This window comes from Ruditapes philippinarum, unplaced genomic scaffold (assembly GCF_026571515.1).
Source record: "Ruditapes philippinarum isolate M1 unplaced genomic scaffold, ASM2657151v2 ctg6459_1_1_1_1, whole genome shotgun sequence".
In the NCBI taxonomy this organism is placed as follows: Eukaryota; Metazoa; Mollusca; class Bivalvia; order Venerida; family Veneridae; genus Ruditapes; species Ruditapes philippinarum.
In genome coordinates, this window is record NW_026865301.1 from 1 (window position 1) to 51,304 (window position 51,304).

At 33.4% G+C, this 51,304-nt stretch overlaps 1 protein-coding gene across 1 annotated transcript; it reads left to right on the top strand.

Moving 5' to 3' along the window:
- The first annotated feature begins 7,765 nt into the window (after positions 1 to 7,765).
- LOC132728579 (zinc finger C3HC-type protein 1-like) lies at positions 7,766 to 27,674 on the top strand. The gene is made up of 9 exons (XM_060714238.1): positions 7,766 to 7,883; positions 12,181 to 12,280; positions 16,345 to 16,495; positions 17,336 to 17,419; positions 18,925 to 19,046; positions 19,903 to 20,018; positions 22,022 to 22,367; positions 26,021 to 26,257; positions 27,520 to 27,674. The coding sequence occupies exons 1-9, from the start codon at positions 7,786 to 7,788 to the stop codon at positions 27,607 to 27,609; spliced, it is 1,344 nt and encodes a 447-aa protein (XP_060570221.1). The 5' UTR covers positions 7,766 to 7,785; the 3' UTR covers positions 27,610 to 27,674.
- The last annotated feature ends 23,630 nt before the right edge of the window (positions 27,675 to 51,304 follow it).

Consider the following 51,304-nt stretch of genomic DNA (forward strand, 5'->3'; position numbering starts at 1 on the left):
GGGGGTTTTTTTCTTATCGTTTTTGAGGTTTTTGATAAGTTTTTTTTTTCTATAATTTTCAATTTTTCAAAAAATATTTTGGCACTTTTGTTTGAGAAAACAACTCGTATACACAAGTAAAATGGAATAGATAAGCAATTGATAATTTGTCTGTGCTAAGAGGGCGTTGGATAAGTTACACATCCAAGTATCTCTCATGGACAGACTTTCGAATTTTTAAATTAATAAATTGCTGTTTCCTTTATTTCCATTTTTTACTCCAAGTTTGTTTCTACAATTTAAGACACAATTTTTAATTTTTTATGTTTAAATTTTAATTGAAATTCCCTTTTTTTCCCATTTTTGCAATGTGATGAAAATCTCATATTTTTGCAAAGCAATAACGTATTTCCTGCTTTTTATATTATTATTAAACTGTGACTTACATTATGTTAGTTTTCAATCAGTTTCGTGGCAGTGTTTGTTACTATCATCTAAATACTCATGAACTTAACGCTATTATGTGTTTAAACTAATAAGAAAGCAGTGTGGAAATAGAGAATTCTGGAAGTGTTATTAAGGACTTTCAGGGATATAGATAAGATTTGATAAAAGTATCTCTTATGCTTAAACAATGTTCTTGTACTTTTTTTATTAACAGCGTTTAGAGTTTTTAAAAGTTATAAAAGTATCAAAGTTTTTCCAGACATCTTTAAAATTGAGCATTATATTTTATTTTTGTTAACAATTGTTAGATATTATAAATTAGAGAAAGTTGTTAAAGAAAAGACAAAATTATACCATATTTTAGAAATTTTTAATTGTTATGTTTTTTAAGAAAAAGGAAAAAATGTTATTTTAGCACATATACATTGTTACATAAATAAAACTGTTCATTATCATCAAATTAGCTGTTATAAATAAAATAAAAATGTTTTGTTGACAAAGTTAAACGTTTTATTTGTGCTTTCTTCAACCCTTTTAGTATATCACCCTCATTCAGATTAAATTACATATTAAGCATATATAACATATAACTATGCCTTAATTGCATTTGATCACCTAAAATGTGGGTACCATGACTTACCTTTGACCACATTAAGGTGGGCATATAAACCTTATTTTGTAAGAATTTTAACTTGAAAACTTGATATTTAACCATGAAAATTGGCAAGATAGATTTGAACAAATCTAATCACCCCCTCCCCCACCCGCAAAAAAAAGAATGGACAAATTCGAGGCAGTTCATAACAATCTTAATTGCTAACGATGCAGGGGAATGATAATGAAATTAACTTATCTTTTAAAATAGGGTTTATTAGATATTTCAATGAGAATTTGAACAAATAACAAGAATGTGAATCAATAAAATATGATAAACAAGATCAACAAGGAAAGGAGGCGTTCAATGAACGCAACCCCCATACGACTTAGCAACAAGAACCAGTGGCAAGGAGCCCAGGCGGACCCCAAACAAAAACAGGACAGGGCACAAGACCCAGCACGGACAGGTTAATCAATAAAATGATAAATAATTTGTAACTGATAAGGAATTCAAAGAAAACAAATAAATGATTGAATAATAGGCCCACAAAGTCAAAGGGCAAAGGGGAAGGAGACCGGGGGAAGGGGGGGGGGTTAAATCAAAGAAATAAAAGCTAGGGGCAAAGGGGAAGATACTTACCGTAGACGAGAAAACACAAGCAAGTGTCACCAAAACAGTATAAAACAACATAGACATACATCTGAGGAACACAGAGGGGCGCCGCCTTGGAACGGTCAGCAGCATTAGTACTGCTGGGGAGTTTAAACCGGAAAATGGTGCACCAAACCTCACTCTTAGCCCCACCATGCAAGCCATCTTTATATTTGAAAGAAGCATCCTTTTTGTCAATTAGAGTACAATGTAATCAATGAAACTGTTACCTGATGAAAACGAAAAATATTTTCAAAATATCTTTAAAAGTTAGACTTTTTGTTGTTTTAATGATAAAATATCATTTAAAACGTCGTTATTAATAACCTATTGTATGATATGATGTATGTTTATCAACAACTTATTACCATATCCCTGTGACATTTTTCAGGTTGACAACAGACCCTGACAAATTTAAACAAGAACATAAACCTTTATATCTCCAGCCCTTGTGTTCACTAAGATGTAAGAATCAGTTCCATGATTAGGATCACCATTCAAAAACTCATAAATTTCCATTGTTCTATACTCTATATATTTTATTATTTTCTGAAGGGCTTCCGTTGCTGTGTGGTTATATTGTTGAATTCAAGCGACTTGCCCTTCATCGCTTTGTGTTCAAATCTCGCCAAAGAATTTGGATTTGTTCATGACAGGAATGACATGACAGGAAGCAATCCGGCTAGCTTAAGGAGCATCGATAGGTCTACACAGGTGCCCGAAAAATGCACGAAGGGGGGCGGAGCATCAGAGATCTTACTCCAAAAGTAAAGCTTGAAAGTCGCCAAATGCCTAGTCTGTTTTGGTGCGACGTTAAACCCAACCAAAAATTGTTGTTATTGAAAGAAATATGTATGTTTAATATACATCTGAACAATGGTATGAAGACAGAGTATTTAACTTTATTATCAATACACAATTATTCTAAAAAATTATTTTAAACTAATTCATTTAGTTACAGCTTTTGTGCGTTTTATATATAAATTAAATCTAGCTTAAAGTCTAGACGTTTAAATTTAACTTCAAATTGACTGAGAAATGTTTATATTTTCCGGGAGGAAAATATGTCATTTCTTCTCCTTATTCTTTAGATGCAACATCAATGTTATAACTATGCAAGCAGTTTGCTATTTCAGAGCATTCTCGTAAAAAATGCAAACATTATTCAAACAGATGTTTATAATGAAAACGGTCGTTGGCACACAGATAAATGAGTAGTCCTTATATTGATTGATTACGTTCAGAGTGCGTGTAAATCTTAGTGAGCAATGATTAACGAGTATTGGTCCAGGAGCGAGAAGCGATCAATTCCGAGTGGTGAGTATTACTGTATTGTATCACTGACCATTACTCACTGATCATTACTCAGTAACTTTTTCTCGCACTCTGAAAGTACACACTTAGGACTACTAACTTATCTGTGTGGCAACGTCCATTTTGTTTATATTGACACACTCTAAGTGTAAATTGTAGACCGACCTGTTTCCATTCCGTAATAGGTCATAACTACTGAATGGCATGCTACAACCTACTTTGTACCGTATTGTACGTGTCGACCAAAATAAAACAGTCGTGCAAGCTGGTCGTAAAGCAATTGTCACAGTTAAAAAAAACATTTAGTATCCTATTATGGTGTTGCATTTCTGCACTATGCATTTATGATTATTCATGAATTAAATGACACCTGGCTGTACGCATTTTATGAGTTTAGATGAAATTGTCACATGGCAGTGTATAAAATGAAAGAAAAACATTTAATTGAAAAGTATGAAAAGTAGCAAGCATGCATGTTCTAACGGACAACTCTTTGCATAAACACAATCCATATGAGATACTGGACAAGAAAATGTGAACGTCGTTTCCTTGATGTTATGATATTATTTGTGTGATTAACATAATGAAGCTTTGATGTGACATTTAAAATTATTCTAGCACATCATGACTGATCACAAAAATATATATCAGGCACATGTATGCATCATTTAAAAGGCGTACATCGTAAAACTCAAAAATGTCTGTCGTGTTTGACTTTTATGTTGATTCTGACTGTTATGTTGGTTCAGAAAACCCGCTCTCATTCGTTTAAATGGTCGTTAGTTGAATGTATGTGACTTTTATTTTATATTTTACACATCCGAGTAGAACTTTTAGGATCCATGGCCATTCAACACTTTTTCGTATTTTTTGAGAAAAAAAAATGATTGTTTGAACTTGAACAACTAGTACTAGCACATCTCAGCTCCTTTTCTCAACATGTGTTACAATACTTATTTTCGTATGAAGGCCAACAGGACCATTGTGTGACGTTTTAAAAAATAAATTTCTCATTTGTACTGGACTTGAAATAATCTCGCACGGAAGCTATATAATATTCGAATGGTCAAAATGACTGTATCTCATTGTACATAAACGTACAGAGTCGGTCGTGGCAACAATGAAAGGCAAAACATACATGTTTTACTTAATATATATAATATGAACATCTATACGTCAATGGGTATAAGCTATCTCTATATCTCTATATAACTCTATCTTGGTTCCTTCTTTGAACTTGCCAACACCAGGTCCCGTGTTCACAAAGATTTTAGGATCAGGATCAAGATCAGGATCAAATCTAAAAACTCAAATATTATCCATTGTTTATTCTTATAGATTAGATATTTAATATTAACTTGATAAAACTGGACTTGAAGTAGCATGTTTTTGAAATTAAAGAATAAATTTATTGTAATTTTTGAAAGATATGGGCATTTTACAGTTAATCGAAATATTGATCTTGATCCTAAAATTGATCCTTATTTTGATCAGATTATTTTTGTATTTGTTTCGTTATTTGTCTATTTTACCCCTAAACAGGATTGTTGCTTTGCAAATCAGCAAAATATTACATTAACTTTATGTACCATTCAATTCTAGCAAAATACGATCAATATTAGTTATATAAAACAAAGAAAATAAAATCAGGATCACTTGATCCTGATCCTGATCTTTTCTTTGTGAACACGGGGCCAGGATCTCTGCTCTCAATAAATTTCTAAAATACGCAATTTATATCAATATATTTTACAACTATATAACATTTAGATTATGTTCCTCTAAAACAGCAATGCCTGGTATTTTTTTACATATTCGTATTTTCGTCTGCGAAAAAACGAAATGCAGAAATTCGAAAATGTAACTATGCTAAAAAGCAAAAATGCAACAATGCGAAAAGCGAAAATGCAATTTAAAGAGACGACAAAATAATACTTTTTTGAATTTTGAACGCGAAATGGGAAAATACGACCGGTGGAATGCGAATATACGATAGATTTTATGTGTCGTATTTTCGTCCTCCTGTCGTATTTTTGTTTTTTTGCCCCAAAAACACGAAGAGACGACGAAGTCCACTTTTTTAAAAAGTTTTGATGCGAAGGAATTGATCACGAAGGCCGTAGGTCTGAGTGGTTAATGTTTTCGCATCAAAACGACAAAACCGGTGTTAAATAGCCGATAAACACCACTCAGATCGATATTATTTCGATTCTAATAAGATAAAATAAGGAAGATAACAAATTTTATTTTTTCAAGTGGAAATAACTCCCGGTGCCGTTTTTCGTATAACGCTGTTCGATTTCGCATCCTACTGTTGCTAAGATATAGAAATCATTAAACAAAAGAAATAAAAAGAAAAAAAGTTATTTTATCAAGTTTTCAACAACCCAAGAAAGACTAATGTTCAATATATGTGCACTGTACAATAGAAGAAAGCCAGTAGGCACACTAGATGGCGCGCTCATTGAACATCAAAAACAGAAGGAAAATGCACAAGAAGAAAAGGCTAAAGATAAAGCTGGTCCCCTAACAAAAAGTGACATATGTTTATGTTGCATGTATTGATCACAAGACCGTCCTTACAACCCTTGCTCATTAATGTGTGAGTTCAGTTGCTGTTGCTACACAACTTGACATACATTCCTTAGCAGACAAAAGTGTTGTCATGTATGAGATAAAACCATCTGCATAAGAGGAGCATGTGAAATAGCTACCTGCTTAATGAAGAACCCTTTTTCTATGACAATGGCAAAGAAGTCATATATTTTTCAGATTCATGCCGGGGACTTTTCTTTTTATATTATCGTAAGATCCAAATTTAAGATTCATGAGCCAAAAATTCCTTGTATCGGGTCACTCACATATGGAGGTTGATTCTGTTGTTTTGACTATTGAAGGGGCAAAGAAAATAACGACTGTATAACTATGTACCATCTCAGTGGTGTACATAACTGTGCCAATAAAATATTACCATGTTATTGATTTCAAAGACTTTGTGAAATGAAAATCTGAATCTCAAATTATACATTAAAGGACACAGAGTAAACTGGCTACAGGTGAAATGGATACAGGTACGGAAGGAAAAACCCAAAATCAGTATTTTAAAATTACAGCTTCAATGCTGAAGATTTTTTTGGAAATAGATGTTCAGAATACAAAATCTAGACAGGCAGGATGTATGTATCAGTGGCCAAAAAGTTAACAAGATATGAAGTTATGTTATGATACCAAACCTCCAGTTTCAGTTCAGAAGAAAAAGGACTTGGTTACTTTGTGTGCAAAGGAAATTATCCCAAAAGAGTTCCATAATTATTATGCTACTTTACCAACAAACAAGAAGGAAAAGGAGCATGTCCCGATGAAACCAGGTGAGGATGATACTGGTTTTGAATAACAACATGTTTGACATTTTGACATAGTCATTTAGATTGATCACAGAAAAAATACTTTCAAAGCATGCAGAGTGAAAGTTGTTTCAGACACAATAATTCGAAATTATTATTTGTATCATTGTTTAATAAAACTAGTAGTGTTTGCAAAAGAAAAAAGAAAAAGTAGGTGCTCGGTGATTTGATGTTGTGTTCAGATATAATTATTCAATGTGTGATAAATTCTTGGAGAATAACGTTCACTTTGCAATAACTTTTAATCAATTTAGTAGACCAGTGATTAACGATCATTGTGTGAGACGTGTAGTCATGTTGTTAATGTATACGAAATGTGAGGTGCTCAGTAAATTTATAATTTCGCGGCTGCAATTTTTTGAAAAATGATAACCATGCAGTAAGTGCAGAAATAAATCACTCCCATTGTTCAAAGCATGTGTTTATCTGAAGAAAAAATAGCTATTAACTATTTTATGACCATTTCCAAAAACGGCCAAAAGAATTACGTAACTAATTAAAATAGTCAATTAAACTCTTAAACAAACAAACAAAAACATTTTTGACTATGAAGAAGTGAAAATTCAATGTATAAATTTCATTTCATTACTTTATTCAGCATAAACATGGTATATAATTTAATAACTGTAGAGGCAATATGGAAAAGTAAATTTTGATATGATCTGCGAGGGCAAAAAAAAAAAAGATGTTAAAAATTCAAAAGCAAAATACCTTGTCTACTACAAGTCTATAGTCCCACCTATATAAAATATATATAAAATATATAGATTCTTGTCACAAAATAATGGAAAATGAGAAACGTTTCATTCAAAATTCGTTTCTTATTTTCGAAATATTATATGTACTAAAAATTTTGGCAAGGTTACAACTATTTTGCAAGGTTACAAATATTCTTCTTTGGTGTAGCAGACATTTTTTAAAGTTTATGTTAGCTGGAAAAATATAAAAAAAAGTTACTATAAGTAATTAAAATAAGCATACAAAAGCTTTATTTTTTGTTGAATTCTTACTTACAAGATACAAGATACAAGAAATTTTATTTTAAGTTGGTTTACATCTCACAAGAAACATTAGCTAATAAGCTATTTAGTTAAGTGTCTACACAATTTGAGGAGTGAATTGTCTGGGGGATGTTCAAAGTGTCTTTTTATCAATGCAAACAGCGCCATTGATGCTTTTGAATACATAAAGTCATAAAATATCACACACAATATAGTTTGTGCTTGTAATATTTTTATGAAAGATGTTTCAGAATTTTCTGATGAAATCATACTGGTGCTGTAAGCTGGCCAAAAATTGTCCAATAATCATATTATCACGACTTTAATCTTTCTTCCTTTCCTGTGTAGATTCTGTGTGGTGTTTACGGCGCTTTGGGTCATTTATTTTAAAATGTCTGCCGAAATCGAAACCCCAGAGCGAATCAAAAGGTTGTTTTCTTCTTTTCTCTCAGGTGATAGTAGGACAGCAAGTGAAGATGAAAGGCAGAGGTATACCTTTTGTCTGAAACATCATATTAATGAAAAATCGAGGATATATATTAGAGATGAACATGATTTTTTTCAATTGTCATACATTTTCGCGATCCAAATTATAAAAATAAATGACTGTGATTGTGAAAGAAATAGATCTACATTTGCTAAATGTAATGTAGATACCAGTTGTTTTATTATTGTAAATCATAGGGCAATTGGTTAGATATTTCTTGAATCGTTTGTGAATTAAGTTTGAAATTCAAAATGTAAATAGCCACTCCCTACTTTGTATGAAAATAACGCCATATCTAGTATTAAGCAATTAAGAACTTACCTTAGTCTTTTACACTGTTTAAAAATATACATTCTCTGTCACTCATTCAGTGAACATTTATTAAACCAGATGTGAATCTGTCCATAAAATAATTTAGGAATCTGTAGATCAGTATAAATTATACAAAACTTCAAAAGAGCCAAACATCGATAAATTTGATTAATAATTTTAATGTTTTTGAATTATGAAAATTCACCCACATGTTGTGTCCTGTTAATGAAAGTCCTTTGTATAACAAAACATATAAAAAGTGTAAATTATTAATGCCAGAAAATTTTCAAGCTATTTTTTACACAAAAATTAAAGTATCTTTATCTGCAGTTGTGGGATAAAAAGACCATGGATGTTTTGGTTTATACAGAATTTATTTTAGTTTGATTGTGTAGGAAGCTATAAGCTTATAGACACACTTTCGAATCCGTTCCTGGAACCAACCAGTACTGAGCAATGAGTGTAAAGTTTCTTGCTCAAGGAAACAACGACTTGCCCCTGACGGGGTTTGAACCCGTGCGGCTAGCGATCATGAGATTTCTTGTCCGACACGTTAACCACTCGGCAATGCTGCCACTTGAATGTTTTATTCCTGACCTTAAAGAAGTACCAGTTTCTATAATTTCAAAAACTAATTTGTGTAGTATATCGTAATGTCTTTTAACTGAACTTAGTTTATTTGGGTATACATAATGGTAATTAAGATATTGCAAAAAATATTATATATATATACAGTGTTCAATCTAGAACAAATTCCCAGGGGGCCCTTCGGGTCCATAAACTTTTCAAAAGGGGGTCATTTGAGAAAAAAGGGGGCCCGCACTTAAAAGAACATCAAATTAAAATAAGGTATTGTATCTTTTAATTTACTTGTTCACGTACCATATATAGACTAAAAACGGTTGCAAAATTCCAAAACAATCAACTTACTAAAAAAATGACATTATTTTGACCATTTTTGATACAGGCTCAATTTTAAAAACTGATTGGTAAAGAAACGATGACATAATGTTCAAAGAAACATATGAATCTTATTTTAATGTTACCATGGATATTTGATAATAATGTTCAGTTTTTTAATCAGCGCCCGATATATAAAAGAAAATCATATTTCCCAATTAGCTTTGTTGATGAAGACTATAAACTTACAATAGTCGCTAAAAACATTTACCCTTCTCAATATATCCAAACGAAAAACAAAGTGTCAACAGGTGCTAAGACAATGTATATTGACATACCGGTACCTTTGATCTTTTGTCAGGGCAGCAGTTCTTGCGTCACGTGTATTGATTAATGATATGCACAATGTTTTAACGCCGACCAGCCAAAGACCAATCAAAGTTTATTTACTCAAGGCCATCCTTAAAAAAATGTATGTTTGCAGTAACGCAACCGACTCATAAAATTTGCCCCTACTCAAATTTTTTTTTCATGGTCTGGAAAAATTTTTTTTTTTTTTGTCTCCGAAAATTATGCCTTGTGCTTTGTTTTCTTTCTTTTATAGGTTAAGAGAATAAAAAAAATGTAGTTCTTATTAAATTAGAATTGAGTTAACAATTTATTAAATTGTTACCAGATTATCAAAGCATATATTGTCCAGCAATTTGAAATTGCATGTTTATTTGGGAGTACAGTTCAATAAAAAAAAAAAAAAAAAAAAAAAAAAAAAAAAAAAAAAAAAATCGACCTACCTACCAACCTTGAAAATTCTGGGTTGGGTTACTGCAAACAAACATTTTTTTAAGGATGGCCCAATTGTCAGACACCCCCTAGCCAATCGTGTTTGATTAGCTCCATCTTTAAGACTTTTTTAATTGGATGAAGGCGTGTTCGTAATAATTTATGCACACTTCTCTATAATTATCTCGCACTTTTCACAAATATATAGTTTTTTTTCCTCCGGAAAGTTATGACATATTTATTTGTTTTGACCGTGAAAAAACTATAACTACACGCACGTATTGGATTATCTGTGACGATTTGTTTTGTTTATAAAAACTGTGACTCAAAAGTAAGTAATAGTTACGGTACGAAGAAAAAGTCTACATAGTATTTACAGACCCCGGCCGAGAGAGCGTAGCGATCAAGGTTTTAAAAGGGTTACCGAGTGCGGTAACTATCTTACCAACATGCTCTTGTTTTTCTATACAAACTTCAGTTTTGAATTCAGTATTTATTAATATTATTCACAAGAAACTTTTTTTATGTACTTAATCAGGTTTAAGAAAGCATTCTAATGTCATTTAGGGCATTTTCTATGAGTGCGCCCATCGGGCCCACAGTTGAATTTGTTTTGCGCCGGCGGTCTTTTCAGGGGGTCAATGGCGCAATGGCGCGCTCTAGATTGAACACTGTATATATATATATTTGTATCATAGTTTGGGGACCTTTCTGTTGAAAATGTGTCAGAGTTAAATTGTTTAATACATGCACAGTGCGTTAACTGGAGTGCATAGTATTAGTTACCTGCACTCCAGAGCATGCCCATTGATTGGTTCATTTTGTCTGGGGTTTACATATTGTGACGACAGAGAAAGGGATAGCGATTAGGGTTTCTTAATCGGACAAAAATCGTAATCGAAAATAATCGAACAACCTTTTTCGATCAATCATCGATTACATAATCGAAACATTTATGATAACAAAGTAAATATGTACAATGCACATATCATGCTTTAATATTTATAAGAATTCCATTAATATTCTATATTTTGAGTAACTACCACTTAATCAACTGAAATAAACTAGTTTCTCATGCCTATGTTCATCCTTGAGTAAAATATTCTAATCAAATAAATTCATTATATCTATGTCTCAATTCCAATAAAGGAATGAAAAAGCTATGTATGGGAACAAGAGAAGTTGGTCATTAATAAAAATGCCAAGTTTTTTTTAATGTCACTATATATTTATATTGTAACCATCTTTAGATTAGTGTGTAGACTAATTTTATACATATCTTCTTTGTTTGAAGTCAAAACATGTTTATTTCATATTTACAAATAGACTGTGTAGCAATTTTTAATTTCAAATTTGAGCATAGTATGTCTGTAAACTAGAATGCCTCACTGTCAACTATTAACCTCATGGGCACCAGTATGCTTTCTCATTCATTTTATGAAAATTATTGGGTAAAACCAAAGCTGGCTTTAATTTAAAGTCTTGTTATAATACAGTGAGTCACTTAAGTAACAGCAAGAAGATAAATAACCGATGATTGATTATTGAACTTTGTATTCGATCATCGCTAATCGGTCCTATAAACGATCAATTATCGATTATACTCGATCATCGTTTAATCCCTAATAGCGATAGAAATATTATATTCAGATGCTCATTCATTGGTTACTTTTTTTCTGGGGTTTCAAATTGTGACATCAGGGAACGTGTTTTTATTTTGACTATGATACAAACAAAACACTCGGCAATCATATTTATACTCGGATGCTACGCCCTGCGTACAAATCAGATAGCCTTGTGTTTGGATGCTCTTTCTATTACATATATATATATATACTACTGTCAGTGTTATCTCTCCAACCAGTATATAATTATATAAGCCAAATTATTTTCAATTAAAAGTTTCAATTTTAGCTAAAGACATGAATGCATTTTGCATGGGATTGATAGGTCCCTACCGAGTATCTTGACATTTTATTTGAATAACAATAGATTTAACCTCAGATATTGACTTGTACTCTTTTGTAAACAAATAGGTTGTGGTGAAAATCTTTTTGTAATCCAATAATCTAATAATAAATTTGAATTTGACAGGTTAGGATCATGTAGGCATCTGTCCATTATACTGTCTATTCAAGCTTGTTTTTGTAGTTCTGTTTTTTTCGAAAGTCTGTATTCCCAATATGATTTGTGCCAACCATATACTTAGCCTCTGCTGGGACTTAAGGAAGATATTTCTGAATATTCAGTAATTTTCAGGATGAGCCTGCTTTTAATGATATAACAGAACTATTTTGTGTTTTGCAGAAAAGCTGAGTCTCATACAAGTGGAACAAATGCTGAAGAGTTTAATGTGCCTGATGCTAGAAACAAGAAACTATTCCAAGAGCGTGTTGACACATTTTCAATATCCTTTAAATCGAAATAACATTTATCTATTTTAATGATTGCTTCTCCAGGCTGGCAACCCTGTCCCTCATTGATATAGGGTAAATTCACATCTGTTATGAATTTATCTGTCGTCTGGATAGAGTTTCAGGGTTTTTTCCAGGATTTTGGGAACATGTCCTATACCCATGATATTTGGAATTTCAGCGATGTTTTGTTAAAATTTGGGCAAAAATGCATGACTTTAATTTTTGCAATGATTAAATGTATGCAAAGAATCATTGTCTAGGATGGCATCTTAAAACATTTTAACACCTTAACAGTGAAGAAGCTCTTATTTTCAAAGATTTTAGAATTTGTTATTTAATATATTTATTTTGTAACTTGCAATTGGGAATTTTTTCGTGTGAATTGGGAAAATAATAGACTATTTTCAGTTGGGAATATGACCAAATATCAACTATAAAATAAGCCAAAAAAATCCCCAAGTTTGTCCCATGGTTCTGCTATTATGCCTGCTTCTTATTGATAGTATGTCATTATAGTACTAGACATTCACCCAATAATATTCCAGATATTAAATACTTAAATACTGAAATTTTCCAAAAATAGAAACATTCACAGTTGCTCATAAATGAAATTGTTTCAGCACCTTATCACTTTTTCACCTGTGAGTTGTCAAATGACCTTGTAAACATGAGGGCTTCCATTATTGTGCAATCAATACTGCCATATGAGTCCTGTAAAAGAGTTTTCAAATAATGCCCCAATTACCATATCACAGGTACACTGTAAGTGATGAAAACTTCTTTGAATATCAGATTTTTGTTCTATATCAGTCTGACTCTAACAGTTCAGATTTTCTTATGTTTACATGTAGCTGTAGATGTAAACATTATAAGATCTTAACTTTGGTCAGATTGGTTCTATATTTCCATTTGAACTTAATTAATTGCATTATTAAATGGGTAAAATATCATGCATACAAGCACGTCATTGCATGTGAATTCTTGCATATCAGACAGGATTATCTAACCTTTACACCGGTGCTAGAAAAACCTGTCTTAAATGCCCTCCCATGTAAGACAAGTCGCGTGCTTTAAATGACATTATTGCATCGCGCCTTTTATGAATGAATTGAATTCTTAGGATGACGCCATTTTACCGTTATGAATGAAGTTGTAAGTGCATACGCTACTATAAGAAAAAAGTGCGTAATGAGAATGTTAGTTTTCTTAATTTCTCTTTTGAAAATAATTGATATGAAATAATTATGCAAGAAAAAAAATCAAACACTGGCTGTTGGTACAGACAGGAATATCTAGCTCTCGGGTAACTGTTTAGCGGAAACTCGGCAGAGCCTCATTACCGTTGTAACCAGTTTCCCTCGAGTTATATATTTCGGTTTGTACTGGCAGCCAGAGTAAGATTCTTATATGGCATTATGCCTTGGGATAACAGCAGTCAATGCGAAAGTCAAAAAAAAAATCCAGCCACAAGGACTGCCAGGGATCCTTAGATTTATTTCCGGCCCTGATGATTTTTACCCAGCCTGGACTCTGAAAGATATTTTTTGTAGGGGTGGGGGAGGGATATTGCCAGAATTATAAACAAAAATATTTAGCAAATATGAATTATCAGACTCAACTATAAGATACTATGAAAAAAATATACAGAAACATGATAAATAAAACATTAGCATAATTCACAAGAAAACGATACATCTTTCAAAGGTTTAATTTTGAAGATTAGAGAACAAATATGTTTTGGTAAGGAAATTATCCAAGACAAGAATGATGGTGGCTTACATTACTTAGCAAAAACTGGTTGTATCTTGCGGTGATGTTGGTTATCTGGGTCGGTGAATACAAGCAAAAATGAAAAAAAAAGGTTGATCTTGGAAGTTTTGCATAATTATTTTAGAAGACCAAAAATTATTTAAAACTCGCTGAATTTTTATTCGGACATGAGGACTGTCTGTATCGAAATTTATCTCGACCCTCCTGATTTTTAGTTGGCGAGGTTTGAAGACTGACAGACTTTCGCACAGACTGTTACAGTACAGGGTAATAGTACCAGTATTTGGTGCACACTGTATCCTTAATGACAAATCTATTTAATGGTCTCTTTAACAATTATAAACAAAAATAGGACTGATATAAAAACATTGAGTAATTATTATGGGTTATATTTTATGTACGGGAACTTCTTCTCTTCATACAAAATAATCGGTAATTTCAGTACTCTAAAGTAGGCTTCATAACTAAAGGTTATTCTTTATAAAGAACATATGCAGATTTTAATGATTTGTGCGACGAGCTGAATATTGATATGTAACAGTCAATTTTATGGTGAATGTGCTATAAAAATTAAGTTTCTTAGTTACTTCAATTTTTGTACAGGAACTAGTCTTGCATGCTAGTAAACCCTTTAGTATTCTAAAGCTTTAAAGGAGCTCTACTGAAGTCCAAAAACCTGAAAACATATGATAAAATTTGAAATTCCTAAATAGATCAATTTGGCACTTGAGGAGGCAAAAAATAATAAAGAACCATCAACAGAATTAAATTAAAAAAATATTTTTATGCCCCCACAATGTGGGAGCATATAGCGTTGCACTTGTCCGTCCGTCCGTCATTCCGTCCGTCAGTCCGTCCGTACGTCCCGAAATCTTGTGAACGCAACTCCTCTTAAACCGGATGGCAGATTTTGCTTAAACTTACAGGGATGAACAACCTTAATGTGTAGATGGTAGTAAAGGAAGGAATTTTCGCTGCGACCAAATTTAACAGAATTATGGCCCTTTGTTGATTTTTTCACTAGATACTATGTAGAAATTTTGTGAACGCAACTCCTCTTAAACCGGATGGCAGATTTTGCTTAAACTTACAGGGATGAACAACCTTAATGTATAGATGGTAGTAAAGGAAGGAATTTTCGCTGCGACCAAATTTTACAGAATTATGGCCCTTTGTTGATTTTTTCATTATATACTATGTAGAAATTTTGTGAACGCAACTCCTCTTAAACCGGATGGCAGATTTTGCTTAAACTTCCAGGGATGAACAACCTTAATGTGTCGATGGTAGTAAAGGAAGGAATTTTTGCTGCGACCAAATTTAACAGAATTATGGCCCTTTGTTGATTTTTTCACTCAATACTAAGTAGAAATTTTGTGAACGCAACTCCTCTTAAACCGGATGGCAGATTTTGCTTAAACTTACAGGGATGAACAACCTTAAGGTGTAGATGGTAGTAAAGGAAGGAATTTTCGCTGCGACCAAATTTTACAAAATTATGGCCCTTTGTTGATTTTTTCACTATATACTATGTAGAAATTTTGTGAATGCAACTCCTCTTAAACCTGATGGCAGATTTTGCTTAAACGTCCAGGGATGAACAACCTTAATGTGTAGATGGTAGTAAAGGAAGGAATTTTTGCTGCAACCAAATTTAACAGAATTATGGCACTTTGTTGATTTTTTCTTTATATACTATATAGAAATTTTGTGAATGCAACTCCTCTTAAACCGGATGGCAGATTTTGCTTAAACTTCCAGGGATTAACAACCTTAATGTGTAGATCGTAGTAAAGGAAGGATTTTTTGCTGCGACCAAATATAACAGAATTATGGCCCTTTGTTGATTTTTAGTTTTCAACTTGTGGCACATGTAGTCCAAAAAATATTTGACCTAGAGTCATAAGATTGACAGAACAGTGGCGTGTGGGGGCATCAGTGTCCTATGGACACATTTCTAGTTTTTGTTTGTTTGTTTGATTCTTAGTCTGATTTGAGATGCTTATCATTATTGGATCATTTTTGCACAATTAAATTGATTATTCTGCAAAAAATGTATGTGAAATTTTTCATGTAAGTTGACTTATTTGTTCAGACTTATATCAAATGGTTCACTTAACTAGGAAACAATATTTCTAGTTTAATCAAGTCTAAAAGTCTCTGTGGAGTTTTAAAAAATAAGACCTTTATCTTAATTTAATGATTTTATGATGAATTTTGAATTATTTGAACAAAAAATGTTACTTTAAATAATATGAAACTTTTGAAGCCTTAACCCTGGTACCCTTTACAATGGTTCGCAAAACCACTGGAGTTGTCTCCCTTGGTCTGTGCTCGATACGGTTGGAAGAATACGGACACTGATATGCTTCAGTGTGTGAACTGTAAAGCCTTCATTTGTGGTCAGCTTCCGAAGGTAGTAGACACTCAAAATTGTAAGTATCAGCAAAAACAGTGGAGCCTTTAAACCTGCAACTTGACTATTTAAGCCACTAGATGGCGCTGGGGCAGATTTTCATGGTATTTTTGACATGCTTCACATCTAACAGCCCTTTCTTGAAATTGTAAAATAACCAAGAAGTATTTTGCCTAAAAACTTTTTGTATAACTTCTTTGCAACATTTGAAATAAAATGGCAGAGAAAATATCACAAAAGATTCACTTAAATGTACTTTGTGAAAAAAAAAATCAGTTAACTGTCAAAAATTTGAAAATCCCGGGGCGGAGTAAATGGGGTCATGAACTGCAGGTTGTAAACAAATACACGTGGCAGTGTTAACTTTCCAGTAGAAACTTGAAATATTACTCTAGGAAGGGAGCTGCTGATCAGTAATAACAAATGTTATCGTCTGCTATAGTGTTTGTTTACATCAGCTAAATTTAGCACAGGTACAGCGTCCTTTGCATGATTTATCTGATAAACACGCCTACAAAATTCTCCCTACCAGGGCAGGGATTTTTGCGGCTTTAAAGTGTATAAGTCTGTATATTTGAGGTCTTTAGATTCAAAAAAACACATTTCAATAGTAATTGAGTTTATCATAAGTTCTTATTGATTAAAAATGAATAATTGAAATAATAGGTGTGTCACACTTCAAAGTTTTTATTGCCTAGATTTTGACATATATTTGAATATATGTAATGGATAAATTTAAACTGCTTTGAAGTTGGAAATATCCATTAAAAGTAAATTGCAATTCTTAAAGACCTTTCTAAAAATAAAGAAAAGTTTTTAAATTGTATGTTTTAACACCTTGTTTTATATTTATTTTCAGATAGGGATAGCTGCAATAAATTCAAGAAAGAACTGGTAGATGGTCATGAAAAGTTGTGTAAATGGTCCTCAAGTTCGTGTCCAGGTAGGTTGCCTGGCAACCATTGGTCAAGCATTTTTATGTGCTCATGTTAACTTCATGTAACGTAGAATTATATATAAATCGTCACCTAAGTGCAGTAACAGGTTAACTCTAACTAAATTTTAATAACAGTTATATCATTATTGTATTCAGGTGATGAAATCTTGTAATCATTCTGTTGAATACTAAAATTGATAAAAGATGCCCGCAAAAAAATCACACCGTAGTCTCTTCATTGAATTATTTCTGATTTTCTGAATAAAATGATTGTTCCACTGATATGACAGTTAAATCTCCTTTAGAATATGACGGCTATGTGGTGGTCATCAGAATGACCTAAATATTTGTATTGTTTTATAAAAGTCAGAAGTGTTTTATAATGGTTCATGGTGGGTATCTATATCAGTAACTGCTTTACCATATCACAGGGCTTCAATTTAGTCCCAAAATTTTGAGGTCAGAGACAGCAAAGTGTCTGACATTGGAAGTCATATTGTATAGGTAAAGAAGTAAAAGCATTACATTTTAGAAACCACAAACCAAAATCAATGTAGCAGTAACAGTCCTGATATCTGTAGCATTAAGCTTTAGTTGTGTAGTTGCAGTAATTGAAAAAAAGACACAATACAGTAAAAAGACATAGCTTAAACATTTTTGTATTCCATGGTATACATCTTTTTCTTATGACATACCACCTTAAAATTAGTAAAATGAAATTTAATTGGATTTCTATCTGTCTCGGGTTTTTCAGCAGAGTACATTCCCAAGGAGGGTTCAATTTCAGTACATATTGCCAAGAATCCTTGACACCGCAATCCTTGAAGCAAAAAGACTGACTAATTGCAGGAAAAAGAATACAAAAAATTTTGTCAAAATTATAAATATTTTCACTTTTTGCTTAAATTCAAACAATTTGAAAGGGGTGTCCATGGACGAGTGGTTATGGTCGTTGACTTCAAACCTCTTGCCCCTCACTGCTGTGGGTTTGAATTTCAACAGGGACTTTGAATTCTTTCATGTGAGGAAACTAAAGCCTACGGAACGTTGATGGTTCTACTCAGGGGCCTGTCGTGCCTTGTCTGCAAAAATAATGCATTGAGGGGCAACCTGAGGTCTTCCTCCACCAGTTAAGCTGGAAAGTCTTTATATGACATTTACTGTATTGGTGAGACGTTAAACCCAACCAAATAACTTTATGTAGGGATACCATGTCAACAACTAATCTAATTATCAATTCTCATCAACTTTGGGAATTTTCCGTGTTAACAGTTGTTATAAATAGTAAAATAATACTTCATGATAACAGTCATTCTTTGGAATTATTCATTTATTCTGAAGTTCAATTGCTGAACTAACATGAAACATTTCTGCAATGGTGACATTCACAAAACGAAATTTTAATGTAACAGCCATTTAGGTGTGCCATGTGTTATTTTTAAGTTGTAAAAATCACTTTATCTGTAATACTGATGTATGATAAAAAAATATCTTAGCACTTCTATTTTTAGAATCATTTCTGTATGTATCGTACCATGACAGAGAGGAGTTACTGAGCAATTTCTGGTTTAGAATGACATCTCTGCAATGTGCTAAAATTCCTACAGTATCATTCAAATCCATTGAGGAAAAGGTAACTTGACATGTAAACTATATTAATTAATTAGCTCACCATGTTGTTGTCAAAATAGTTATATTTTATCCTAAAAATGGTATATTTTCCCCTGAAATGCCCCTCTGGATAGCATCTGCTATGTACCATACTTGTTTAAATGAATTGAAATTGAAAATTTTATAAAATGTGTGGGTAAATTTCATTCTCCTTTATTTGATTTCAAGTTTTCCCTGATCATGCTGTATTTTCTCCTTCAGAAAGCCGCAAGTTGTTTTGAAAATTGAAAATCCTTATAATTTATAATTGATAAGCAAACATTTGTGTATGTCTTTAAAGGGACACTTCATAGATTTTTTAACATGACAGAACTGGATATATTTTTTTTCAAGATTTTATGCCATGTCATGTAGATTTATATCAACAAATTGTGTGCAATATTTCAGCCTTTTTTCCCCAAAATTATCATTTATTATATGCAAAATGACCTAAGATGAAAAAAAAATTGAATAATTTTTAACTCACATCAGGCTAAAATATTGGCATTTCTACTGAAGCACCCTGAATGCTTATACCTGCATTTAAAATGACTGTGGGTTCAAACCCTGTCAGGGGTTAGCCATTCTTGGATTCCTTGAGCAATAAATTTACATTCATTGCTTAGTATTGAATGGAATTGAGAGTGTTTCAATAAGCTCATAGCTTCCTATACAATCAAACTATGATAAATTTGTATAAACTAACTAAACTAAACTTAAATGACTGCATAGAGGGCCCAGGCGGTATAAGAGCCAAATTTTGAAAAGATTAACATGTATGCAGAGATTGTCTTAAAAACTTGCATTGAAATTTTTTTTTTACCTGTTTCATTTACAAGGGAGTTACAGAAGAAAGGATGATGTCTTATGCCAGAACTATTGCATCGCACCATAGCAATGAGATAGTTGCTTCAGATTCAACCATTGTATGTGCTCTTTGTGGCTGGCATTACAGGTATGTCTCTTTTCTTTGTGCACAAAGTTTTTTTGTTTTTTCTCCATTTTTGGTGAATTTTTTCTATGAATTAGTGAAGTTCATGGACCTTTCTTGCGGTTCAGTAGACTTTGCGAACTTTCTTGACCTGTGATATTACCAGATTCAACTTGTTTGGTCTGGCTTCACAGACTGATATGTATGATGTTAGGTGATAATAACATGCTGAATGATTTCCTTTCAGCATCAACAGTATTATTCTTAAGAATAGAAATCTTGAATAAATGATTGTATAGGATGGTTGCCATATTCATTTTACAGTCAGGTCTGTGGGTACACAGGGATTTCATTATTAACAGATTGTCAATTCCATATCATCCGTTGAAATTCTGTTTAAATTGGTTGTATTTTCAGCTTTTATATTATAAAATTCCCTTTGACCCTCAGCTAAATGGGTTGTTTTCATTGGCACATCTGTTGCCTTAGATAAAAAATGAAGACCCTGTATAAAGTGTTTAGATTTAGCTACATGTAAAAACGGAGAGCATCAGATATATAATACACGGGTCGCTGAATGTATCCTTGAGCAAGTCATAATTTCACCGTGACAACTGATCTTTGTTAAATTTGTTTTCATATTGCTTGTTATATAAGTTGTTTGGACATAATGTACTGGAAATGATTTCTAGCTTGATTGGAAAGAGGCTATCGTACTCACTGTGGCATCAAGGTTGGCATAATTCATATGTCAAGTACAATTGCTCCTGTGTATATGGAACTTTATGCATGATAAATGTAAGTCAATGATCCTGACCGATAACACTAGTATTGATCATTCCTCTGCATACAAAGTTTAAAAGGGTGTATACTCAGTTTGCCCCTTTGTCATTTTTTCTACACTTGTAATCTTGTGAATGCTACCATTCATTATAATACATGATGGATTGAATTAAAACTATTGTAAACTGTTTGCTAAACATCCTTTGGAAAGACAATATTTTCTCCCCTATATGGAGAGGTAATGGCCCTTTTTTTCCCCCTTATCAATTGGTATGAAACAATTTGCGTGCATGGCCCCTTGAGATGAAGGGGTTGCCTTTAAGGGATGAAGCAGCCACCGTGTAACCCTGCGTGATTGTAAGTGGCGATCATAATTGGTTCAAATAACTGAAGCTCCAGCAGGTTAGATGGCTTTGACACCTGAGGTGGGGTACCGTAGCCAAAATCATCTTTCCTGTCTGGTGTGATATGACCTTAACTGGGTGGGTGCATTGTAAAACCAAACAAAATAAATGTTTCTCTTTCATTAAAGATCTATGTTAACTGTTTGTTCTAACATACATCCTATGGAACCTGTTCTAATCCCCCCCCCCAATTTATACAGAGCTATGGGCTATTTTTTCAGCATAATCAGGCAGTTTGAAACATTTTGTTGCCAGTGTCATGTGTCATCTGTGTTAAACAATATGGCCTCTTTTATCTGAAATGAAGATTTTAGTTATTTATATTCAAATATGTAACTATATATGTGTGTTGTATTCCCTGGAAATTATAATTCTTGTAGTGATTCGTTTCCAGTTGACTTTGGTAAAATATTATGTTTTTGTTACAGATATGGGTGCATTTATTTAAAAGTCATAAATAGGTTTCATTTAATGAATTTATCAAATAATTGCTCAGAATGTCAAATTTGGCTGAATCAGGATCTTCACAACTTTAAAGGGTCTTTCAATTTTTAAGACTCTGGCTGGACTAATTCTTTGTCAGTGTTATTGACTGTTTTACACTAAGCTAACAAAGATTTCTTTGAAGATGAATATATTCAGATGTTTCAAACATTTTGCTGAACTACGTAAAAAGTTTGCTACCACCATGACCATGTTGGTCAAATTACTGAAAGAAAATCCAATATTCAAGTTAAGTAAAATGTACTTTCCAAACAATGGCAAAACTTATACTGTAGGCCAGATACACGGGTAACATGTTAAAAATAAGTCAAGTTAAAAAATTGTTCTTCTTTGCAGTGAATCACAAGTGGATATTCTGCAGTGCAATTTTTGTTGCCGAAAAATAGGACTCTGGAATTACCAGTTTGAAAATACAGAACAAATGACTCCGTCCGTTGGATCGGACAGTTTTAAAGAGACCAGAATAAATGGGAACAGTTTTACGGAGAAGTCAAATGGTATTCATAAAAATGACTCAGAAAATACAAATGTGGATCAAAATACATGTCATGTTAATGGTGATTCATCAGGGACAGTGGGAGAACCTAATGATAAAAATACAAACAAAATGGATGGGCAGATAAACAAGAATAATGGACAGGACTCGGAGTGTGATGGACCAGTTAGAAAGAGACCCAGGCTTGTAAGTTTTTGAAATTTCGTGATAAATATAGTTATGTTACCAGACCTAGTTTTTTTAAAAACTGTTGTAATATTTTTGAAGAAGGAGAAAATGTTTTTTGTCAACCGTTTTCATTTTTTGTCACTGAAGTGGCCAAATTTTTAAAGGTAAATCACAGAAGATTAAAGGATGATGACCAAGTTGGATAGGAGATTTTTTACTCATCATGTGATAGGTCATATGACTAATATTGTTGAAGCATTTTTCTATGGCCAAAAAAATACAAGGTAAAGCTATGTAATGTTTCAGTTCAAGCTAGTGTTTCTTCCATTTAAGCTCATTGTGTAACTTTTAAATCTCTGTTAATGTCAAACATAATTGATTATTTGAAAGAGATAAACTTGTATTCTAGGATCTAATTGGTTCATTTCTATTGTCATTAACAAAGTTTTACATAACATTTTAAGCCTTTAATAGCATTCGGCACGATATGGCCAGTTATGTGTTGACGTGCCGTAAAAATCCAAACAAACAAACAAACAAACTGTTAATGTCATTTTCAGCTTACAATGTTTTATTTTAAGCTTTAACATGTTTTAGCTTAACCCTTTACCTCCTAAATTTGTGTAATGGATTTACTCTGCTTTGAGTTTGGAACAGTCCATTTAAAGTTTAAGGAATCATACCAAAATACCAAAAATCGAGCTACCAACAGTTAAGAGTCTGGCTAGACTGCATGGATATGCTGGCTGGCCTGGCTGATACTAGTTGCAAAGGCTCAACACATCCAGTTCCATCAGGTTAAAGGTTTAAACACTTATATAAGGTTGATAATGAAGACTTCTGACTGCTTGCATGTGTAGCTTTGTGTAAACAACTCTCCAATCCACTTTCTTAAAATTACCAGTACTTTGTCATGTTGTCAAATAAAGTAACATTGTTTTGATCCCAGTGGTCCTCGAACCCATAATAGCTTTCCCAAGTGGTGCATGAATCCAGAATCCTTGGGTTTAAAATGGGCAGATATGTTTACTACTGAGGCACCACATCGCAATGTTTTACTAACATATAATTTAATCTCCATTTTATGCTTAAGCTATTGTTCTAATGCTCTAAAAGTTTTAATTGGCTTTACTTTAAGTTCATAAGGTTTCAGTCTTAAGCGCCAAATAAAATGAATAGAAAATTTGACCAAATGTTTTAAAGATTCATTTCTATTGAAAAAGAAGTTATATGTTTTTTTCTTGAAGCAGCAAACCACCCATAAAATTGTCCATCCATGTGTGAAAGAATTTTTTATCAAAAGATTTGTTTGTGATTTAAAAAAAAAATTCACTGTATAAAGTTGTTTAATAGTTGGTTATGCAAAAGCTTAGTAGTAAATTGTATTTAATAAAATCGGCAACAACAAGTGTACAAAAAGTACAACGACCCTTTTTAGTTATATAAGAGCTGCTAACAAGAGTTGTCAGCTTTCTGTTTGCTTTGGTCCATTCATTAGCGATGACAGAGACTTTGTTTTCATAAACAAGAAAAAAGTCACGTTTTACCAGTTAGCAGCCACTGAACTCGGCTTGTGTACTCGATCCTTGATAAACATGTTGCGACAAGTCACATGAGTAAGTCAACCGGATGTTTTGATGTTGTCGGCTGAGACAGCGTACATGCACAAATAGGTGTTTTCTTCATCCAGAAATTTGTGTCGTGTTTATTTGATAACAAACAAAAATATTCCCGATAATAAAGACCTTGTTATATTCCCCTTTTTATGACTTTGAAAGAGGCAAGCATTCACCAAGTGGTTAAGGTTTTCTGTCACGTGAACCAGGGATCATGTGACGAAGCCCTGCTTCATTGGAAACCCCATTTCCTATGCATGGATCACTGACCAGTCTAATTCTAATCATCAGATTAGTGGATAAAATAAGAATTTCACCACAACATGTTTGTTAACAATGTCCGTGTTTGTGGTTAAATCTATTGTTATTCAAATTAAAGGGCAAAGTAAGGATCTGTCGATTATGACATCAGTACTGGTTAGTTCCATAAAATGCATGAATTTGTTATAAAAATTAAGCTAAATTAAATATGTGTAAACTCATTTGCCCTATATGTTAATAATGCAGGATATTGGCATAAATGCAAAATGGTTTATGTCAGTTGAGGTCTACTAAAAATTCATTACTGCTATGTAGGGCTGGGTATTGACCAGAAATTTCCGATTCGATACATATTGCGATACAGACCAACGATACACAATACGTATTGACGATACAGTACAATAATGCTTCATTGTTTAGATGTAATTATTAAAAGTTGTTTTTATATTTCATACAATTGCCCTGGTGAAATATTATTGAATTTTTCTTATTTCTGAAGATTCTAACTTTGTTAATGATGTTATATAATATTTAACTAGTACATTTGAGCTACTATTTTGAAATAGACATGATGGCCCATTTTTTTAGATAAAACAATTATTTTGAAAAAAAATGAACAAAAATTTAAAAAGCTTTGTAGAAATAATTCAATGCAAAAATGTATGTAAATACTAGGAAAAGTTAACACAGAAAATAATTAAAACATCACTATTTAAATGTATAATGACAGGTGTCTAGTACAGTCTACAAGTTAACTGTTCTAAATTATGAAATTTTCATAATAACATTATTTTTTTGTAAAATTTGAAATAAATATGCTGAGATAGTAATGGAACATTGGAAATTTTGTAACAAATCAATTTTTTTTATATCTTAAACGGAAAAATTACAATAAAAATAGAAATATCACATAATCATGTTGTTGACTTCATTTGGTGTCGTAGCTAAATCCGTAATGTACTGGAAAACGGTGTTTAGCTACATGTTTGCGCTGTCACATTTATCTACAACTTGGAAAATCAATAAATTTGTCAGATTTATGTGTTAACAATATGTGTTGATTAAATTACAAATAACTGTTTGGCCTAGTAAAAACTACCGCCGATCTGAAGGTATTTTTTTACCAGTGCTAGAAATAGGAGATTGAATGGCCGGATTAATTTTATGTATTGACATATTCATTGTTCCACCTGAATTAGCCACTTGTCCTAGACCTTTCAAATATTACTGAGGGCCTTCTAAAATTATGCCCCTGTATAAAAACTTTGAAACACCAACAGGAACTGAAAAGAGTCCAGCATGCACTCCTATAGACTTCTCTAACACAATTCAATAATTTTATGTCTTATTATTGGTCATTTTAGTTTATAGGGTAAATGTTTTATTTCTACACATAAAATTACTCTTTTATAGCTGCATGCATCCAGATGAGCCAAAATATTTCAAGAAAATCAAACTTGAGAAACCTTTACTGTTAAATATAGAGGGGAAAAAAGAGTCCATTTTATTTGTGAAAAATGACCGATTTTGAAGTATTTTCACCATATTTCTACTATGTTGGTTTCTTCTGTGTAACTAACATAGTAAGGGCTATTTTTTCATATTTTGACCTCTTATTTGGTAATTTACCTTGGTTGAAATGCCGTTTGCAATGTGTAAATTATTTTCTTTGTTCCTTTCAAATACTTTACTTTATACATTGTAATACATTTTCAAATTTTTCATGAAAATTAGCAGAAATCTGAAGGTGTGCTGCTTGATAGATATTATTTTATTCGTGTTTTGGTATTTCAGGAAAAGCAACAATTTGACCCAGTTTCAGAACACAGATACTGGTGTCCATGGCTACAGACTGGTTCTCAAAATATTACTTCTGGTGAGAGATTGGATAAGGATACCAGTCCAGCTGGTTCCCCAGTGAAGTCCCAGACCACAACTGAGGAAAGAGAACCAGCATGGTTGAAGGTCACAAAAATTCTATGTAACAGATTAGATGATGGTGATAATGACTCATGTAGGCAGTTGAAAAGGGTATATATTTTATTTTTCCTTTGTAACGTAAAATACAGAAGAACTTATAACCTATATGTATTTATTAAAAAAAAACTAAATATGAGTCAAAATTGAATTTTTCGATGTGTCAAACTTTTCTCTTGGTCCGTATAGAATAAATAAAATACAATTTATCATTAATATATATCAAAGTCTTTTAATTATTTTGACACCTCAATTTGGAGACATTTCTCACTCCTTTTCTTTGGGCAAAGATGATTTTCAATCAACTTGTGTGAGAGGTGTTAATAATTCAGTTGTGTGTCCTAACAGCCTTTGTATGCGTTCACATGTGTAGTAAATTGTTCTTACTGTTACCATTCAAATTCTGGCATTTGTATTTTAAAACAGTGCATAATAGTCACACTGAATGTATTTACTATAAGCTGGCTAAGTTATTGCCCTTTCTTTTTGTTACACCATTTGTATCTCGTTAGCAAACTCTGAAATTTTGTCATTAATTTGAGACCGATTAATGAGTCAAAGTCCTGATGTGTTAAAGTTTTACGCAAATCCCTGCAACTACGACTTACCAAAGTTTTACTGTTGTTTAAACTTGTGATTCAATAAGCTATGGTCTCTTTTGTTTTATTTATCCCAACTACTTTTTTCTTTGCCCTTTGTGGCTTTGCATTGCTTTTAACCTTGCTGAACATGTATATAGATTCTAACCATCAGCTTCAATATTTTTTAATTTAATTTAATTTTTTATTCATTTTAAGCAAGATTTTTTGTTATAATCTTGCTATGAACATTGTAAAAAATATATATCCCTTTTTTTAACTGAATGTTTAATGTTTTGTTTTCATTCCACTTTGTATTTGAATATAGTTGAGTGTACTGTTGACATGCCTTGTAGTCAGCTTTTGTTTTTAAGAATAATTTTATTACTTTTTGATCGCTGACTGTCTGTTGTCTGCCAGAGTAACAAAATTAGATTTAGGGACCCTTTAAACATACAAAAGATTCGTGTTGTAACGACAGAGATATGTTTAAATGAGTGAACTGAGTAGTAAAAGGAAAAACTCCAAAAGAAAATTATGTCAACATCCGCTAAGACTGTCAGATTTTTTTATATTATTTCACTCTTAGAGGGTTGGGATGTGTATATGCACTAGTATGTTGTGAAAACTTTGAAAATCTTCTTTTTCATTCAGGTGAGTGATACAGGGCCATCATGGCCGCCCTCTTGTTTTATTCTTGTAATATGTGTATAAATTATTGATCATTTAATATTTCAGAGTCCACAAGCGGAAGGTTTACGCCATTTGAGAAAAGTCTTACGCGAATGCACATCCCCTACAAAGCCAGAAAAAGATCTACAGCAATAGTTTAAGATTGGATAAACATCTTTTGTTAACTTTTTGGCCAACATTGACTTAATAGAAACTTTATTTATGAGAACTTAAGTTTTAAAATAGTGAAAATTACTGTTTGGAATGTTGCCTGGTCAACATAAAATTCTTATGATTTTGACCATTTTTGATGTTGAAATTGATTTTTAATACACTTGTTACTACATATAGTAACTCAATTGCCTATGATTTCAACTGATTATGAATGTCACATGACTAATAATCAACAGCTAGCTGTAAAAGTGAAAGTAGGATTAAAGAACCAGTTTCCATGATGCGCCAATTGTATAACACTCACATTCGGCACATCTTTAAGCTTTGTTTATATAACGCAAATGACATCAGGTCAAAATATATGCGGCCTTGTTATACCATTTTTACGGAGTCACAAATGTCACAAATATATTTTGGTTTCTTAGTAATGGAACTATTATAGTACCATGAAACTAGAGCAGAGGTGGGCGTAACTTTAAACCATCATAAGTGTTGGTGGAGATAAAAGTCTATGGCACAAGTATGGATCTTGCCCGGTCCGATCATCAAATCTCTTTTTATCCCCCGGCAATGGAATCGGGAGGGGGATATAGTTTTGGCGTTGTCCTTCCGTCCGTCCAGCCGTCCGTCCGAATTTCGTTTCCGGAGTAGTTCTCTGCAACTACTGGCTGGAATTCAACGAAACTTTATGGGAATCATCAATATCAAGAGGAGATGCGCATATCGTCGGCTTGTTCCGGTCCGACCCTTTAACTCAGAGTTATGGCCCTTGATTAGTTATGCAGTATGCATATGGAGTAAAAATCTTTTCCGCACTACTTCTCTGCAACTACTTATCCCCCGCCGATGGAATCGGGAGGGGGATATAGTTTTGGCGTTGTCCGTCCTTCCGTCCGTCCATCCGTCCGTCCGAATTTCGTTTCCGGAGTAGTTCTCTGCAACTACTGGCTGGAATTCAACGAAACTTTATGGGAATCATCAATATCAAGAGGAGATGCGCATATCGTCGGCTTGTTCCGGTCCGACCCTTTAACTCAGAGTTATGGCCCTTGATTAGTTATGTAGTATGTATATAGAGTAAAAATCGTTTCCGGAGTAGTTCTCTGCAACTACTGGCTGGAATTCAACGAAACTTTATGGGAATCATCAATATCAAGAGGAGATGCGCATATCGTCGGCTTGTTCCGGTCGGACCCTTTAACTTAGAGTTATGGCCCTTGATTAGTTATGTAGTATTTATATAGAGTAAAAATCGTTTCCGGAGTAGTTCTCTGCAACTACTGGCTGGAATTCAACGAAACTTTATGGGAATCATCAATACCAAGAGGAGATGCGCATATCGTCGGCTTGTTCCAGTCAGACACTTTAACTCAGAGTTATGGCCCTTGATTAGTTATGCAGTATGCATATGGATTAAAAATCGTTTCCGCGCTACTTCTCTGCAACTACTGGCTGGAATTCGACGAAACTTTATGGGAACCTTCAATACCAAGAGGAGATGCGCATATCGTCGGCTTGTTCCGGTCAGAAACTTTAACTGAGAGTTATGGCCCTTGATTAGTTATGCAATATGCATATGGAGTAAAAATCGTTTCCGGAGTAGTTCTCTGCAACTACTGGCTGGAATTCAACGAAACTTTATGGGAATCATCAACATCAAGAGGAGATGCGCATATCGTCGGCTTGTTCCGGTCAGACCCTTTAACTCAGAGTTATGGCCCTTGATTAGTTATGTAGTATGCATATATAGTAGAAATCGTTTACTAAACTTTATGGGAATCATCAATATCAAGAGGAGATGCGCATATCGTCGGCTTGTTTTGGTCAGACACTTTAACTCAGAGTTATGGCCCTTGATTAGTTATGCAGTATGCATATATAGTAAAAAACGTTTCCGCGCTACTTCTCTGCAACTACTGGCTGGAATTCAACGAAACTTTATGGGAACCTTCAATATCAACAGGAGATGCGGATATCGTCGGCTTGTTCCGGCCAGACCCTTTAACTCAGAGTTATGGCCCTTGATTAGTTATGTAGTATGCATATAGAGTAAAAATCGTTTTCCCGCTACTTCTCTGCAACTACTGGCTGGAATTCAACTAAACTTTATGGGAACCTTCAATACCAAGAGGAGATGCGCATATCGTCGGCTTGTTCCGGTCAGACACTTTAACTCAGAGTTATGGCCCTTGGATAGTTATGCAGTATCCATATAGAAAAATATTTGTTTCCTCGCTACTTCTCTGCTTCTACTGGCTGGAATTCAATGAAACTTTATGGGATACTAAGAGGAGACGTGCATATAGTCGCCTTGTTCCCGGTCAGATACTTATAACCCTTATTTATGGCCCTTGATTAGTTATGTAGTATGCATACATCTCATTGGCATTTCCAGATTTTACTATTTAACACAAAATTATGGCTCTGTTATTGCCCTAAATATTTATCAAGTTAAAAGAATATTACTGTTTATGCCACGATTAATATATAAATAAAGCCATATGTATTCAGTTGTTTTGTTAATAATAACCAGTACTCGGCGGGGGATATAAATTCAACGAATTTGCTTGTTACTAATAGACCTCGGGTGGTAACAGCTTTTACCCATGCAACCTGTGCGGACATGGATCACTTGGCAAATCTATGCTGTCTGATTATTGTCTGTGCTGATACATATATTGAAATTTCCCCTACAAATGATGAATGGTTTTGTTCAGATTGAAAGATGGACGAGTCCATCTAGCATGGAAAGGGTTAAAAATAAGCTGCTCAAAAAAATTGTGTTTATTTTGAAATCCTATACCATAGGCTTTGCAGAATTGGAAGAAGAAAAAGTAAAAATTCCACTTAAAATGACATGTGATAATTTATCAGTTTTTAATCGTTTCTGTTATTGGTCAAGAACTTCTTTCTCATTTTTAGCTCACCAGAACTGAAGGTTCAGGGTGAGCTATTAGTATATCCGGCGTCGGTCGTCCGTCATCATGCGTCAACAATGGTCTTCTTCTCTGAAACTGCTGGGCAGATTTACTTCAAATTTGGTCTGTAGCATCCTTGTGACAGTCACTTGTGACAGTCAATTTGCTCATGTCATTTCATTTGACTCCATTTAGGGGTCAACAGAGCTAAAAATAGAAAAACCTTTAAACATCTTCTACTACAAAACATCTTCTACTACAGAACTAATTGATGGATGAACACCAAACTTTGTCTGTGGCATTCTTGGGTAGTGTTTTATCAAGTTTGCTTATATTAATTTGATTGGCCCCTTTTAGGGGTCTCTCGTGCTAAAAAAAGAAAAACCTTTTAACATCTTCTTCTACAGAACTAATTGATGGACGATCACCAAACTTTGTCTGTAGCATTCTTGGGTAGTATTTTATCAAGTTTGCTCATATTAATTTGATTGGCCCCTTGTAGGAGCCGCTAAAGCTAAAAATAGAAATACCTTTTAACATCTATTTCTACAGAACTAATAGATTGATGATCACCAAAAGTTACATATTTCAAATAGCACTTACAATGCACATGAATTAATATCAAGAGCTAAACTTATACAAAAACAGTTGTTACTTTATTAGTCACAAAGTAGAAATATGGTGATACAGTCTGCAAAATCAGTCATTAATCACACATAACAAAGTCATGTAAATCATTATTTGAATCTTGAATGTTTTTACTTTTCCTTACATCAAAGTACATTTTTCTCAAGTTTGATTTTTTTTAATATTTTGGCTCATCTGGAGGCATGCAGCCTGCTAGAACTAGAAGTTACAAATATTGAGCCAGTCCTGTCTACTTCAGTGAATTTTGACCAAGCTTTTGTATTTTGATATCAAAAATCAATAAAACTTTAACCAGACTGTTCCGGATTCAAAGCATGATAAATCAGCCATAAATTCAGCAAGTCCAGTAAGAGTTAAAAAAACATTTACCTTGTAATAGTGTAAGGGAGACAAATTCTTATCAGTTTTGAGAGTGAGAGTAAAAACAAATGCTAGAGTTACCTCCCTGATATGTATTTACAGACTGATATTTTCAGTGTTTTTCACATTGTGATGTTCGTTTTCCTTGTTTGGTTCATAATCACCTGAATGCTCCTTGGAAACGCAGACATTTTCTGGTTAAAAGACGTTATACGGAACTCGGCAAATTTTGGTTTCTCCCGGTACAAATTTGGTATAGCTTCACGGTTCACTACCCGTCAACCTGCTCCGCTTATTTTCGAAGCTGTAACTGTTGAAGTTTCTTTGTACCTACAGATTAGCTGGGAAAAACCCAAATATATTCTTAATTCCGTAGTTATTATATAATTTTGGTTATAGTCAAGTTTTATTGACCTTTCAATTATGAATACAGTATAGCACTGTTTAAATATTCGATCACACTTTGGTTGTGTCCGTGTAGTTTATGAAAATGAATATGGAGTATATGTAACTAATGTTTGGAAAAGTGAAACCAGCATAATTTATATGTTGCCATCACATCCACATTAAAACAGTCGTTAAGTGATTGCTTAAGATATGAGCGGTTTGTGGTTTGATCCCTACTGTTGCCATTGTTTTAGACCTACTCTTTCATTATTTTTGTAGTATTTTTTAGTGAAATCTCATTAAAATCATATCGTATCACTCCAGTACCCTTCGCTAGGTAACAAAGAGTAACGGAGCGAAAACAATGATCTGATTTAATGAGATTGATTTTACTGGATATGCCCGAGTTCTTGCATAATTTAGTTTGGTTATTAAGCAACTTAGAAACACTGTTTTGTCTCGATTTGTATTGTGTTTTATGGCACTGAAATTACATTTATTGGTTTTAATCTGAATGAATATTGATTCTTAAACCATAGAATATAGACAAAACATATTTCAACAAAATGACAACATTAAAACAAAGTTTCAGTATTGAAATTCAGACTCAATTCATTTAGAAATAATAAACCGGTAATTTACCCTATTAGAAGGGACACAAATATTTGCTGTTTTCATCATTCTTCTTGTAGTGTTGTTTGTATTTGATTCTGTCCATGCTATGTTGACATAAGAAAAAAATATATGAAACAATATTATTAGAAAATGCCATCAATAAGTAAATGTATTGAACTGATTTCTTCTAATTATAAAATTAAACTTACTATTCTAGCTAAATATTTGAGAGAATCGATTAAAATCAGGGACACTACTTTTAGTACTAACAACTAAATTTTGATATTTTGTTACAAATATACTAAAAATTCAACTGATTTGTTGTATAAAATATGTTTATACTCTGCTTAACAAATTGTTATATAAGTGATAATGATTTTCTCATAATCCATTTTAGCTCGACTATATGAAGTGTATAGAGAGCTGTCCTACTCACCCGGCGGTGGCGTCGGCGTCCGCGTCCAGATTTCAGATTAAAGGTTTGGTGCAGTAAAATATTTTTACTATAACTTTGTCATTTTTAAAGGGTATCAACTTCAAACTTCAAATATATGTTTCTTATCATCAACCACATCTTATGTGACAAGGTTTATAACTCTAGCACCAATAATTTCAGATTTATCTCCCCTTGAACTTAGAATTTTCCTTAAAAAATACTATGTTTTACTGTTACTTCTTTATTTCTTAAGGGATCAACTTCATACTTCAAATATATGTACCTTATCATCAACCACATCTTATGTGACAAGGTTCATAACTCTAGCACCAATATTTTCAGATTTATCTCCCCTTGAACTTAGAATTTTCCTTAAAAAAATACTATTTTTACTGTTACTTTTTTATTTCTTAAGCGATCAAGTTCATACTTCAAATATATGTACCTTATCATCAACCACATGTTATGTGACAAGGCTCATAACTCTAGCACCAATATTGCAAGAATTATCTCCCCATAAACTTATATATTTATACTTGAAAAATGTTATTTTTGACTTTAACTTTTTTAGTTTTAAAGGTATCTACCTCAAACTTCAAATACTTATTCCTTATCATCAATTACATTTTATGTGACAAGGTTCATAGCTCTTGAAGCATTATTTACAGATTTATCTCTCTTTGAACTAAGGATTTTCTTTAAGAAATATTATAACTTCTTTACTTTTTAAGGTATCTACTTCAAATGTATATTTCTAATCATTACACACATGTTGTGTGACAAGGTTCATAACTCTAGCGTGACTATTTCTAGAATTGATCCCCTTGATCTTGGAATTTAAGTTAACAATGTTATTTTTACTATAACTTAATACATAATTATACATAATTGATTTTTATTTCATAGTTTTGTCTTCCTCACTGTGTCCAGTATTTTATTAGTCGAGCTTCGCTGTCTCCTGTGACAGCTCTTGTTATTCATTCTCAAGCATTACATGAAATTGAATACTATATATATAATCCTGTATTATTTGTTAAATAGATACGTGACATCTTTACATATTGCAGTAATGATGTTCTATGTACAAATCGAAAATAAAATTATGTTCTGTTCTATGATGCAATATACATGTACACATGTTAGAAGGGACAAAAATATTTGCTGTTTTCATCATTCTTCTTGTTGTGTTTTATGTATTTGATTATGTCCATAAGATGAAATAAAAGAAAGATTTTGAAGTCTGTATTTCTATTTTTAAATGAGTACAGGTCCAGTATGCTTATTTTTTAGACATAAAACCTGTCAATTGTGTTGGTTCTATTGTCCATTAAGCCTAAAGAAATAAATGGTCAAATGTAGATTCTGTCTCTTTGATATCACCTGCCTTTAGCTCTTGTGAAGTATTTTGATCAGTGATTGCCCTTCTAGGCCATAACGTTTGTTTTAAATGCTCATTTAGCCTTAAAAATTATTTTGTCCTGTAAAAAGTATCAAATTTTACTTACTATATAGTACAGATGACCTATTTTTGGCAATTATGAAATTAATACTATTAGATTCAGGTGTAACTTGTCAAACATGTGCCATATGAGCCGCTTCACGACAAAACCAGTATAGTGCGTTTGCGACCAGCATCCGCGCAGTCTGATCAGAATCCATGCTGTTCGCTTACCAACTCTATTACAAGTAGAGAAACTGACAGCGAACAGCATGGATCCTGATCAGACTGCGCGGATGCGCAGGCTGGTGTGGATCCATGCCGGTCGCAAACGCACTAAGTTGGTTTTGTCGCGGCTCATATTTAATATCTAAATAGTATTAAACAATTCTTAAAGAGATTTCTAATCTCCGAGGAAATTAATTATTCTAACAACAGAGATCAAAATATTTTATGATATTGAACATTATAATGATATTGACCTATACCATGTTGGTGCGATGGTAAACCCTATCAAAAATAGAAGTGCGTCCATAGGACACGGGGCCCCCACACTCAACTGTTATGTCAATCTTATGACTCAAGGTCAAATATATTTTGGGCTATATGTGCCACAAGTTGAATACTAAAAAATCTTTTTCTAAATTAAGGGCAAGAACTTTACAAATACTGAATAAATCCACAAGCTAACCCGAAGTTGCATAAGTACACACTCTTGTAAAATTTCAGTCCTACGGGTCAAATACTTTTTGAGCCATCCATGAACAAGTTGAAAATTGCAAACTTATACTAAGTCAAGGGCAATAACTCTTACAAAACTGGGAAAAAAAACCTCCACATGCAAAATCCCAGGTTGTGACCTTTTCGAAAACCTAGCTAAACACCGTTTTTCCGGTACATTACCGATTTAGCTCTGGGGAATTACACCAAATGATGTACATAACACAGTTACATGATATTTCTATTTTTCTATCATTATTTTACCGTTTAAGGTGAAAAAATTGATTTTTTTGAAAATTATCAATATTCCTTTAATATCTTTTGCAAATTTTTCAAAAAAAATAAATTGTTTATAATGAAAATCAATAAAATTTAAACAGACGTAGTGGAATCTTCAATAATAAATAAGGTTATTTTTAGCGTAAACTTGTGTATTTTCTTTATTTTTTGTATGGAATTATTCATACAATGATATCTAATTATTTTCTTATAAAGAAATAACTGTTTTATTTCAATTTAATTTTTAAAAAAAGGCCTAAAACATCGAGTTCGCTATTACACTCCATTTGGCGAATTCCCCAGAGCTATGCACAGAAAGTACCGGGAAACGGCGTTAAGCTAGGTTTTCGAATTCACAGTGATGTTGACCATTATTCCTGTAAAGTTGGTTGATTCTAACTCAAGAACAAAAACACAACATAATGAAACGGTGTTTTACTAATTCAAGGGCAATAACTCTACAAATACTGGATAAATCCACTAGCAAAACTCAAGGTGCTCAACTATATATGCTGACCAACATTCCTGTAAAGTTTCATGACTAGGTTAAATACATTTTGGGCTATGCACGACACAAATAAAAAATTACAAATTTTACTAAGTCAAGGACAATAACTCTACAAATACAAAATAAATCCACACGAAAATACCCAGGTGCACAGCTACATATACCGATAAACATTCCTGTAAAGTTTCATGACCCTAGGTCAAATACTTTATGAGCTACGTACGACTCAAGTTATAAATTGAAAAAAAAAAAACAAGGGCAATAACTCTGACAAAACAGACTAAATCCATAAGCGAAACATCAGGTGCACAATACTTTTTGCTACGTGCGACACATGTTGAAAAGTGCAAATTTTACTACTAAAGGGCAATAACTCTAACAAAACAAGCTAAACCCCAGGTGCACAACTTCACATGCTGCGCAACATTCCTGTAAGTTTTAATGACTCTTTGTGCTTCGTGCGACATAAAATGAGAACGGACGGACGTGCCACTTAAATGGACTATAGGGCCATTTCTTTTGTTATTTTCTTTTGTTTAATAGAGGGCCATGGGCCCTTATTCTATAGTTACAGAATGAACTTTATTGTTCTCTTTTGTTCTCTTTACATAGCCCCTTCTTTACTTCTCTTAAATAGCCCGGATGGACGGACGGACAAGGGTAAATCTTAATCCCCCCACCCTAAAGTGGGGGCATAAAAATAACATCAGATACTTTGGAAACTTAATTTTATGCTATGATCATTTGATGGTGCGATATAAAAAGTGCTTAAATGAAATTTGCAACGCTGAAGAAAATGGTCAGTAGAGCTTGGACAAAAACAGAAACAAGCTTTAAACAAGTAGTCCAACTAATACGACTTGTCAAAGAAAAATCGAGATATTTCTTGAACGATGTCTTTTCCAACGGTTTGACAGTAAGGATTTGGATTCGTTAATGTGAGAAAATCCAGCTAGCTTAGAACGTCGATGGCGTTAATAAAATAATTCATGGAAGGCCACTAGAGGTTTTCTCCACCAGTAAAGCTGGAAAGTTGTCATATAACATTAACAATATTGGTGCGACGTTAAACCCAACCAAAATACAACAAATAAGATTAGAGCAGTTTTTATAATAAAATAATTTAGGGGCTCTGGAAAATACGAAGCTCTCTTTGTTTTCACTGATTGATTACCACGCGTGCAGAGACTGCGACGTTAAATTATAAATTATGGCAACGTGGCCGCCATCCACTCTTATAAAGGCATTCGTCTCGAGGCTTTGATACACTTATTTTATAATGGAAGTTTGACAATGGAGGCGATAAGCATTTAACAAATTTTATTTAACTAGAAACCTTAACAATGAAAGTCGTAGCATATTGTAATGGTTAAGAGTATTTAAAAGAGTTAGCTATCTCGTGGCCACGACTTAGTAACTCGTGGCCACGTCGTACGACATAGTATCTCGTGGCCACGAATTAGAAACTCGTGGCCACGATATAGTATCTCGTGGCCACGACTTAGCTATCTTGTGGCCACGACTTAGTAACTCGTGGCCACGACATAGTATCTCGTGGCCACGAGTTAGCTATCTCGTGGCCACGACTTAGTAACTCGTGGCCACGACATAGTATGCCACCGTACCATTGTCACAAAAATCGTGAAAAAAAAACTTTATTGATCTGAAATGTTGAACTTCAAGAACTGTTGGTGTAAGTTTGATATGATCTTACAAAAACGGTCCATGGATCCTTTCCTATGATTTTACAAGTCATTTTGATTGGCCTTATAGGATGCAATGTATACTCAAATCTTGTTTAAAAGTATCGACCTGGTGTTTATTTACATGTAATTTCAAAATACTGGTTCCTAGGTGTCATCATGTTGTTTAAATAATTCTTATTTGCCAATGCTTTTCTAATACCTATTTCAGACACATTAGCTTGAATAAATAATAAACTTTCCTTTAAAGTCCTTTGTTGATCTCTTGTTTGTGTAACAACGAGGAAAATCCCTTCTATTGCGTAATGGATTTATATCTTTTATATAAAAACTGGCGTTTACAAAATTGAAAAAAGCGTATAAAATACCCTGATGGATTTGTTGAAATATTTATTTGGAATTGATTTGATATATGTTTGAATCCAGTTAATACTGTATGAATTTCGCATTATTATATTGCATTGTATTGCATTGTATTTTATTCATTATGGTGAAATATGGGATGTTTCCAATGTTAATCAATACAAATGATCTGTATTTGTCTGTCTCTTGTGTGTGCGTGTGTGTGCGTGCGCGTGTTCGTGCGCGTGTGCGGTTTAACCTCTGTTCGGTTGGTTGGTCTATATAAATTGGTTGATTAGTGCTGGTTGGTTGGTTGTCCTGGTTGGTTGATCTATGTTGGTTGGTCGATCAATGCTGATTGATTGATTGGTTCTGGCTGGTTGGTTGGCTAGTTGGTTGGTTCGTTCGTTTGTTCGTATGCTGGTTGGTTGGTCGATGCTGACTGATTGGTCGATGCTGTTCGATTGATCCTTGTTGGTTGGTTGTGGTTCGCTGGTTGGTAGGTCGGTCAGTTGGTCGGTCGATGCTGGTTAGTTGGTGTTGGGGTTTGTTGCTGGTTGCTGAGAGGCGTAGCTGAAAGGTTGAATTTGTTGTAAATTAAGGTCAACTAAGCCTAGGATGAACTGTGAACATTCTAGAATGTTTATTATACTTATAATAATAAATATGTATATCAAAACCGCGTCATTAAGTGATTTTCTGAGATTAATTAATTTCAGTTATTTAGCACAACAGCAGTATGTTAGACATGGTTTCGTAATGGTTATAAAACTACGGATAATATTTATTCCTAAAGAATGTTGATTGATATTATTCACTTATCGAAGAAAAAAAAGATTGTCTTTCTCTTTTATTGCTTACAAGAAATCATTTTATAGTATAGAACGAAATGCACTCTGGAGGAAATTGCACATATTATTAGTGCGAAAATGCTTAAAATTATTCATAATATTTATGATAAAGATAAGGATTGTGTTGTAGTGAATAATGCATTGTTATATACATTTGAACGTTATGTAGGTGTGCGTCAAGGTGAAAAACTTTCTCCAATTTTGTTTTCAATTTTCACAATGATTTGGTACTAGTATTTTATATATTTCAACACATTGTGAAGGGTTTCAGTTTTTATCAAACCATGTAAATGAATAGATAAGTAATGATGAAGTTGGTGTATTCTTTAAAATGCTGAAGTTGTACCTATTACTTTATGCCGATGATACAGTTGGTTTTGCTGAAAATTAAACTTGACTTCAAACAGCACTAAGCAGCATACTTGAGTATTGTAAATTGTGGTACATGACTGTTAACACTGATAAAACAAAAGTTGTTGTATTTTCTCGTGGTAAATTAAGAAATAAGACTATATTTTATTTCAATAACGCGCTGTAGAAGCTGTAGATGATGTTAGATATTTAGGTGTGATATCTAACTTCAATGGTAAATTTAATATAACAAAAAAGCATTGGACAAATCAAGCTAGGAAGGCTGTGGTTAATATTAAAAGTTACAGTTACATTTGTTTGACAGTATGGTTAAACCAATATTATTGTATAGGTCTGAAGTAAGAGCATATGAAAATAATTCTCAGTTTCATTTGAAATTTTATGAATAAAGTGAATCTGCATGCCTCTAAATAAGCCAAAATATTTCAAGAAAACCAAACTTGAAGAAATTGTACTAATTTTTTTTTAAAATGTAAAAATATGCAAGATTCAAGTAATTATTTAGATGCTATGTGCAATTATTGACTAATTTTGCGGTATCTATCACCATATTTCTACTGTGTTACTAACGCAGTAAAGCCTATTTTTGCATATTTTTACCCCATTTTGGGGTAATTTTCGTGCACTGTAATATGTAATTACTTTCTTTGTTAACTTTAAAATATTTCACTTTTAAATACATTTGTATAATTTTCATGAAAATATGCGTGGATTTGGAGGCATGCTGCTCTAAGATCTCACCTCCTCCGTAGATGGTCTTAGGAGAATGATGCATTCCTTATTGAAAATGATATAACTTGTAGAATGTTAAATGTTTAGAGTACACTATTTATTGGTAAAAATGATAAAATATGTGATTCTTTGTATCGCACTATTTAAATCTTCATAAAAAGGGTATTTTACATTGTCAGTGGATTAAGAGAGTAAAATCTACTTTGAATAATATTGGTTGTTCTGTTTTTTGGATATCTCAAATTTTAAAAACTTTAACATGTTATAAAATCACGATTACATGATCAGTTTTTACAAGTATGGAATAGTATTGTTTTCCAATTCTGTTAAGTATTTAAATTATATAACGCATAAAACTTAATTTAACCAACAACATTATTTACTATGTTTACCAAGAAATCTAGCAATTACTCTTTGTGAATTTACATTTACATCTTCCTATAGAGAAAGGTCGCTATTTTGGTATTGAAAGAGAAAATAGAACCTGCTCACTTTGTAACCAGGAAGATATTGGTGATGAATTTCACTATATTTTTTAATGTAGCTAATTTACTCATGAAAGACACGAGTATATCAGTTATTACTATTCAAGGTGAGAACAGAAATACTTTACTTAATCTAGTGATGTGAATGCTGAAATTTCATGAAGTCATCTTCCTTATTTACTTCTATGTCATGTTTGTATCATTATTTGTTGTAGTGTTTATTCACTATTATGCCCCTAAGGCCAATGAGTTTTGTTAATAAATAAAACTAAAAAAAGCTATTTAACTTAAACACGACTTACATGATATTTATATGATATTTTACAAAACATATTATCTGGAGTGCTCCTTCTGGAACTAGACAGTATCAGTGCTTGTGCCACATGAAGAAATACGGCCGCGAGCCTGCATGGATATAGTCTGCGTGAGTAATATAGTGTAAATAATACTCAATCTTCAAAACGGAGTTGTCGTTCCCTTCACATGACATGAATGTATGGTGACTGATTTACGCCATGTCGTATTTTCGCTTTTTTTCGTCACATTTACTTTTTGTTTTTTAGCAAAGGTTTGGTGAGTGACTAGTGCCCTGTCGTATTTTTTGCACCGCGGGGCGCAAAACGAAAATACGACAAAGTAACAAAAATTACATTGTCGTAATTTAATTATTGTTTTGCCTGGCGCCGCAGGGCGAAAGTACGACAATTAAAATAATCGCCTTGTCGAATTTTCGTGATATCGTCACCCCGCGAAGCGACAAGTAAAATAACGAAATTACAACAAAATGATCACTTTGTCGTGTTTTCGCATGTCGCCCCGTGAAACAAAATTACAACATGACATCAATCAGCCACCATAATAGATCAGACCGGAATACGGCATCCATACTTTGTCCGATGATTAACTAATGGGTCAAAAAGATCCGATGAAGATCTAATTGATCAAAATCTCTGTAAATTAGCTCACAGAATCTGTTTTTCGACAGAGGGTTGCTCGTTTCAAACGTTTGACACCTGATCATTGTCTGCACTATGCTCAATTCAGTCAGTACATAATTATAATGAAATTTTCCCTTACAAATGATAAATGGTTCCGTCCAGATTGAATAGTGGACGGGTCCATTTTAAACATTGAGCAAAGAAAGGGTTAATTATTACCTGCTTAAAATAAATAGCTATTTAACTTTGAAATCCTTCAAGCTCACTAGCAGGTAAAGTAACAATTCCACTTAATGTGATAATTAATGAATTTTTTATTCTTTCTGTTAATGGCTGAGAAATTCTTTGTATTTTTTTTATTGTTGTCACATGATTTGTTTTTCAATGTTTCATATTAGAGCAGCCTGCCTTCATATTCATGTGAATTTTCATGAAAATTTTTAAAGGTATTCAAAAGTGAAGTATAGTGAAGTGATCAAAGAAAACGAGTAACACATTTCAACCAGCACTTAAATAAACCAAAGGGTAAAATGTCAACTTAAGCAAAAACAACCCTTACTGCGTTTATCACGCAGTAGAAATATGGTGATACGGTCTGCAAAATCAGTCATTAATTACACATAACATGTAAATCATTACTTGAATCTTGAATGTTTTTACTTTTCTTTACATCTAAGTACATTTTTCTCCAGTTTGATTATTTTCTTTTAAATATTTCGGCTCATCTGGAGGCATACTGACTGCTACAACTAGAAGTGACTAGCCCTTGCTACAAGTATTCAGCCAGTCCAGTCTTCATCAGTGAATTCTGACCAAGCCTTTGTATTTTGATATAAAAAATCCAAAAATCTTAAACCAGACTGTTCCGGATTCAAAGCCTGGTAAACCAGCCATAAACTTGTAACAGTTTAAGGGAGAAAACTTTGCATCAATTTTTGAGAGCGAGAGTAAATAATAATGCTAGAGTTACCTCCCTGATATCTATTTACAGCGTTTTTGCAGAGGTCATCAGACCTCTCCACAATGTTCAGTCTGAGTGCTGGAGTGAATGAACCTCATTTAAAGCGTAAAATCATTACTGTTATGCGCATGCTCCGCTTTAAAATACGACTTAACTTAAACGAAAAATTAACATCGAAGTGAACAAATCGGTACATAGAAAACTCGGAAAATATTATTTACGTTACTTAGCGCTACGTGGATGTTTAATTCCGTTTTAATTTATCGATTACCGTATTGTTTTCTGAATAGCGTAGTAACAGTGATCATAGTAGCTACGATATAACCATGCACTATTATATGACCGAGTGAACAGTGTACCGAAGTTTTGCTGCTCCTTTAACTTTTGAACCGGTATGACTAAATAACGCAACGGAGATTTTTTGGCGCAAATGGCTCAAATTTTACTAAAGTTGATTAGGTTGGAGGCATGTAGCTTAATATACTGTTTATTCCAATCAAATGATATAAACATTTTTATGTAAATCTAGGACTTAAAATTGTTTGTTACTTTATGTCCGTTTTGGAAAATGTAGAGGAAACATTTCCATTTTCCTAATAAAACATTAACCGCAAATTTGCTTATTAAATTTTTCAAAAAAACTTTTATTTTGATACTACTTTTAAATATATATATCATTTATTTTAAATTTAGTTTGATGACATAACATAAATTGTTCCCTTTGTAGAAAAAGTATCCCTAATGCGCCAAGAAAAAAGTCCATTTCTCCGGCATATAATCTTTCAAAACATTAAAAAATGAAGTGTAAAACAAACTTTCATTATGATACTATATTCAATATATATAATTAATTATATTTTGTTAAATGATTGTAATTTATAAAATTTATAACCATTGTGTCTAATGCAAAAATATCCCCACATAGTTTCGAATGAAACAAATCTTCCACAGCTGCAAAAATACCTCTCGCATGGTTCTTTTTAAAGAAGCAAACTTGTTCACATTGTGATGTTTGTTTTGCTTGTTTTGTTCATAATCACCTAAACGCTCCTTGGAAACGCAGACTTTTCCTGGTTAAAAGACGTTTTACGGAACTCGTCAAATGTAGGTTTTTTCCCATTTGATTTCTCTTACCATACATGCATAATAGTTGATATTTTTTGCATTGTTGCATAATTGTATTTCTAACAATTGCATTCATTTGAAATGTTATGTTGTTTTAAATTTGTATGTTTTACTATTATGCATTGTTCACATTTAGTCATTTAAATAGCATTAAATGACAATTTCACTATATTGTGTCTTTGTGTTTATCTGAAATCAAACTGAGAAAAACTTCGAAAACAAACAACCGACATACATAAAAACTTTTACTGGTATAGCTACATGGTGCACCGTCTGATCAGGTTCCATGCTGTTCGCTTACCAACTCTATTACAAGTGGAGAAACGGACAGCGAGACCTTACCAAAATAAGTGCAACACATATTTAAACAAAACGAACAATATAAGAAACAATAGTAGCTTCAATATTGAAATCAGACTCGATCTTACAAGATGTAGAGCATTTAGAAATAATGCACCACTAGGTTACACTATTGCACAATAACAATCGGTATCATTATTTCATAGACACAAATTCAATTAAATCATATCATACTGCATACATCTCCGGGGGTGGGGGAACTTGCTGAAATTTTTTCGAAGATAAATATATTACGTGCATTGACCGTATACTACAGTATGCAATTTGACAGATTAATAAAATGATAAATTACAATGGTTATTTATGGTAAACAAAACAGTGTGTGATATATAAGGAACTGAAGAATAGCGGATACGAGTAAGTTTTTTTTCTGTTCCAACACTGTCCAGTTCTCCTGATTAGCTCAATAGCATAGTGGAAGCATCAGATTTTAAACTAGTAGTCACTGGTGCAATGCTCGGAAATGAGAAATTTCTACATGACCATTGATCTCGGACATCAAGTCTGTTGGTCATTTGTCTCTGACTGGTGATTCAAAAATCTTGTGGGATAAGTACATGAAATATTGGTGCGTCATCCAAGAAAGGTCCAACCATTAAGATATCATAGAAATATGTTTATATTCACATTATAACAGACATTTGATGTTCAGTTGTTATACACATTTATGTAAGTGCATACTGGTAGTGGTTTTTCTCACTTGATTGGGAAAAGACCTTAGCCTTTTTGATTGTTGGGAAAAAATATGGCTAAAATTGCTAATTGCTAATTGGGGCAGTGATAAGAATGGTGTAAGTTCAGATATTTGGGAAAACTATGAGTTTAAAAAAAGTTTCAATTGGGATTTTTTTAGAGGCCTTTAACAAGCCTCAGTCATGTAAGGAGGAAAATCACTTACAGGAATATTCAATAGATAATTAAAATAATAGACTCCGCCCCCAATTAAAATAATAGACTCCGCCCCCAATGTAAAACAATAATTTTATTTTATGAATATTTGTAATTCACACTCTTCTTGGTAAGCTTGTTAAGTTGTAGTTCTATTTGAATTTTTGAAATATGTTGAAATTACTGGACACAACATTAATTTGAGAAAATTGCTTTATTACAATAATGTTTCCTGCAATTGAATAACCTACGGAAGCCTAGGAGTATCATTCATTACTTATTGATAATAAATGATATTTATCAATTACATTATAAAAGTTATAACTTATTAATGAATTGTGTGTGCTAACCAGACACCGCTCATTTGAAACTGTGCTGGGTGCCATTAATACCCAAATGGGCACTATTAAAACTAGAAAAACATTAAAGAAGTACGCAACGGAAACTTTTAAATTTTTAATAAACCATGACCGTGGTAACGAATCGAAATATTGTTTAACGACATGAAGCTTTTAAAACATTAATGCTTTTAAAACATCAATAACTTTTAATTCAGGTAATGTAGGTTATACCCCGGTCACATATTCACGGAATACGCCCACGGAAGAGCCACGGATTAATTACGGCATCGTCCGTAGCTACCCGTACTGGTCAGTAGCTCTCTGTAATGTAACCGTAATCAATCGTAGTAGTCCTTGTATATCCATAGCGATCCTTGACAATTTTTGCACATGCACAAAAATTTGCTACGGAAAAATCAATCGTAGCGTATCCCTGCTAATCCGTATTAAACCGTTTTGATACGTACTGGTCCGTACGAAAACCGTACTAGTCCGTACTGATTCGTAGTCCATCAACTTGTCAAGGATTTCCACGGTTTGGTACGGATAACTACGTATTTGTACGGTTACCCTACGTAAAAGCTACGGTTTTAATACGGATTAATACGGCATTGTCACGGAAAGCCACGATCGTATACGTTGTACTACGGAGAGGCAGGGATAAGCACGGTCTTATACGGTTTATTGCGTTGCAACACGAAACGGTACGGAATGGTACGGTCCAACACTGTTTAGTACGGATAAATTAAGTTTTCAAGGGTATAAATACTACATTCTTGTTAAAAAAAGACATATTTGCGGGGACATTCAATAAATGATAATTGCCATTTACTGGCTGCAACTTTATATTGAAATGGCTCAGAATGCGGAGGCAGTGGTCGAACTGCTTGATGACATGCATAGAGGTAAAAATATATTTATATCGTACTACACAATTCATATGTAAAAGAATAACATTTAATGTTACATATTTTACAAATATTGGATCGTGAAATTGGAATAAATATGTACATAAAACGAAGTGTCTCATAAGCCTCGGACGCTGGCCCTTGAGTGATAATAAGATTAATGAACAAGCCTTTTAACATATTTTTAAAACATAAACATTCACGATAATTAATGTAATTGTAAAATGAAAAGCAAATTTTAAAATTAAAAGAGAAGCAGTATTGAGCAACATTTTTCATTAATGATTACTAGTCCATATCTAATCAGGTAAGAAAAGACAGAGGAGATGGTGGACTAGAGATGGTCTTTTACGAAGACCCCTTCATGTTTAGTATGAGGCCCTCATGGCCCAACTTGTCGAGGACCCGGCGTCCTTCAAGAAATTCACTTTAATCGGACCTGATAAGTCTCGGGGGTCGGACGCGATGAGGCCGAATCCTTTCCGCCAAAATCATTGAACTCTGCAATTCCTTTTTATAGGTGTTCTTTTCTTGTGAGGCATTTTTAAAATGAGCATGCAAGAGGATGTGGACGGATATAATAGGCCCGTATAGATCCGTGGCAATTCGTTCTTGTCCGTATCAATTCGTTCTTCACCGTATCAGACCGTACTAACCCGTGCTTAAACCGTAACAGACCGTAGTGTATCCGTAGTGCGTCCGTCCTGATTCGTGTCGTTCCGTATCAAACCGTGTCGGTCGGTAACAATCCGTGTCTCTCTTTTGGTGGTAAATCCGCCAGACTCCGTACTCATACAGTTGTGTGTCCGTACTGGAATCGTAGCGGACTACGGAATTTCACATTTCCGTAGTAATCCGTGAACGATTAGACCGTAGCTCTTCCGTGGCATTATCCGTGAATATGTGACCGGGGCAATTTTGGTTAGGTTTCAAGTTTTACCAAAACTGTCATGTATTTCAACTTGATGAGAACTAATGCTAAAACAGTTAATAAGAGTAAATCATAAATAAGATACATTACAAGCCCAAGTGTTCTCGTATAAATAAATAAAATACATAAATTTGAAGAGAAAAAACACTCATAATTAATAGCAAATTTTCATTTTTTTCCGATTTTACTCACAATGATAGAAAATTTGAGTGTACCGTATCCTTTAAAATAACAGTGTGTTCCGCACCATTAAAACATAACTTTATGATCACTGCTTTCACTAGATACATTGGACTTAGTAAATCTATAAGACATTAGCATTTTTTCTCTACGAAGCAGTGAAATAAGGCAGACGACTTACTAGAAGTCGCTTGTGTGTACCGTTCCCCTCGGCCCCACACTGTACTCGAATGTTCTCAACAACCATTCAAGGTTTTTTTTAAAATAATTTTTATTTACCGTATATATCTGATATAATTACGGGTACTCTATCCCATATCTGATCAAAATAGATTGAGTTACTCAATGGCAGTAGCAGTTAAGTTATTAGTAAAAAACATAACTGAATCACAGGCACGAGTATTGGACATGGGAAGAAACAAATTGACCAGATTGATAAAAATCCCTGTTTACATCTTAAATGTGTCAGAAACCAAATTTTGTTTTGTAAAATATGACCCCCTTTAAAAATGTACTACAAGTTAAGAGAAGACCGGAAACTCCAGATTCGAGCAAGGGATTCATTTCCCGGTCCGTTGTGAAAACAATTGTCCAGACAATTAAAAAAACTTTTATCAATATTTCACGTTTGTATTAAGCTTCCAAATGAGACCGACCCCAAGTCTCTAGCCCTTCCCGTTCATGAAATATCTATCAGGAAACGAGCGCATTCGTGCTAAAAATCTCTGTTAGACAAAATTGCGGCACAACGATTCAGTACGTAAACATAGACTAATACATGTTTGTCAGCTAAGTACGGGTCAGAATCACTTGAATTTACTAAATAATATTACTAAATACATTAAACTGGACTACTCACACATCAAAGGTCCAATGTAAAATACATCTATTTTTCATGTCCGCTCTATAACTTATTGACAATTCAAAGGTTTTAAAGTTACTTGGCACAAATGATCATCACCATGACACAATCCGCACCATGAGACTATGTGCTTATGATATGCATGGCATAATATCAAGGTCGTGGCTCGTAAAAGGTTAACTGCGGAAGGGGATTTAGCTGTACTTCAGACTGCCTTGTTCTAGTTACTATGGTTGACGTTCTTTAACGACAACAAGCGATGTAATAGGAAATTATTGCGCGTTAATAGATCAGTCAACACAACCAAATGCAATCGCATTTTCGGTGGTTTTAGCACGGATTCCAGTAGCAATGTGAAGAACCTTGTTTTAAAGGTTTCAAAAGTATATACCTGGTTATATCATGTATACCATTTCTGATTGTTTGATGCCGTTGAAAAAAATGCAAGTCTTTGCCGATACAAATCTTAATCAAATATTTTATATTTTTAACATTTAAGTCCATAAATCACAAACATCTGTAATGAATGACATTAATATGATCTTGAGCCATTAATTTTGGTTTTGAGGCATATATCTGGAGGGAAGCATGGGCAAAAATGTAGATGGTCACAGAGTTTTAGGTTATATTCTATTGCGTTATTCAGTATGAAATCCTAACGAAATAGCGGCTAGCCTACTAGGCATAATGATAAGGCCTGCAGAAATAAAATGGAAGTGATCTCATGTTTTGCTGGTGACAAAGGCAATTAAACCAAACACAATTATACACAAACGCACACTCACGCACACACGAGCGTATGTGTACCATAGATGACCGAATTATAATCAATAATAAATTGTTCAATTGGGTCTTGAACTCATCGAACATACTTCTTGCGACATTTAACGGTAGTGTTGCGACATTTAACGGTAAGGGAAAATCGTGCGACATTTAACGTTACAGTTGCGACATTTAACGGTAGTCAATTTTGCGACACTTAGCGGTGGTTGCGACGTTTAGGGGAAATGGTGTGACATTTAGCGGCAAGTGCTTCAATTAGTGCCGTTGCGACATATAACGGCGCCACACTGTTCACAATTGGACTCAAAAGACTTTGTTCTAACATATAAATGACACTGAAATGAGAACATTCCTTGCGCTTTTACATATTCTGCATAGGAACATTTGGCTCCATCAAATCAGTGAATTCATTGATTATCTCTACACGTGGATCTATCGAACAGTTTGACATATTATCTACGTGGCCGAAGCAACTGTAACCTTCCTTAGCGCTGTAGGTTTGAACCTCGCCAAGAACTTTGAATTTGGATTCTTTATCGTAAGGAAATCCTCGGCGATGTTAATTAAATAATTCACGGAAGACCACCAGAGGTTTTCTACACCAATAAAGCTAGAAAGTCGCAATATAACATTAACAATATTGGTGTGATGAAAACCCAACAAAAATACAAGAAGTAAAAATATTAAATTTGAGTAGTTTATAAATAAAAAAAAATCAGGGCACTTATGACATGTATGGAGCTCTGTCTTTTCACTAATTGTACAATGATTACCACGCGTGCAGAAACTGCGACGTTAAATTCTCTTATATTGGGGTCTAAATAATTTAGAAAGGACATCCTATAAAAGCACGACAATGGCGGTGTAACTCAAGAGGGAGTCAGAAAAACGTAAATATTTAATCTGGTGCATAATAAAATTTAAGTATGTTTCAGACGTAATGCGCATTTGAGACACGTCCCTTTGATGAATATTTAAATATTTGTGATAACGAAATGCGTTACCTGCCTTTATATTGATTATAATAGTTTAGATTTATTATTTATTAGGATAGTGTTCATATACATGTAATTATAACGTGAATTCAAGTGATTAAGAGAAATCAATACATAAACAGTAAGAGCTAGGTCATTGCGCTCATGCGCCGTAACCCCCCCCCCACCCCATCCCCATAATAATAATAATAATAATAATAATATAAATGTATCAGTGTCAGCTCATTAGCGCGTGTTTCTATTAACTCTGGTTGCCTTTGTTACAAAAACCTGGAAAAAAAATATCTTAAGGTCAAGACGCGTTGGTCTGAGTTTGATTTGATCTTACAAAAACGGTCCACGGATCCATTCATAAGATTGTACAAGTAAATTTGATAAGCCTTTTAGGATGCAATGTAAACTCAAATCTTGTTAAAAGGTATCGACCTGGTTTTTATTTACATGTACTTTCAAAATACTGGTTCCTAGGTGCCATCATGATGTTTAAATAATTCTTATTTGTCAATGTTTTTCTAATACAGTGAGGACTCATTACAACGACACTGTTGGTTCCCAAAGGATATGTCAGTATATCGAATTTGTCAGTAAATTGAATTTCATCATTCATCAAGTAATGATATGCTTATTCACTGGTATCTGAACATTATGTTTTTAGATCTATAATAAGCATCTATAATGAAAAATATTTTTGTGTTTATGTGTTCACTTTATTATACACATTATCATACACATAATACAAAAAATTTATGAAAATAATAACAACTAAGATAGTTAAAGATTGATATAAAAATGATAAAACTTTATAAAATAAAAAGCACATACAATGATAGGACCTTTAAAAATTGATTGCACTCTAACAACAACATGTTGGTATTGTAATAAGGTGTAACAATCAACTGGCCAAGCTACAATACCTGTTTTAACACCTTGGGCTTTTGTTCACGACTCAATGATACGCGCGCTTGAATGACCATGTGTCAGTTTAACGGGTACTGATTTTATAGAAAATAACACGTTTGGTTTCCAATTTTATTGTGTCGGAGTCGGAATACGAATTTTCCGTTATAAAGGATTATAATAACGTTGAAAAAAATTGGTTCCCGCCAATTCTCTGTCGTTATTTGAATTTGTCAGTATAATGGATTCCGTTGTATTGAGTCCTGACTGTACCTAATTCAGACACATTAGCCTGTAAAATAAATAAACTTTCCTTTTTGGATCTCTTATTTGTCTAACTATGAGGGAAATCAACCTAATGTTAATGGAATTATTTTTTATATAAAAACTGGCGTTTACAAAATTCAGCAAAGCGTAAATAGCCTGATAGGTTATCTTTCAATCGTTTGTTGAAATATAATTTGAAATTGATTTGATGCATGTTGGAATCCAGACATAGTTCGCGTAAATAATGCATGAATTGCTCATTGTTATATTGTATTGTACTTTATTCATTATGGTGAAATATGGAATGTTACCAATGTAAATCAATACAAATTAGTCTCTTGTGTGTATGGGGGGTGTGCGTGTGTGTGTGCGTGTGTGTGTTGGTGGGGGGGTGTGCGTGTGTGTGTGGGGTGTGGTGCGTCGCGCGGGGTTTTTGGTTTTTTTGTG

Excerpts from the sequence above, each read along its gene's own strand:
- LOC132728579 (XM_060714238.1), top strand. The coding sequence starts at position 7,786 with ATGTCTGCCGAAATCGAAACCCCAGAGCGAATCAAAAGGTTGTTTTCT. Across the intron at positions 16,496-17,335 it reads GGTAGTAGACACTCAAAATT|ATAGGGATAGCTGCAATAAA; the intron begins GTAAGTATCAGC and ends ATTTATTTTCAG. Across the intron at positions 19,047-19,902 it reads TCAAATCCATTGAGGAAAAG|GGAGTTACAGAAGAAAGGAT; the intron begins GTAACTTGACAT and ends TTCATTTACAAG.